The following is a 61,286-nucleotide window of genomic DNA, read 5'->3' on the forward strand; positions in this document are numbered from 1 at the left end:
TTACCATATTTGCACGATTCTTTTTTTATATAAATGTGAACATTTTTTTTATATTAAATGATGTGTTGGCTGTAATACTGTGTAGGATTTACAGGATGCTGTCTTTGGCTTCTGCATTTATTAGATGCTCCAGACCAAATCCTAGCACAATGATTCTTCCTGCAGTGATATCATCGGAGGTACAATTAATGCTCGCTCTTTTAAGTGGAATGAGTTTTTAACCAATTAAATTAAAATTGTTTTTTTTTCTTGAAGACAGGGACTCAAGCATTTAAGTAATCACTTCTGAAACACTACAATTAGAAAACCTCAAAGGGATTGGTTGTAATAATGTTGGAGAATATCGGTCCCATCATTGTACTTGAACTCTTTGATTGCAGTTATTCATAAAATAACTTTAAAAGTCATGTGTTTAGCCTGCTTTGTGCAAATTACTAATAGTGTTAAATCTGTAAAATGAATTAGTGAGTTGAAATAATACATTTTTTTAAAAAAGGAGGACAGTGTTTGATGGAATGCTTGTATTCTATCTTTTACAAATATATTCTTTTTCAATTTATCTTATATAATGTCTCTAAATATGAGTATTATTTTGTATATATAAAAATGTCTGAACAATATTAGCTTATCTGAGGTTATCTGAGGTTCAGAGAGGTGATTTGAGCCAGATGCTTCATGGATCACCTCTCTGGCTTTTGGACAATATGCTGCATTAACTGTCAAATGATGTAAAAAACTTCTCTGTTGTAAAATAATTCTCAGCACTATCTTCAGTTCATTAACAATGAACATTTGTACCAAATGCTTTTGAAATATGATTTGCATCTGCAAGGGCTACATTTATTTTCAACTCTTTAAGAGCTGGCATTAGATCAGCATAAAGGAGGATGCTTATTTCCCTTCTATAATGAGCGTTCTTTTTCTCTCTCTCTTTTTCTCTCTCTGCCTCAGGAAAATGGAATAATTTTTTGTCTGATATTTGTCAGACGAATGGCAATTCATTGAGACAACAGAGGAAAAGGAATCCAGGATGGATGGCTTAGTTAAACAGAAAGGTGTATTTAAAAAGCATAATAAGGCAATTGACACCAAGAAGAAGAATGGGTTGATTAACACAAGGAACTTAATGGCTGAAAACAGGGAGGGGTTGGTATCTGTGTATCCAACTGCTCAGTATCAGGGTCGGCCAGTTGGGACTCTCTATCCCCCAAATGACCCAATACAACAGCTTCTTGACCCCAGTGCTCTGCCACAGACAGTAGAATCCCGCTATCATCCAAACATCATCCTCTATTCAGAAAGCATGCTTCGATCCTGGGGAGAAAGCCTGAGTACAGAATGCTGTGAAACAACCTTTATTGAGGACAAGTCGCCCATCAAAGGCTGCCTGGATTATCCTGAAGGCAAATTTGTCAGTCTATCCACAGATGAGATTAAGATCCAGACCCTCTCCTATGATGTGGAAGACGAAGAAGATGATGACGATGATGATGACTTCCAAGAACTAGAGGTTAGGGAAGTTTTCTTGGTATATTGTCAACTGCAAATAATATGTTAGGATAAATGGTGATAGCTGTTTTATAGCATGCTAACCATGTTATCCTTATTTAAATAATGAAATAATGCCCACCCACAGAAGCAACTTGTTAAATTAGATAAATCACTGTTACTTCCTTCCTTTTCATTTCCTTTGCTGCAATAGATGTAACAGCATCATTCAAGTAGCCCCAAAGCAGAAAGAAAGAGAGGATCCATGTACAAAGATGATTCCCACTTTCCCTGATTGGCTTCATTTCCACCAGAAGCCAATTCAGAATTGGGAGGCGTGGGCAGGAAACCCTAATTAACAAGGTGTTTTTGTCCAGATGGAACCTTTGAGGATGCAAGAATCCATTGTGTAGACAGTGTTAATTCAGAAAGAAAGAAAGAGTTCTTCTGATTGTAGAAGTTCAGGAAATATTGCCCTATTTGCTGGGCTGATGGTTAGAGCAGAAATAAAAGTGAGAAAGTTGTTTTTAACACATACAGAGACCAATGTGAAAAGTACAAAGCTCCTGTAACTTTGATTGTATATATAAAAATGCAGCAGGTATGGTTTGCATGATGAGCTACAAGCTGTAGCTTTCATCCTCTAAAAACTGTATCTGGATAGGTTTCTTGTAGGTTTATGTTTATTTGATTGTGTTTGTGTTTTCATGGAAATGTATAAAATCAGTATAGAAGGGCGAAATCTAATTCTCTGAAATAATTCTGAGATATACAGATACTTAGAACCAGTAGTGGGTTTCAAAATTTTTTAGAACCTATTCTGGGTTCCACCACAAAACCGCGTTCGACTAAACCGCGCTCGACGAAACTGCGTAGCTGACGTCATCAAGAGGGCGACAACAGCGCGGAGACAGAAACACGCTGTAAACGCTAAACCTAAAATTAACCCCTAAACCTAAACCTAACCCCCCTAAACCTAACCCTAAACCTAACCCTAACCCTAACCCTTAACCTAATCCTAAACCTAATCCTAACCCTTAACCTAACTCTTAACCTAACCCTAACCCTAACCCTAACCCTTAACCTAATCCTAAACCTAATCCTAACCCTTAACCTAACTCTTAACCTAACCCTAAACCTAACCCTAACCCTTAACCTAACCCTTACCTTAAGTTGAATCGGCTTGCTTTCAAAGCGCTATTTAAAGCACCCTTCTTTCTCCGCGCTGGCTGTTGTCGCCCTGTTGATGATGTCAGCGACGCGGTTTAATCGGGCGTGGCTTAGTCGAGCGCGGTTTTGACGGGTCACGCCTATTCTGTAGGTGCAGCCTATTTTGTGGGCATGGTTTGGCAGTCATGTGACCGTATGGGAGTGGCCAGGTGCTGGGTCAGGCTGGGAAAGCATCCCCGGGAGCTGAGCGGGCCAAGTGTGGTTTCGGAGGCTGAAAGGGAAGCTGCAGCCCCTGCCAAGCACCCCCTCCCTTTCTTGCTGGACTTTTGGAGCTTCCCACCCACCTGCCTCAGCCACCCAAGGTCAGCAGAATATGCCTGAGGGCGCTTCACCTCACTGTGATCTGAGGGATGTTGTTGCCTTGGTAGGACATCTTCCCCTTGAGGCCGCACCTGCAGTGCAGGAAGGAGAGCAGCGGAGGCTGGGCTCATCTGAAGAAGTCCGCCCCCCTTCCTTCTCTTTGAGAAGCGGTTTGCAAAGTCCGGTTTTGCAAGGTGCTTGTCAAAGAGAAGGAAGCATGGACTTCTTCCAACAGCTGAGTCTGGCAAAGGAAGTGGATGGGCGGGACAAACATGGTGTGGACAGGCAAGAGAGAGAGGGGGGGAGAGAGGGGCGACTGGGCATGGGGGGCAGCAGGCCAGGGGAGGGGCCGTTCCGGTTCAGGGCCTCCGGAAGCCCCGTATGAGAAGGCACACTAAATTCTATGACCCGTATAGGCATACTGGTGTGTACCAACTGAAACCCACCTCTGCTTAGAACATAAGAAATGCTTCCTGGAATCAACATTTTAGGAGGTTTCTGCAGCTAATAGAAGAAATTGACCAATCTATCGGAAGATTATTATGTACTTCATAGTTCATAGGAAGAAATTAAAATAAGAAGTCAGCTGATATGCCCACAAGTATGAATTAGCTTTAAGATCTCCAAAACTGTTGGTTTATTTAGTTGGTTTGCTTCTTAAAACAGCAAAACCTATATGCCAAAATAAAGTCCCAAAAGGTAAAAAGAATAAATTGTATAATTCAGAGCACAATATGGAATAGAATAGAACAGTGTTTCTCAACCTTGGCGATTTTAAGTCCTGTGGACTTCAAGTCGCCAAGGTTGAGAAACGCTGGAATAGAAAGATTCAGACATTACTGAAACAGCATAAGGAGTACCATGTTGCTTTTGGGTCATATTGTAGCCTTATACAGGTAGTAGTCCTCAATTTACAACAGTTCATTTAGTGACCATTCGAAGTTACAACGGCCCTGAAAAAAGTGACTTATGATCATTTTTCACACTTACAACTGTTGCAGTATCCCCATGGTGACATAATTAAAATTCAGATGCTTGGCAACGGATTCATATTTATGATGGCTGCAGTGCCCCAGGGTGATGTTATCCCATTTTGTGACCTTACAACAAGCAAAGTCAAAGGGGAAGCCAGATTCACTTAACAACTGTGTTACTAATTTAGCAACTGCATTAATTCACTTAACAACTTTGTGAAGAAAGGATGTAAAATGGGGCAAAACTCACTTAGCAAATGTTAAGCAATGGAAATTTGGGGCTCAGTTGTGAACATAAGTTAAGGATAAGTTAAGTTAAGGATCCATCTATAGAATGTGAGTTACTAGGATTGTGTACAGTATACTGTAAAGTAAAATATTATTAGATGTTTCTCTAACAGCTGTTTTTAAAATCTAAATCCTTTACTTGGGTTTTGAAATATATGTGGAAACACCTAAATTAGTGGAAAACAATTCAAGTGTTAAGCATGCTTGTTGACCTTATGTCAAAAAGTCTAGCAGGAATAATTAATTAATTAATTAATTAATTAGACTTCTATGCCGCTTAATAGGGCAGCAGCCCTCTCTAAGCGGTTTACAAATTTTTTTAGCAAATTGAGTCAGCAACTTGCCTCCACAGTCTGGGTCCTCATTTCACCCACCTAGGAAGGATGGAAGGCTGAGTCAACCTTGAGCCGGTGAGATTTGAACCGCTGAACTGCAGATCACAGTCAGCTGAAGTGGCCTGCAGTACTGCACCCTAACCACTGCGCCACCTCGGCTCTTTTTTTCTTTTTTTAATCTCAACCCTGGCAGTCTGATGGGTTAGGATAAAATAAAAAAATAAGTGGCTTTCTTGCTTTATATTCTGGCCATGGCCATTCTTGAGTTTGGCTCTCCCATTGCCAACATATTCTGAAGGATTGTGGCTTTCCAAAGCAGTTGTTCAGCTTTGTCCCAATAGATTTATACCATCTTGACAAGATTGCAGATAGTAAATGTGATCTGAAAAAATCATTTATCATTTTGTCCTGATTTTTTTTTGGTCCTCTTCTGCTCTTAAAGAACAATCCAAGTCAGTTAATGCCATGGAAATAAATTGATTTCAATTGAGGGCATGTAGTAAATAAATTGATGTATTGTTCCCAAAGTATTTATTGTGATATATGCCTGCATGTTTTTTGTGATGCTTATGAAAGATATGCTGTAATATATTTGTTGGATTGATAAGAATATTATTTTTCTTGTAATAGGCTAAAAGGAAAATCTAAATGCTTGCTTACCATCTGAGTATTTAATTTTGTGGGATTCTTATTTGTAATCCGACAGCTGTATTGATGCATTGGTCCCTTACCATTAAGCGTACTGGGGAGGCCTGATGTTATTCAACAATATCTGAACCGTCATTTCAGACGTGATATTCTTACCTAAATACCAATTTATTTCCAGAATATTATTCAGATGCAAGCTTCTTGATCAATCATTTTGTTATACAGCTGCACCAAGGATCTTTTTTCTGTTGCAGCAATATATTTAGTGCCCAACCAATAAAAAATTCAGTACCAAAAAAGGAGCAATTTACAGCATGTTACAAAACAAAAATAAGTACTGTAGGTCTGTGTGCTTTCTGGATTTCAATTTTAATATTTTTGCAGTAAAATAAAACTCCAAACGACTTTTCTTTTACTAATACAAAGGTAATATGCATTCTGTAGATGCAATCCTGCTGATATTATAATTAAAAGGGAAAAAAAATGAAGTTCACATGAAACTGAAAAATATTCTGTTCCAGTTCTTCATTGATTAGGAAATTTGCATTCAGACATACAAGGACGTAGCTATCACTTAAGCTCTTGTCTTTAAAGAGGTTAAAATGTCGCAGGGAGGCACCTGGAGTGGAAGCCAGCTTTGCCTCTCTATGTGGGACATAACAATCAAATAAAATACAATCAAATAATATTTAAAAAACGTAAATGAAAATAAACATTCAGAAATAAGATACATTGATGCTTCCTGATAGCTGTTTAATAAAAGGATCAGTGGTGGGTTCCTACCGGTTCGAACCAGTTTTGCCGAACGGGTAGTAGCTTGGAAGTCTGGGTCGCTGGAACTGGCAGCTACCCAGGCCTGCCACACCCCTGAACCGGTGGCGCCATCTTGTTTTTCTGCTTCTGCGCATAGCAATTTTAGCTGTACTGTGCATGTGCGTTCAGCACGCATCAAGCATGCCCGCATGCTGCGTCCCTGAGCAAACCATCAGTACTCTCTGCTGGAACCCACCCCTGAAAAGGATAAGTGTTCACAAAAGGGTGACAACTTCTTGATGGAAACCATATGACTTACATATTTGCATTGTATGTTTTCACAAGTATTGTGCTGCAGTCTTGATTGCAGCAATAAAGGTATGGTTCTTTGTGGCTTGTATTGGCTTTATAAGGACTTACAGGCTCAATTTATAATACCCCACTAAATAAAATAGCCAGGAAATACTGATCTCTTCTATGTACAACAGTTATTAGATCAGTATGAAGTAATTTCTCTGCATGTGGCCAAATTCTGTTACGCTGTGTGCAAAATTAGGCAGACTCCAATTGCCACTGATAAGCCATCACCGATTGTAATATAGTGCTTTGTCTTTTATTTATTTTTTTATTGTTGTCGTTGTTGTTTATAATGCTTTTATTTGTAATGCTAAACTATGACAGTAATAAAAATTGATTGATTGTATTGGATGTCTGTGGGAAAGGTGGTTAGCCAATTGTTGAATATATTCTGAAGCAGTGTTTCTCAACCTTGGCCACTTGAAGATGTCCGGACTTCAACTCCCAGAATTCCCCAGCCAGCATTCGCTGGCTGAGGAATTCTGGGAGTTGAAGTCCGGACATCTTCAAGTGGCCAAGGTTGAGAAACACTGTTCTGAAGGGACACTGGTATTGCTGAAGTGCTAGAATGAAGTGCTACATTCAAACTGGATGCAGTTACTGCTCGTTAATTCGAACTGAAGTAATCAAGGTGTCTATTAATGAAATTGCTTTCCTTTTTCATTGTTCCTGTCTGTAGTTTCGCTTTAAAAAAAACGTTCCTTGTGGCTCATTTTCAAATCACTTCAAATTAAGAAAATATTCAAGTTTTCCCCTTTATTTGGCTGTCTCTCAACTGCTACTGTATTTTTCGGAGTATAAGACGCACCTTTTTCCCTAAAAAAAGAGGCTGAAAATCTGAGTGTGTCTTATACACTGAATACAGCATTTTTTTGTGTCCTGAAATCCCGCCCCTTCACCAATATGGCTGTGCAGAGCTTGTAGGAAGCTTTCAGAGAGCTCCTGGGGGCTGGGGAGGGCAGAAATGAGCAAAAAATGGGGCACTATAAGCTTCCTAATGCCTTTTTTTGGACAAAAAACTGGGCCATTTTCCTGAAAAACAGGCTGATTTTTGCTCATTTTTGCCCCCCCCCCAGGAACACTCTACAAGCCTAAGGGCTATTCATGCCCTTTTTGGGGGGGGAAAAAACGGGCCATTTTTGGGAGGTTTGCAGAGTGCAAAAACTTTTATTTTTAAAAAATTGCCTCTTCAAAACCTTGGTGCATCTTATACTCCGGTGCTTCTTATACTCCTAAAAATACGGTATTTGGCAATACTACCATTAATTTCACTCTGGAGTCTAAAGACATCTTTTAAATATTTTTTTTCTGTCTGTTGGCAGCTAATATATAGCTCCAAGTCACTTCTTTTAAAGAAAGATGCTGGGTTTGACATTGTCATTGTCAGCAGTGTGTCCCAGGGGCTGTATCATTTTGAAATATTGATCAGAACTCTTAACTTGTACTCCAAATGTCCTTCTTATTGGGATTTATTTGATACATCCATTTTGTATTATTTTTTTTCTCCTATTGGCGTGGTGTCCTTGTGGCGAAGACACTTAACCTTCCACTTGTAAGGTTGAGAGTTCAGTCCTAGGCAGTGGCAAATATTTCTCTCTCAGGGCACAAAGAGAAAATATCTGCTGCAAACTCCACATCGCATCAGGAAAGGCATCCAGCCAGTAAATGCTCAGCTCCATTCAGTCGCCCTATCTCAAAATAAGAGATTACAGAGCTGTAAAAGGAGTTGTTTTTTCTTAATGACATTCAGATATCGTCTATGATTCCCTCTCATCAAGTCCATTAAATATTCGCATGATTTATTAATCCAAACCAAAATCTTAGAAATTGTTCTTCATTAGCCTTCCCCAATTTGGTATCCCCAATACCCATAATACTAATCAAATCAATTAACTTTAAATCTTGGAATTATAGGAGATATAGGACAAATGCATTTGAAAGCAAAGCAGTTCTATGCATTCCAAAGCATTTTATTAAGATTTATACGGCATAAACACAATAAGGAATAAGCAAAAGTACTAGATATTGTTGATCCTAGATTGGGGATAGGAACTGGGTTCCAGTCCAAGTTCAGTATAAAATCTACCGACTACCTCCTTTAAAATTATATGGCTTGGATCTTCAGAAATAAAAGGACCTTTCTTGGCTGGAATGGCCTGAATTCATATACAATGGTTACCACCTAATAGAAGGCATTATAGAAAAGAGTGTGTGTGATGATGATGGACACTTTTTTTGGGTTCACCAACAAATGCGCGCTCGACAAAAGCACACTGTCAAAACCGTGGGGACAAAAGTGCGAGTTTGAAATCGCGCTGAAGAATGAGGACAGAAGCGCGGTGACAACAGCGCACCGACAGAAGCGCGCTCTTAACCTAACCCTAAACGTAACCCTAAACGTAACACTAACCTAACCTTAAACCTAACCCTAACCCTAAACCTAACCCTGAACCTAACCCTGACCCTAACCCTAACTCTTACCCTAACCCTTACCTTAACCGTAATGGTGCTTCTGTCGGCGCTCTTTTGTCGATGCGCCTTTGTGGGCACGCTATCGACGTCGCGGTTTTATCAACGTGGTTTTGTCGGCGCGCTGTTGTCGGGCGCGCTTTTGTCGGGTCACGTTTTTTTGAAGGTTCCCCTTTTATGTAGCAACTTGCCCTCTAGGCCCTCTGCCCTCTGGTTTCCATTCTTACTGCATTCCAGCAATTGGTAAAGATATGGCCCTTATGAAGGACCTTTGAGTTGATTACAAAGCCGCCAACATTGAAATTAACTTATATTTTAATTATATTAGTATTATTGTATATTTATTACTATAAGGTGTCTAGAGTCTCACAGTTTTGTGGAGTTGTAAGAATATTAAACTCAACGTATTCCTCCTGGATGCTCCTTGGGGTGAAATGAAAGTAAATACACTGAGTGGAATTGTGATGTTGGCCAATAGAAGTAGGAATAGAGATAAGAGGGAATATAGTCTAGATCAAGGATCACCAACCTTTTGGACCTCAGGGACCACTAAATTCATAATTTTAAATCCCACGGACCACTAATATGATCTGCCTAATGACTGGCTGGGTGGGCGTGGCTAGGTGGTCATGTGAGTGGGTGGGCGTGGCCAACTTAATGTCACTCATGTCGAGGGGCGGTCTCTACTTACCCCTCCCCTCCCAGCCATTCTTTGCCTGCCCGCCCGGACTCCTTAGGGCCCCAACAGGAAGCAGTTGTTGGAGCTAAGCAGCCACCATGAGAAAGAGCTGGCAAAAGAGCTTACTTCAAATTGGATCTGACTGAGAAGGAGGCTCAGCAGAAGCACCTCACTGAGGACTACGAGCATAGGCTTTCCAAGCAGATTGAAGACCTGCAGGAGTGCAAGGCCAGGTACTGGCACTTGGAGGCTCAGTGGGCTAAGATGGTCATCCAGTTCCAGGCCATGATACAGTCCCACTGGAACAAGGCCCTCTTTGCCACCAACGGCGCTTCCCTCCAGCCTTCGCCCAAAGCCCTGCATCAGGAGGCTGAAGCAGACCCCGAGTCCGAATTTCTGCCCCCCTCTGACCCGCACAAAAAGACCCTGAAGGGGGAGACTCTGCAGCAATACAAGGCCGTAGTTTGAGGACCCCGATTTAGTGCACTATAAAAAATGCAAATAATTTTTCTGTGGACCACCAAAATTTTCTTGCAGATCACCAATGGTCCATGGACCACCATTTGGTGACAGCTGGTCAGGATGGTGGTTGGGTTTGTATCATCAATATTTTATGTTCTGACTCCCCTCCGTCTGGTGATTAACACCAACACAGACTTACTGTTAGCCACGCTTTATTTACAGTAATTACAATCCTGTTGGCTGAAAGCCCAACACGACTCACTGGCAAGGCGTTGGCAGCAACCCATACTCCAACAGACAAGAGATATAATACACACAAGAGCTTCCCCAGCTTGTTATGAATGGTTGTGTCCTGCAAAAGGGCTCCTCCCAAAGTCTCTTCTTATATACTCTCTTGGGAGGAGCCAAGCCACAACCACCTGGGCTTGATTATCTCTTATAAGTCTGTCTCCGTAATTGCTGCCTCCGTTTCTCCGCCCTTCGTTGCCTGGCGTCAGGGACAAACTCCCTTTGATCTTCCCCACTGCTCCATGCCTCAGGCGCCTCCTGGTGGCCAACCAGCCTCTCTGGTCCCTGCTCAGAGTCGGAACCCTGCCCAGGGTCCTCCACATCTTCCTTAGCCGACTCATAAGGTCCCTCGCTATCTAAGTCCATCAGCAGCTCTAATGGCTCCTGCTGGGCCATAACAATTTTATATTACTGCTTTTCCCTTAATAAAGGGAAAACTGCTGTATTTCCAGTTTAGAGCTAGTTTCTCTGAATTTTCCCCTAGCCTTATTTGTTTTGCTAGTGTCTCTTTAGCTACTGATCATCAGTCAGGTTGAAATGAATTCAAATATCTGAGTGTCTCCCTGTCATCTGCTTCCAATCTCATCTACCTCAATAGCTGATCAAACACAGTAGCCACAGTACAAGGATTTCATTAAAGCGTTGTCTTGAATGTAAGAGTATTATTCCATGTTATACAGATGTATTATTATCTGAACCTCACATAAGTTTACAATTTCAAGTGTTTGGGCTGTTGGCCAGCATATGTTTTACGTTTTACTCATTTAGCCTATTTGATTTTTAATAGATTCTTTTTCTGTAGTTGCTAGCTGACAAAGCTGGGAAAGAATTTTATTTGGTTGATGAGTGGCATCTGGTATTTTAAACTTCCCCCTAACAATTTATTGCTTTTGCACATACAGAGAATGCTTGCAAGATGAAAGGCTTCACACATACAAGAGTGTGTGCCAAGGCATTTATTCAAGTAGAGGTGTTCCTTGATGTGAACCCATGTAGCCACGGTCTCATGCTGATTCCGATAAGCAAAAATGTCACAGCCATCACAAACCAACCCATAGTACCGATAGTGGGGATATGTTTCAGGGTTCTTAAATAGTGTAGGGATGACGTTTTAACATTGTGACACTCGTGGCGATTTCCCTCTTTTTAAAAGCTGTTGCTGCAAGATGTTGTATTCTCCCTGTGGTCACTGTGTTGCAGAATAGGATGATCCTCCTTCATCATAATTTTAAGAAATGAAAAGTTACCTTTTCTGTAGTAATTTCTAATAATGTCATCCTATCAGAATTTTTTTTTTTTTAAATGATGCTTCTAAAATGTTCTTTCATTGCAGGAGAGTACAATTATCTCTTATCCATAATTTCAGCCAGAAAATTCTATGTTGCCTTGAAGAAAATGGATCATAGGTATGCCTGATGCAGAGAGGAAGGGCTAGTCTTGCCAGTAACCTATTTACTTCATGGTCCCTTTCTCTTACTGTTTCAGAGTGATTATTCAAGTGACACTGAAAGTGAAGATCATTTCCTTATGATGCCGCCCAGGGATCATCTTGGACTCAGTGTGTTCTCCATGCTGTGTTGTTTTTGGCCATTGGGAATAGCTGCTTTCTATTTGTCACATGAGGTATTTGTACAATTTTATTATTCCAATTAGCTTTGTATGGCAGATAGGCAATGTCCCATTAGTATAGAGATTATGATATGATTAAAAATGGATAGACAAAATTATTTTATAATACTGTAAGTTATTTAAAAGTGCTGGTCTGTGAGAAAAAAACTCACAGTTGAACAATCCTTTTATTACTAATCAAAATGCCACATGTTCACAAATATGCAAGAAATGTGTATGTTTTTATGTACGGTATGAATTTAAAATACCTGCATGGCCACCCATCTTATATGCCACAAATCTGGGCAGCTCACAAAACTTTCACAAATATTGATTTACATTGTGAACCCTTTAGGGCAGTGTTTCTCAACCTCGGCACCTTGAAGATGGGTGGACTTTAACTCCCAGAATCCTCCCACCAGCTAGGCTGGCTAGGGACTAACCTGCGATATACAAGATCGAAAAATAGCCTTCCCAATATGATCTGTTCTGATGTATTGGGAACAAAACTCTAGCAGTTTCCAGGTAATTCTGAGAATTGGTCTTAACTCATTTGGGGGATATGAAACAGGGAGGAATAGCTGTAGTCATGATTTAATAACACATGCATCACATACATGCTTATTTTGATAATGTATTTTCCATCCTTGTTGTTATATGAGTGAATTTGTAATTGACTTATCTTTTCTCTTACACTGAAGTTTTTTGCATCCTAAAATTATTATTATTTTTTAAAAATATTTTTATTTGACATTTTCCAAACATTAAAATCACAATTACACTTTTACAGCTTTCTATTATCGGTATTTCTTTTTTCTGATTTCGGGTTTTCCATTTTCCATTCTATTGTACATATTATTCTTTGTTTCATCCTTTCTCATTTTTATAATATATACATCTATATACAATATTTCCATCTCTATTGCTTTCTAAGTATATGCCATCTCTTTTCATTGTGTTTGCTATGTGTTCCTTATGCACTGATTTTCCATCTCTTTTCGAGCCAGTTATACCGCCTGTTCCATATCTTGGAGTACTCTGTTTCCTCTCTTTTTTTTTTTTTTTTAAATATAATTTTTATTAAACATTATTACCTTTAAAAAACAGAAAAAAACAATACAGCGACATAAATACAACGACATAAGCAAGACAAATCATACATAACAATATAAAGTAAAACATACAGATACAAATGCCGTTTTAGACATACAACCCCCCTCCCCCCCCTACGGTGACAGTCATTCACAGCCCAGTTTTTCTTTCTTTCCTCATTATTAGGTCTCTAAGCCACATCTTCTCAGTGCAAGATTCAGGGATCTATTACGGTACCTATGTTAACTTTCCCCATTTTAAGTCCCTGCTGTTCTCCTAGTCGCCCACATATACCATAGGTTCCAGCTAAGATAATGTTCTGTTTCTCCTTTGTCCCTCAGCCAACCCGTCATTCTGTCCATTTCTGCACATTCGTAGATCTTTTTAATTAATGCATCTTCCGGCGGTATAGTGGTGGATTTCCAAAATTGTGCATAGGTTATTCTTGCGGCCACAATTATATGCCATATTGAACTGCTTATGTTATCTGGTTTGATGCTTAGTAACAGGTTCTCAGGTCTCCATTCAATGTTTGCCCCGGTAACCTCTTTTAACCATTTTTTAATCCTTTTCCAATATTTCGTGGCCTCAGTACAGGACCACCAAATATGGTAGAATGTGCCATCCTTTCTTCCACATTTCCAACACAATGGAGATAACCCAGGAAACATCTTAGCTAACCTCGTAGGGGGGAAGTGCCACCTATAAACCATCTTGAATATGTTTTCTTTGAATGCAGTGGATGTTGTAAGTTTAATGGTCTTACTCCATAGATCCCACCATTTGCCCATTTCAATTTCATAACCTAGGTTTCTCTCCCATACTGTTAGAAGGCTTTTGTCCATCTCTTCATTAGTATCTTGGCAGGTCAGAAATTGGTAGATCTTCGATAACATTTTTTTGTCTCCACCAAACAAGATCTTATCTAGCCCCTGAGGGTTTGGGTAGATCCCGAAACGTGCCTTATCACTTTTAAACCTGTTTCTAACCTGTAAATATTCCCACCATTCCAAATTCCTGCCCTGTTGCTCTAATTCCATCTTTGTTTTTATGTTGCCCTCTTCTGTCATGATATCTTTATATGTTATGTTTCTTGTCCAATTAAATAAACTCGGATGCGTTAAGGCCTCTAATGGTGCCAACCAACACGGAACCCTAAGATAATATTTTTTCCTCATTTTTTCCCAGACCCCCATCAAAATCTTCCGAATATAATGTCCCATGAAGTACCTATGGGGGGTGTCTCTTTCTTGCCAGAGGGAGGCATGCCATCCCTGGGGGAGGTCATGTCCCTCTATAGCCAATAGGCGCCTTCTATTCAACATCACCCAATCTTTCACCCATGTCATGATTGCTGCGTTATAGTATGCTTCCCAGTTGGGTACTCCGAAGCCTCCCAGTTCTCTGCGTTTTTGTAAAGTTTGGGCTTTAATTCGTGCTTTCTTGCCTTGCCATATAAACTGTGTCACTATTGTCTCCAAGGATTAAAAAAAATTTTTGTCCAATTTAGTTGGTGCCGTTTGAAACAAAAACAAAAATTTTGGTAATACATATGTCTTGACTGTCGCGATCCTGCCCATCTGAGACAATTGTTTGCTACTCCAATTAGTCATATCTTTGGATACCTGTTGTAGTAATTTCATATAGTTATCTACCTTGATAGAGGAACATCTCTCCGTCAGCCAAATTCCCAAATATTGTATTTTGTGGGCCATGTTGATCCCTAACAGGCTTTGTACTTCCCTTTTCTGGTTCAGAGTCATATTTTTAATTAACAGTTTTGTCTTCTCTTTGTTTATACGTAGCCCCGCTATCCTACCGTACTCCTCTATTTTACATAAAAGTTGTATCCCAGATGCCATAGGGTCCTCCAGGATAAAAACAAGGTCATCGGCGAAAGCCTGGACCTTGAATTCCTGAGCTTTAACTCGTAACCCTTTAATTTGTGTATCGCTTCTCACTATTCTAAGAAGGGGTTCTAATGTGAGGATAAACAGTAGGGGGGATAGCGGGCATCCTTGTCTTGTGCCTTTACCAATCACAATGTCACCCGCCTCTTCTCCGTTTACCAATATTGTCGTGGTTTGTCGTACATAAATTGCCCGAATTGCATTTAAAAAACTTTCTCCAAACTTCATGTTTTCTAGTTGTGACAACATAAAATTCCAATTTACCCGATCAAAAGCCTTTTGTGCGTCAAGAAACATAAAGGCCACTTGTTTATCTGGCCGAGCTTCATAATATTCTAAGGCATCCAAAATAATTCTGACATTGTCTTTCAAATGCCTTGATGGCAGGAAGCCATTCTGATCAGAGTGTATAAATTTGTTAAGGAAAAATTTGAGTCTATCTGCCAATATAGCTGCAAAGATTTTATAATCCACATTCAAAAGTGAAATGGGCCTATAGTTTTTAATTTGGGTACGGTCAGCTCCAACTTTAGGCAAAAGGGTTATATAAGCCTCGGCCCATGATTTCGGTGCAATAGAATCCGTCAAGACAGCATTAAATATTGCTATCATCTCCTGTCCTAAAATTTCCAAAAAAGATTTATAGATTTCAACTGGCAAACCATCCATGCCAGGAGTTTTGTTGTTTCCCATTTTTTTAACTGCCTTTTCTAGTTCCTCTAATGTTATCTTTTGGTTCAGTACCCCTTTTGCTTCATTTGAGATCTTGGGTAGATTTGCATTATCTATCTGTTTCCTCTCTATCTCTTAGTTCCATTGTTAGTTTGTCCATTTCTGAGCATTCTAGGACCTTTTTTTTATGATTTCTGCATTTGAGGGAATGGTTTTTAGTTTCCAACTTTGGGCAAATGAAATTCTAGCAACAGTGATTATATGAAGCATCATATATTGGATATCCTTACTTTTTTTTTTTAATTATTCCTAAAAGAAACAGCTCAGGGTTCGTGTCAGTTATTTGTTCTATTCTTTCTTCTAACCATTTTTGAATTTTTGTCCAGAATTCTTTGGCTTTCGGACACGTCCACCACATATGATAGTAAAAGGCGAACGATTTATACGATCTGAAGAGAAACCAGAGTATATACCACATATGATAGAAGGTCCTCTGTTGGTGGTTACATTTCCAACAGTTTGGAGATCTGTTTGAGAACATTTTGGCCAATGTCGCCAGGGGTAAATGCCACCTATAAAACATTTTGTAGATGTTTTCCTTATAAGATGTTGACATTGTCAATTTATAATCCCCCCCCCCCATAATTTTTCCCAGTGCTCCAATTCAATATTGTACCCAAAGTTTTTAGCCCAAATTATCATTGTTTCTTTCACGGTTTCCTCCTCCTTTGAATTTTAAGGGACAATTGTATGTTTTTGTAATCATTTTTTCTTCTGTTTGTGTTACTATTTTGTCCAATTCTTGTTGTTCGTTTTGAAATCCGTACTGTTCTAAATCCTTTTTGTGTCTTGTTTGAATTTGTAGGTATGGCCACCAGCCTAATTCAATTCCCTGTAATTTTAACTCCTGATTTGTTTTAAGTTTTCCTTGCCCATCCAATCACTCCTTATATGTCAATATCCTATTTAAATCTATTACATTGGGGTAGATAATTGCTTCCATGGTTGATATCCATCTAGGAATTTTTGTATAGAAGTTTCTTTTGATTTTCATACTTCTAGTAAGGCTCCTCTTACCTCTGGAAATATTTATGGGCTTTACTCTTTCACTCCCAGGTAAAAGCATGCCAGCCCAGCTGTAAAGCATGGCCCTCTATCGTCAATATTCATTTATTTTGAAGTACTATTCATTCTTTGAGCCATGTTGAGCCATGCTGCCTGGTAGTAAAGCTCCCAATCTGGGAGGCGAAATCCTCCTTTGATTCTAGAGTCCTGTAGTAATTTTAATTTTATTCTAGCTTTTCCCCCCAGCCAAATAAATTTCAAAATTATTTTATTTATTGTGTTTTTGGAGTATAAGACGCACCAAGGTTTTGAAGAGGCAAATTTTTAAAAAGTAGGTAGGTACATAGAGGGATAGAGAGGGAGAGAAACAAAGAGAAATAGGTAGGTAGGTAGGTAGATAAAGGGATAGAGAGAGAGAGAAATAGAGATAGATAGATAGATAGATAGATAGATAGATAGATAGATAGATAGATGATAGATAGATAGATAGCTAGATAGCTAGATAGATAGATAGATAGATAGATAGATAGATAGATAGATAGATAGATAGATACAGTAGGTAGGTAGGGAGAGAGTGTGTGTAGGTAGGTAAGTAGGTAGAGGGATAGAGAGAGAGAAATAAGAGAGAGAGAAATACAGTAGATAGGTAGGGAGAGAGAGAGAGGGTAGGTAAGTAGATACTTACCTCCCTGCGACCAATTAGATCGTATAGATTAGGCCTCCTCCGAGTTCCATCTGCCAGTCAATGCCGACTGGCAACTACACGGAGGAGAGCCTTTTCAGTAGTAGCTCTGACCCTTTGGAACGATCTCCCCGTGGAGATTCGTACCCTCACCACCGTCCAGACCTTCCGCACAGCCCTTAAGACCTGGCTAGCCCGTCAGGCCTGGGGATAAAGATAATTTGTCCCCACCCGAATGATGAATGAATGTTGCTTACTATTTTACTTCTATGTATTGTTTGTGTCTATTGTCTGTACCCTCCCTTCCTTATTTTATGTAAGCCGCCCTGAGTCCCCTTAGGGAAAAGGGCGGCCTATAAATACTAATAAACAAACAAACAAACAATAGAGGGATAGAGGGGAGAGAGAAATACAGAAGGTAGATAGGGAGAGAGTGAGTGTGTGTAGGTAGGTAACATGTTTTCCCAAAAATACAACCTGTCCTGAAACTAAGGCCTTGCCATATTTTTCATGTGGGCAAAAATATAAGCCCCCACTGAAAATAAGCCCCCTGGACAACCCCCCCCTTCCAGCCAGGCAGAGCACTACTCCAACCTAGCGGTACCCCAAAGGTGCCAAGTTGCGGGAGGCGGGGGGAAAGGCGCTCACATTGCTTGCTGCCTTCGGAATACTGCGAGGTTGGGGAGTAGTGTTCTGCCTGGCCAGAGGGGGGAGTTGCCGGGCAGCTGCTCCCTTGCGAGCGAGCTCTCGAAGAGCTAGGCACAGCCTCAGGGTTGAAGCAGCCATGAGGTGACCACACTGGCGAGCAGCCACCTGGCAAGTCCCCACTCCAGCCGGGCAGAGCGCCATTCACTTGCCTAGGGGATATCCCTAAGGCGCCAAGCCACATCTCTATCCGCTCCCCAGCTCCTGCAACTTGGCACATTCAGGATACCCCCTAGGTCAGTGCATGGAGCTCTGCCTAGCTGGAGAGGGTGGTTGCGCGAGTGCCTGTTCCGCCCCCAGCTCGCATGCTTCCCAGCCTCACCATGCCCTGGCCCAGCTCTCCCTGCAGGGCCAGGGCACTGGCGTTGCTTCCGCCGCCACTGCTGTGCTCTGAGCATAACTTCTCCAGCTTCCAAACTCCAGAACTTGGCTTCCAATTCTTCCAGCAACGGCTGTTCTAGGAGTGTGCTCTATGGTTGTGGGCCGGCTACCATAGGGCCCCTTTTATTTCCTCTTTTTCCCTAATCCGTGTTAGTAAAACCTCCAATGAGAAGATAAATAGAAGAAGAGATAGTGGCCATCCTTGTCTGACCCCTTTATTTATAGTGACTTTGTCTGTTAGATCTCCATTTACCATTATTTTAGCTGTCTGGTTTGAATATATTGCTTTAATCCAGTGTTTCTCAACCTTGGCAACTTGAAGATGTCCGGACTTCAACTCCCAGAATTCCCCAGCCAGCGAACGCTGGCTGGGGAATTCTGGGAGTTGAAGTCCGGACATCTTCAAGTTGCCAAGGTTGAGAAACACTGCTTTAATCATTCTAATAACTTTTTCTCCAAATTTCATACTAGCTAATTGTGTAATAAGAAACTGCCAATTTAAATTATTGTCTACCAATACTAATGCTAATTGTTTCTCTGGATGTGCTTCATAGTATTCTAATACATTCATTATAATTCTTGTATTATTTCTTAATTTTCCCTTGGGTAGGAATCCGTTTTGATCAGAATGAATAATTTTATTCAATATTTTTTAAAGTCTTTCCGCAATGATCGTCATAAATATTTTATAGTCAGCATTTAGCAACGAGATTGGCCTATAGTTTTAGATCAATTGATTGTCTGCTTCTTCTTTTGGAATTAATGTTATAAATGCTTCAACCCATGAACTTGGCATTTTTGCTTGTTCTAATACTTGATTGTACAATTCTAACATGATTTTCTCAAAAGTTTCTTGAAATTTTTTATATATCTCTGCGGGAATCCCATCAGGTCCTGGTGATTGATTGTTTTTTGTTTCTTAATTGCCTCCTTTATCTCTGTTAGAGTTATTTTCTCATTTAGCATTTCTCTTGCTTCCTCTAAAATACTTGGTAAGTTTATCTCTTGTGAATAATTTCGGAGTTCTTTTTCTGAGATGTTTTCCTGACTGTATAGAGTTTGAAAAAAGTTTTTGATTATACATTTTTTTTCTTCTGTCTTTTGGAACAAATTCCCATGTTCGTCCTGTAATTGCTGTATTAGCTTTTTGGTTTTCTCTTTCTTCAATTTGTGGGCCAACCATCTACCTGGTTTATTTGCTGTTTCAAAATAGTTTTGTTTCGCCATTTTTATATTACGTATCATTTCTTCTTGAAGTGTTAGATTAATTTTATGTTTCACCAAATCTCTCTCTTCTTTGATTTTAGTATTTTGTGGTTCTTTCTGCAACACGGTCTCCAACTCTTTAAGCTTCTCCTGTAATAATGTTTGCTGTTTTCTTTTTTCCTTATTTCTCCTTGCTGTATATGCTATTGTTATACTCCGCACATAGGCTTTTGTGGTATTGCGTAGGTTTTGCACTGTTTGATCTTTCTTGTTTTCCTTAAAGAAAATATCTAATTCCTTCTCCATCATTTAGGTAGGTAGGTAGGTAGGTAGGTAGTTTATTTATATGCCGCCCTTTTCCCTGGGGGGACTCAGGGCGGCTTACAGATCAGAAGGAAGGGGGGACAAACAGATTAAACACATAAGACAGTACATCGTTAAAAGCACAACATTCATACAATTCGGGTGGGGTTGAGGTCTTTAGCCCCAGGCCTGTCGGGACAGCCAGGTTTTAAGGGCTATGCAGAAGGTCTGGAGGGTGGTGAGGGTACGAATCTCCACGGGGAGTTCGTTCCATAGGGTTGGAGCTGCCACCGAGAAGGCTCTCCTCCACGTGGTTGCCAGTCGACATTGACTGGCTGATGGGACTCGGAGGAGGCCTAATCTATGGGATCTAATTGGTCGAATGGAGGTAATTGGCAGTAGGCGGTCTCTCAAGTACCCAGATCCACTACCATGAAGGGCTTTGTAGGTGACAAGTAGCACCTTGAAGCGTACCCGGAGATCGACAGGTAGCCAGTGCAGCTCATGGAGGATAGGTGTTATAGGTGTTATATTTGTATATACAGTATGATTTTCTTTTACAATTCTCTGATTTAGCGTTCATCTGAACTTTTTCCTCTGACCTTTCCATTTTACCATTAATGGATTGTGGTCTGCCCATGTGTTTGGCGAAATCTCCATATCTTCTGTTATTGATCAATTCTGGGTTCATCCATGCCATATCGATTCGCGACCACGAATTGTGCAGATGGGAAAAGAAAGTGTACTGTCTTATTTTTGGATTTATCTGTCTCTATGCATCCCTTAAATTTAATTCTTGCACCATTTCAAAGAAGGTATTCAGTAGTTTTTATTCTTCTTTGTATTCCTATAATCTATTTTGTTGTCTGCTACCTCATTAAAATCGCCTATTATACAGACATTTTCCCAATCTGATTCAATTATTTTCTTGTGTAATTTATTATAGAATTCTTTTTGGTTTATATTTGGAGCATAAATTGTCACCAGCAGAATTTTTTTTATTTGTTGTTATTTCCGTCATTAAAAATCTGCCTTCTCTATCACTAAATATTTTCCTCGAATTTAACCAATCTTTTATGTGTACCGCAATCCCTCTTTTCTTATTTTGTGCTAGCGCCAGATGCAGCTTTCCTAATTTGGGGCATTCTAAAATATTACCATATTTTTTTGATATGGATCTCCTGTAGGCAGACACAGGGGTGGGTTTCAACCAGTTCGCAGTGGTCCCCGCGAACCGGTTGGTCAGCGAACCCGGAAGTAAGTAACTTCCGGGAACGGCAAAGGGCCTTCCCGCCCTTCTTACCGGTCTTTGAAGGCTTCTGCCCTTCCACGCAGGTGCATGGCACATACAGCGCCTGCGCGATTCTCCGTGAGCAGCTGGATGGCACATACAGTGCCTGCGCGATTCTCCGCGAGCAGCTGGAGCATCGCGCAGGTGCTAAGACGCATGCATGAACTGTGCGTGTGCATGAAGACGCTGCCGGCCCCGTTCCAACCGAACTGGTTGGAACGGAATAAGCAACCCACCACTGGGCAGACAATATCCATATTATGTCTTTTGAGTCTTGTTAATGTTTGTTTTCGCTTGACCGGTGAGTTGATACCATTGATGTTCAAGGATATCATCTTTATTTTGTCTTCCATCTTATTTGTATGTTGGTTTTGGTCCTTTCCTTGTTCTTGTCTCGGTTTGTGTTCTTGTCCTGGCTCCTTCTCTCTCCTGTCATTCTGTTTCCCTTCGGTCCCTTATATCCTGCTCTGTAAGTTTTTCCTCTGATGTCTGTTCTTCCTGACTCTTATTTTCTGCTTCCTCTCTACTATCTTGTTCGTCTTCTCCTATTATATAGTGATCATAAAATTCCTGTGCCTTTTCCAGCGAGCCAATATGGATTTTTTTCCCCTGCCCGGTTATTAGCATCCCCTCAGGGATAAGGCATCTAAACATCACTCTGTATTTAAGCAGTTGGGTCAATAGGAAATGGTAGTTTCTTCTCTGTTCCCTTATCCATTTTGGTATCTGCTTTAATGTTATGATTTCTTTTTCCTTATAAACCAAAGACTCTTCTCTTGTTTTGCTGGAGACTTCATCTCTTGTCTTTTTTCTTGTAAATCTTACATGTGTCTCTCTTGGAAGCTTACCGTATTTTCACCCATATAACCCACGGGTTATATGCGTTTTTACATACACAGCACCCCCGGGGTATAAAAGTGGGCGGGGTATACAGAAAATATTTTACACAGATTAACTAAAGGGAGAGCTTGGGACCACCACTTTCCTCGTGGCAGTGGGCTGGCTCGGCGGCTCGGGCTCCTTTTCTCTCTTTTCCTGCTTGGGTTTCGGGACGCCTTCGTGAAAACCCCGCCCCTGGCTATGGGCGAAGCGACCAGGAAGAAGCAGGAGGTGAGAGGAAGCGCAGGCGGTGCTCGGCAGCCCGGATTCTGCTTCGCCGCCAGTTCAGCAGCTCCTCGCCTTCTCTGGCTTGGAAGTCCGGCAGGAATTGAAGGCGGCGGCGGCGCGGCTGTGGCTCCGTTTTCAGGCCAGCCGCCGCCTCCCCTTCCCTGATCTCAGCACGTTCCCTTCTCCGTTCCCCCAATCCCTCCCCAGCTCGCCCAGGCTTTCTCCTCCGTTGCCGCCTCCCGTCTCTTCCCCGATCTCAGCAGGTTCCCTTCTCCTCCATTCCTCCAAGCCCTCCCCAGCTCGCCCAGGCTTTCTCCTCCGTTGCCGCCTCCCGTCTCTTCCCCGATCTCAGCAGGTTCCCTTCTCCTCCGTTCCTCCAAGCCCTCCCCAGCTCGCCCAGGCTTTCTCCTCCGTTGCTGCCTCCCGTCTCTTCCCCAATCTCAGCAGGTTCCCTTCTCCTCCGTTCCTCCAAGCCCTCCCCAGCTCGCCCAGGCTTTCTCCTCCATTGCCGCCTCCCGTCTCTTCCCCGATCTCAGCAGGTTCCCTTCTCCTCCGTTCCTCCAAGCCCTCCCCAGCTCGCCCAGGCTTTCTCCTCCGATTGGTTTTAATGGGGAGGTCTGATGGAATAGCGCTAATGTAATGTTTGCCGATGGCTTACTCGTCGCGGGTTATATAAGAGGGCGGGGTATACGGAAAATATTTTACACGATCTTGGAAACCTGCGGGTTATTCGCGTGGGCGGGTTATATGGGTGAAAATACGGTATGTCTGCGTGCATAGTTTGTGTGGACCCTATTCACTTCGTCTAAGTCATTTTCTACTTCCTGCTTGCTTTTTTGCAGAAGTTCAGCCAGGAATTCAGCAATTAACTTTGGAGATATTCCTCCTTAGTTTCCACTATATTTTGAAATCTAAGATAAAACATTGATCTCTCCATCTCTAAATTTATAATGCCCTCTTCCATTTCTCTGTTTACCGCCATCATTTTACTTTCTGTTTTATCTAGTTTCTTTTCCGTTTGTTCCATTCTAGCTTCCACTATTTTTATTTTTTGCTCATATTGTATTATCTTTACCTGCATTGTACCAATTTTATCATCTAGTTTGTGTATCTCTCCTTTCATCTCCCCCATATCACTCTTAAGTTCTTCATGATTTTTTGTCATTACTTCCTGCATCTTCATCATTGTCTCCTGAATTGATGTTAGGGTTGATTGCATGTTCTGTAGATTTATAGTGGAGCCTGATTTCTCACCTCCTAACATGCTTTCCACTGAATGTGGTCCTGATGGGGATGCTATTGTCGCAGTTGTTCCCCCCTCCTGTTTTGGTAAATGTGATGGTTGTACTCGTCATTTTAATATTTTTTAAAAAGGTTTTTCCACAGTACCATATACCCCTGTTTTCCCCCTTATCTATCTACCTTTTTTTGTCTCTACCTCACTTCCTCACAATTCTTCTACCTATTTCACTAACTATTATAGGTGACCACAATATAGAACACCCTATAGTATAATACAATCAATACCGTATTTATACAATTGATCAATACAATTAATGATCTAATAATAATCTAATGATGATCTAACAGTTCTGACTACTAACAAACACTAGATTACTAATCTTAATCTAAATGTTATTTAATTATAAGAAATATAAAAATTATAGATATTGCATTTACTATGAGTAATACTTATAACATGATACTTATATCGCAGGTTTAATACCTTAAGTCTTCTTATAAAAATATAAATATAAATATATGTAGTGTTTTTTTACTTGATTATTAAATTGATTATGTTATAAAAAATATCTAGGATATATAAATATACTATATATGTATGTATGTATGTATGTATGTATGTATGTATTTAGTGTCAGCACAAATACAACACACGCACACACACACATATACACATATATATATACTATATATATACAGGGCGGGGCATAACCTTTTCCTAGGGGGTCACAGCAACACTTGTAATAACAACACAAATAATTCATACACCATTCGAAAGCCCATCAAAAACTGAGTTTATTGACACGATTTAATAGTCAGTATGACCACCATTAGCCCTTCGAACAGCATTCAAACGAGGTGGATAAGAACACAACAAATCTTCAAACAGTTCCGTTCGATTTTCCAGATTTTTCAACACAGTTTCCAAATTCATTCTCAAAGTTTCAACCGAATATCGATTTTGACCTTGCTCCTGAATCATCAGAGCTTCCACTTCATCCTTAATTATGGCCCCAATGTTCTCTGCCGGATTGAGATCTGGCGAATTTCCCGGCCAGACGTCATTGCCCCAAAATTCGACATTGTTTTCCTTTAACAATTGCTGAGTCGCATTTGCACGCATGCAAGGAGCTTTGTCATGAAGAAAGACAGCCTCACCAACCACCAAGACATTGTCTGGATCACTGAGAAATGGAATGACATTCTCCAATAAAATTTTCTCACGGAAATAACTGCCATCCCAGGATTCCCCTTTATCTTTCAAAACCCAATGCAGTTTCTTGGCTGTGAAAATGACGAAAATCCCGATGCAAGTCGGATTGCGAACGATTTGTCGATATCGTTCATGTTTGGCGATGTCGTCGACGTCTTTAGCCCAAATTCGATCGTTCTGGAAATTCGGTTTTCGAATGGCATAAACGAAGAATTCGTCAGATGGCGCCAAATGAAGAAAATCTTCCTCGGTCCATTCAGACAACCAATCGCACAACCAAAGCCGATCTTGAACGTGTGTTTGAGTTTTCAATGGTTTGCAAATGACGTGGAATGGCTTCAAACCTTCTCGTTCTCGATATCGGCCGATTGTCCTTTGATCAACTCGTTTTCCACGAATTTGAAGGATTTCTTGGGCCACTTTTCGGTTTCCTTTTCGTTGTTTGCGACTGCCAGTTGCAATGATGGCTTTGCTTTCTTGGGACAGTTGCAGAGGACGCCCTTCTCCAAATTTTGTGAAACATTCTTGGGCTGTTTTGTTCCAATTATCAGTAACCCAATCCGGATGACGTTTCAATTTGTTTGCAATCCATTTTCGATTGATAAACGTCGCTCCAGCATCGCGAGCCTCTCGAAAGGCAATGCATTTTATTCTGTCAATGATCCTCTGTTCTTCCGAATCGAATTTTCCAGCCATTCTTAAAGCAAATTTAACATTTAATAGCTCATTCAATTCAGTTTTTTATGGGCTTTAAAATGAGGTGTCGCGGAAGTTGTAAACTGCTGTCGATCTTGCTGTGACCCCCTAGGAAAAGGTTATGCCCCGCCCTGTACTATATAAGTCTATATAAGTTGCTTTCACATATGCCTCTGTCCCCTGGGTATTATCTATAAGTATCTATGAGAATATATATGTCAGAAAGTATAAAATATAAAGGTCTTTAAGGTATTCTATATAAAGTTCCAATTCTAGTTTTAAATGAACAGCTATACAGTAAATAATATCTATACAGAATTTTATATAATTGTATCAGGTTACTTAGATTGCACAGATTTCTGGAAATTTAAAAGTTCTTTTTCCTTGTTCTTACTGTTGCATCAGCTTCTCCTCCCTTAATGTCCAGGATGTTGTCTTCTATCTATTTAGCACAGTCACTATCATAGTTCTCTCATTTCCCCTACCAGATCAAATCTCCACTGTCTTCTTCCCAGGCAGAAGCTTCTTGTAGTTTGTTCTTTCCTTTTCTGCAATCCACAATGTTTAGTCTCAGTCTAATCACAATCCAGATTTGAGAGGTTTCTCCTACAGTAACAGGGGATCACATCCCTGTTATCCTCAGAGCTTCCCCTCTCTAGCTGGTCCCTCCAAGACCAAGCTCTGCCTTTGCAAGCCTCCTGGCATGGAAAATTGGGCAGAAAGAACAGAGCCCTGTTCTTCTGCTCCACACCAGTGTGACTCCACCCTGGTGTGGAGTCCACATCCTAAAATTATTATTCTTCAGTCACTTCTTTATTTTTGACCCAATTGATATTATTTGATTGAATTCTTCATATTATCAAAAAAAAACATAGGTTTAACATTATGTCATCAATGATAGTATCTATTTACCTTGTTTTTTGTCAGTGTCTTGTTCAACTGGCTTTTTCTAAACATCAAGGTCTTCTCCAATGATTCTCAACCTCACATTAGGTTCTAACATATTTAAGTGTTTGCTTCGTTATTAGGTTCCAATGAGCAGTCTAATTTACTTCATATAATATTCAATGATTTATTCTTCTGCGGTGTAGGATATTTTCCCAGTATCATGATTCAAAGTCATAATTTTTCTTTGTTCAACCTTTCTCATGGCCCAGCTTTCGCAACCTGTTCTGATCCCCCTCCATACGATGAGTCACGCCGACACAAGATTACTGCTACAAAATTTATTCACAGTAAATTAACACACCGACAAGACTTTGGCAGCAACCCAGACTTTCACAGATAAGAAATACACACAAGAGCTTCTCCAGCTTTAGTATAATAGTTGAGTCCTGCAAAAAGCCTCCTCCCAAAGTCTCTTCTTATATACTCTCTTGGAGGAGCCTAATCACAACCACCTGGCCCCAATTATCTTCTATATCTCCGTAGTTGCTGTCGGCACTTATCTGCTGTCAGCGCTTATCTGTTGTCGTCTTAGCCTCGCGTCCGGGACCAACTCCCTGGTGGCCAACCAGCATCTCTGGTCCCTGCTCGGAGTCTGAACCCTGTCCAGGGTCCTCCACATCTTCCAGAGCTGACTCACAGGGTCCCTCGCTATCGGAGTCTGTTTGCAGCTCCAACGGCTCCTGCTGGGCCACAACACAACCATATCTTGCAACTAGCCTTAGTAGTGCATACCTTTGCTGTCAATGCGATGCCCTTAATATTTTGTCTAAATTTAGTGCAGACTTTCTCCCAAGTAGTAGACACTTCTTTATTTAATGGCTGCAGCAACAATCCGTGTACAATTTTAAGCCTAGCAGGATAAAATCGATTTCTGTTTTTGTGTGTTTTTGCATTCAATTGTCTGCTGAAATAATCTTTTTAAGCAGCAATCAATTTTGCATTCCTTTATTTTCAGCAAGGTAGTCTCTAAAACATCTATCGAAGTATCATCAGCATATCTGAAGCTGATATTTTTCCCAGCAATTTTCTGTCATTTAGTCCATAATTTATCACGATATAGTCTGCATATAAATTCAAACATAAACACAAGGTGATAGTATGCAGTCAGTGCACTGTTTTTTTCCCATTTTTGGACCAAAGTTTAGTTGTTCCATATTTTTTTCTAATTGTTAATTAGAAATTTAAAGGCTATCCACAATATGCTGTGGTCTACAAAGTAAACACACTTGTATATTCAATAAAGGGGAATAGGTCAGTGGGGGTCTCTTCTGAATCCTGCTTGGCAATTCTTGTTCTATGTATTGTTGAAGTTGGATTGCAAAATTTTGTACATTATCTTACTAGCATGTGAGAGAAGTGCAATTGGCTATTACCTGCAAGGTCCTTCATGGCATAGGTCCAGGGTATGTGAAGAGCCATCTCGCCCCAGTGGGACTAGTTTGCCTCGCTCATTCCAGCGGAAGGGGTCTGCTGCAGCCCCCATCTGTTAAGGAATTCTAGTTGATGGGGTCAATGGCCAGAGCCTTTTTTCTTGTGGCCACTGCCCTGTGGAACATTCTGCTCCTGGAAGTGAAAACTGCTCCCATACTTTTAGCCTTCTGGCACCTGGTTTTGCCATTTGGCTTGAAACCCCAAAGGGGCGTTGTCCACTGGAAGTGATTGACAAGGTAAGAAGACTGATGCTGTCCATCAGCTTTGTTCTGGCCCCCACTTAGCCCGTTCCAAAACTACAGCCACACGAAGCTTGCAAAAGAATGTCTTTATCAGTCCCGGCTCAAGCTGGCTGCGAGCCCAAAATAAACATAGATAAAGTCTCTGGCAAAAAGTTACACAGCAAATGCCAAAACAAAACTCTTACAGCAAACCAGGTTTTCAGAAAGCAAATCACTTATCCAAGTGCCTCTTTGAATCATAAACACCAACTCGAACAGGAACGGAACTGAACTCACGAACAAACAAACGATGAACGAACGTTGACTTCTGCAACTAAGGCGTGGCACCCTCAGTCTTTTATCTGCAGGAGAAGACCCTAACGAGCAACAGCTGCTCATTATCCTGCATCCCGAGAGCATCCTGAAACCACTCACTGATAGCAGCTCCAAAGGCTCCTACCGAGCCACAACAAGCTTGGTTCTAGTTTTTATATCACTTTTTAAACTTTAATTATGTTTCTTTTTACTAAGCTACCCAGAGAAGGTGGCGTAGAAATTTAATAAATAAATAAACAAATCATTGTTTATTTTGAGCATCCTTTAGCACTGCCTTTTCTGGTATTGAAATACAGATTGTTCTTTTTTTGGTTTAATTGGCCATTTTTGTTATTTCCCAAAGATATTTGCACACTACAAATAGCATTTTAACTACATAATTTAAATACATTCTGCGGGTTTTTTCTCCTCGTTTGCAGATTTGTTTGGAATATTTTCTATTTACTTAACTGCCTGACTCTACTTCATGGATGAAATCCTCCAAAAGAACATTCCTATGAAGTACAATCTTTATTCTATCCTAAGTGCCTTATATATTGGGCATGTCACTCTAGCCCTTTACACTCTCTTCCCAGGTCCAGTATTGATTTCCCTAGTTAATTTGAGTAACCATTTGTTTCACAGTCGCATAAATCCTAAAATGTTCTGGTGCTTAGCTATTGAATACAATTTGACCCAAAGAATTCTTAGAGTTCCCTGCAGGGACGTGTTGTCCCAGGGCTCCTCCAATAGAAGATATCACTGTCAGACATCAGCAGCTTAAAATAAAAAGTCCTTTTTACCTTTCCATGCTTACTATTTTTATAAGTAATAGTAACCTGCATCTGTTTTAAATTGATTGGATCTTTATTTTCATTTCTACTATATGTGAGTTAATCCCTTTTACTTGTCCTTGCTTTTAGAAAATGAATTTATTTTGGCCTGGGAAAAAAAATTGGAATAGGATGAATGAAACTATCTGTTAAATTGAATTGACATATACATTTCCATATCATAAGAATGCATGAATCTCAAGCAATATTCATATTAGTCATTAATTTTATTTTGTGTTTATAGCTGGAGGTATTCTAATCTTAGATTTATTTTCAGTTTCAGCATTGCTTTGCTCACAGCTTTTTTTTACAAAATCCACCCCTCCTTCCTTCAAATTTCACTGCCTAATTAGGTGAAGCAAATAATTTATTTGTTCTACCAATCTCCCCCCCCCCCATGCTCTTATGGAGCTTTTTTTTTCAATTGGTGAGCATTATACAGAGTTTTCTGAAGGATCATCTCTCTTGCCAGTACTTAAAAAAGAATTCAGCATTTGAGTGTATGCTTCTAAGGACTAATTTGGTTGTACTGACTAAAAAGTGCAAGAAAGGAGAAAAATACAAGAAAAGTAGAAAAGAAAGAAAAAAAACACAAAGAAATGGCTTCCAATCTTTTTTACAGTAGTTATAAGTGCAATTATAAATTCACCTTTTAACATGACCCTTTTCTTTCTATAATTTATCCTGTCAAATCATCAAAATTATAATCATAAGTTCACTTTTTTCTTTTTATGCAAAAAAGTTTAAGGCTTTTCTAGTGACTATAATATATTTTATGTTTTAAGACCATTTCCTTTTGAAACCATACTTTAAAAAAAAATCCGTGCCAATTTCAGAAAAATGATTTTGGTTGAACAAATGGTAAGGGATAAAAAGGTTAGTCCTGTTCTATAGTCCTGCAACCAAGTTGCTACTAGGGGAAAAAAGAAAGAACCTAATCACAAAATTCTCTAACTTAGCCATAAAGTGCTATCCAGATATATGTACAATTTCATTCTGTTGGGATAAACTGTAAAATATTTTGTGGACATATGTCCGATATGCTGTGGTCTCTGTGGGCTTTTCTATCGCTATTTGATAACAATAGTAGCCTTTTGATTCTGAAAATGTGGAATGAAGTTGATTTTAACAGTAATTGTGTTGGAGGGGGTAATAGATAAGAAAAGAATTAATGAAGAGTTATCTTGGAGAGCAAATGGTGGAAAAAACACATTTCTGGTCATACTCACAAAAGATCAGCTATTATGGTCTCCAAGGTAGGGATGCAAATCGCAGATATTATGCCCCTTGAAAATGTTGGACTTAAAAGCAAACACTTATTTTATTCCATGAAGTACATGAAAGACAATTTCATCCATGAATTGCAGAAAAAAATGAGAAAAAACTTTGGGTGTTTGAGACAAAATAATGGCCACTAAACCCCCAAATCTTTTATGCTGCCCCCCCCCCCAAATTTCTTCATACTATTTCCTATTAAGTGACTGCCATGTCCACACTCACTAATGCAAACTTTATCTATTCTTGCAGACAAACAAAGCCATTGCTAAAGGGAATTTCCACCAAGCAAGCTCCAGTTCACGGAGAGCTCTCTTCTTGGCTGTGCTATCCATCACCATTGGAACAGGCATCTATGTAGGAGTTGCTGTAGCACTCATAGCTTATTTATCCAAAAACAACCACATATGAATTTGACAAATTAGACTGCTACAGAAAGCTATAGAGGAATGAAAACCGTACCTTTCAAATACAAATAGTTTCAAGAGTGACAAGGGCTGCCATAAATTTATACAATCTGAATTCCGAAGGAAAAAAATTCTGGTTCTTCTTTACTTTTCTGATTTATTTTTAGTATTGGCAAAACTGTTATTGCAAGAAAGCCATGGGCATTTCCAAGTATCAAAAGGTAGCTTCAGACCTTGTTTGTAATTTGTTTCTAGTCTAAATTAGACTCAACTCCAAATTTGGGGATCACCTGTCAAAAAGTAAGAGTCATCTGAAGTTACAAAACTAAAGGTGGAGGGTCTGAAAGTGGTTTTGCTATCCCAGAAAGCTAATTTTGGATTTTGGATGACTAAGAACTAGTAACTGACTTAGTGCTTATCCATGATTAAAATACAAACAAAGCTGCAGAATCAATGTAATGTAGGAATAGCAAGAGACTGACAGTTCTTTTATTCAGTCATAATCAGAAAAGGGCCACCCCTGAGCCAAATGAAATGCAGTAGCTGAGGTGGCAGATTTTGGTGTTATAAGGAACAGCAGAATGGGAAAGTGGGGGTTCCAGTTATACTATAAAGGTGTTACATACTTTGCATAAACTGCAGTGGAATACACAGCAGCTGTACAACACATAACAGGGGTCTTGTGCAACCTTGTTCTTTAACTCTGTGTAGCTTACACAGGAATATTTCTACATGGATGGTTCATTAATGATTTCATTGGACAGCTTTGAAGTCAAAGCATCTTGCGCTGGTTGGCCCTGGTCCTATCCCTGCCGCCAAAAAAACTCGCTTACAAAGCATGCTATTCTTTCTGGCAGCATCTCTTTTCCAGAGAGGATTTTCTTTCAGCAAGTAAAATATAAGAAGCCCATCCGTAAAAGTCATGGCAAGGCATGAAGTATCTATCACTGAGAAACCAGCCTACTGGCACAAAAATGTTTTCTTCGCTTACAGACTCACATCAGAGAAAAGCTGGAATATGTTGGAAAATGTCTCTTGGTACAAAACATGAATAAGCAATGGTCATATTGTAAAGAATGTATTTAATATTAAAAAATTGTCTAAAAATCATGCTATAACATATCTCTTCTAATGGTCTTTCTCTCTCTCGAAGCAATCTTTTCATGTGGCATTTTACAGAATCTTATAAAACCATTCACTGCAATGAGATAAGGTATTACCTGTCTTGATTTTTATCAACATTATTAATCCAAGGTATTTTTTAACATTTGAGGATATTTAAGATTTGTTTACTTTGGGATTAATGTATTTTCTGTAAAAGCTAAGCCTATGAGTGAAAAGTGCTATTAGATTGTAGTTTAGATTGGGAAAAGCAAAGTGAGTGGTTAAAGTTTCAAGGAAAGCTTGTTAAAACACCAAATCAAGTCAAAAGACACCAATATAAATTTCAAAATCTGGGCTTTACTAACAGCTTGGTTTAATCAATCATCGCTTTTTCCCATTCTTTTATAAATTGTTTGGTACCAGTTCTTAAACTCAACTAATGGAAATACCTTGTATGGATCTGTCAGTTCATATAGTTACAGATCCTACCGAGGAAGGCCAAACAGATGAAGGAAAGGCAGATAGTAGACCTCTGAGTGGTGATGGTAACTTTTGATGCTAGTAACACTACTGGCTACTGATATCTATTATATTATGTTTCTTCAGTGATCTGTCCTTGAGGAAGAACTGCATTACTTCCATAGTCACCTTAAAAGTAATGTTGCTCCTATACTATAGGTGGCTTGAAATGTCTTAACAGCTGTTGGCTGAGTATAATTAGAAATTGACATTAGCCTATTGTGGAGACAATGCTGTTCACGGATATACTGAGTTGATGAAATAATATTATTCCCACAACACCATGAAGTAAGATGCCATGTTGTACATGGGGATGTCAAAGAAAGTGACTTTCCCTGGGCCATATATAAAGTCCATAGAATTGAATTTGAATTGAATTGAATTTATTAGGTTTCTATGCCGCCCAATCCCGAAGGACTCCGGGCGGCTTACAGAATAAAAAGAAATTAAACGAACTTAGAAACAATAGGACACACAAAGTTAAAAAAGAACACAACAAACACCAATCAGAAGGCCTGCCGGAAAAGCCAGGTTTTAATGGCTTTGCGAAAGGCCATGAGAGTGGGGATGGCCCGGATCTCTGGGGGCAGCTCATTCCATATGGCCGGAGTGGCAACAGAGAAGGCCCTACTCCTAGGCACCGCCAGCCGGCATTGTCTTGCTGAAGGCACCCGGAAAAAGTCCATCCTGTGTGATCTTATTGGTCTAAGGGAGGTATGTGGCAGGAGACGGTCTCGTAGGTACCCAGGTAGAAGAGGTGAATTTTGAAACAAAAGTCTCCTGAAGAGAAACTTCACTCCTCTCATTGGCCAAAGTATACGTTTATTCTTGAAGTATTTTGCTGAATGCTCAATAGTTTAAAGATTTCCATCCAACATACTTGATGATAAAAAATATATCTTCTTTCTTTCACATTTATACATGTGAGGAGGACAAGGTAACAGCAAATAAATTGGAATCTTGATGGATTTCCACGCAAACATCAAAGAGTTTATTAAAAACATTGCCTTCTCCCTGTTACCATATATCAGTTTTATGACAGCTTTACCAAGAAATAGGGCATGTTTTTCAAGAAAGCATTTTAAATAGAAACGTATACATATATGTAGTCTGGAAAACATTGTCATAGACACTGAACCCATGCTTATTTCTTTAAAAATAAATATATACTAGTTTTAAATCCATGCACACATGTATTAATTTGCAGTGAAAAATAGCCAGGATTTGAAAAATAAATGTTTCTGATTTGCATTATTATAATTTTTAAAAGACACTAAAACAAGAATACCCCCCAAAATCTAGTATGTGCTTCATTGAGTATAAAGGCCTTTGAATGTGTCAACCATGTCAAGCTTAGGAAAATGGGAATCCCAGAACATCTCACCATTCTCAAGCAAAACCTACTGTATACACAGGACTGGAAGCTATTGTCTAGACCCCGGGTGTCAAACTTAAGGTGTCATATTGCTGTCACATGATGTTTTGCAACGTTTTTTCCCCTCGCTGAACTGAGGTGGGGTGGCCTGTGTGTGATGCATCCGGCCCACGTGCCACCAGTTTGACACTCCTGGTATAGAAAAAGAAATAGCAAAGAATTGGAAAAAGGCTGTATAATCTCTTCTTATTTATTTAGTCTATATGCTGAATATATATTGAGGGTGGCTAGATTTGAAGAAGATGCACTTGGATTTAAAAAGAAACAATTCATGTTTTCTTTCTCTAAAGAAACATCAATAACCTGTGCTGTGTTGATTGCACTAATCTGATAGTGGAAAATGTAAATACAAGCTTTAGTAAGGAAAATCAAGAACCATAGTAAAAAAGAAGGGACCATTAAATATAATGAACAACAAACTAATGACAAGTTACAGCAGGAGTTCCCAACCCTGGGGCCATGGCCCACTACTGGCCCACAGCACTGGGCCATTGAAGCGTGACCCGTCAAAACCGCGGAGGACAAAATCGCGCTCGACGAAAACGCGCATTTGACGTCATCACAGCGCGACGAAAAAAATTAAAAATTGAAATAAAATTAAAATTAAAGCAAGCCGATTCACATAAAGGTAAGGGTTAGGGTTAGGGTTAGGTTAAGGGTTAGGGTTAGGTTTAGAGCGTTAGGGTTACGTTTAGCGTTAGGTTAAGGGTTAGCGTTAGGTTTAGTGTTAGGTTAAGGGTTACGTTTAGGGTTAGATTTAGGGTTAGGTTAAGGGTTAGGTTTAGGGTTAGGTTTGGGGGGTTAGGGTAAGGTTTTCGCTTTATTTTTACATTTTTTGATCACAGCGCGATGTTTTCGTCGCGCTGTGATGACGTCAAATGCGCGCTTTTGTCGAGCGCGATTTTGTCCTCCGCGGTTTTGTGGTGGAACCCATTGAAGCAGTGGGTCAGTGTGCGAAGCTTCATTTGTACTTGCATAGGATTTAAGTTGCATGTGTGAAACCCTTCCACCCGTGTCACTAAAGCCACTATTGCCAGTCCCCAGAGCCAAAAAGATTGGGAATCTCTCAGTTACAGCAACCAATGTTAAGATTGATAAGTTGTGGATTGATTCTGTCTTTTAGAATTAACTTTCAACATTAAAGTAACAGTAGACTAATACTTAGTAGGATAGCATTGAAGGCCTTGGAAAATGTATTCTGATGCCATGATATATCTATATCTACAAAAATCGTAATTGTGTAGGCAGTTGTTTTTCCTATGACTTTCTATGGACTTCAAGGAAGCAGGATAAAAAGGGTATTGAAGCTTTTGAGATTTGGTGTTGGAAAAGGCTATTCAGAACACTACAACAAAACAAAAAAATGGATCATACAACAAATCAATCCGGAGTTCTCATTTGGGGTACAAATGACCAACCTCAAATGTTATATTTTGGACACATAATGTGAAAAATAAACTCTCTTAAGTCTCAAAAGCTGGGGAAAATGGAGGGAAGAGAAGAGGACAATTAACAGCAAGGTGGATAGATTCAGGTACAGAAGTGAAGGGAGCTTTATTGGAAGATCTAAAGGCCAGATTGGGGATAGATCATTCTGGAAAACCTATGTGGTTTTTAAAAGTCAATACCAATTTGGTGGCACATAATCAAAATGTGAAAAGTAATTTCCAAGGTCAACATAAAAGTTCCATTTAAAAAGAAACCAAACAAAAATACATTTTAAAGACTTTACAATGGGCACCAGCACTATGAACCAATAAAATAACAAGCACATTGGAAAATATATATAATGTATTTTCAGAAAACAAGTGTTCCATAATGTTCACTTTTAAAGCTAACTTTTTTCAGGCTAAGAAACTCCAGCCTTGAATTAATCAGCTGCCGGTATCACTGATTTATGGTATTAAGGCCCAGTCCTGTGACAATTCAGAAGGCTTCTTTGCAAGTCTATTAGGCAGAGTACAAGAACTATTAATCAGATGTGAAGTTGTCCTAAATCAGAAGTAGTCTTGAATGATGACATAAAGAATTCAAGGTACTCGTACAAAGGTACTTTCTGTACAGAACAATACATGGGACCTGCAGTGATTCACTATAAATTCAGGCAAAAGGAACCATACATGAGTTTGGATAGATCAGACAAATCCCTCCTCTTTCAGTAATTAAATTGGAAATCAAATTGTATTCTCTACAATATTCTCTTGCCTGGTGGGGATTTACAGCTGCATTTTTAACCTGTACATGGCACGTCTGATGCCCACATTATCATGCATTTCTTCCATCCCTGGTACAATTTGTGCTGTTCCCACAGTCAAGATCTACTTCGCCCCAGTTCCCCCATGGTAACTTTTTACAGTTTTAATGCAAAAAACCAACAGATGGATTCCTCTGGTGGCCCATTTCATCCAGCATTGCCTGTCAATTTCATCAAAGATTCTGAATATCCTCAAACCAATAAGTGGGGCAAAGGGACTTATGTAATAGGCAACATGATATTTCCCCAGTGTCATAAAACCAGTAGAAAATATAATCAAGAAAACATCCTTATCAGCAGAAACGGCAGAAAACTTGTACTGGAGAAATGGAGGCTAGAGTATGAAAATCTCTTTCCTGTTTAAAAGATCAATTTAACACATTCAAAAAACTGTTAATTATGTTTAAAAAGAAGGCTAATTCTTGTCTAGAATACCAGTAAATCCATGTATGCAAGGAGCGTGCATAATGTTTGATCAAAATTATCCAGGCAACTGGGCATATATATCCCAACCGCTCACTGTTTCATTGCCCAAATAATTAATGAAGCCCAGCAGATCGTTCACCCAGCAAGACTTGTATTGGAAGAAGATGGAAAATGCTACATATTTTGAAACCAGAACAAGTAAGTACAAGTATAAACTTCTCCCGCATTTGAAAATGATCTGATGGTCCTCTATATACAGTTAGTGAATATCTTTATGCTGCAGTTTGGGAAACAGGAGAATGGGCTCCTAGGCAGGTTTGCAGAGAATGGGACATACAGGTTTTGAGTGCCTAAGTGGGATCCCTGCAAGTAACATACAAAATATTTTAGCCATCCAATCATTTTTGGAACAATATAACAGTAATAGGAATAGGCTCTATCGGTTCAGCAGTAGCTGGATATTGTTTGAGTGCTCTAAGAGTTTTTCAAACTGAGAACTTGAAGGTGTTCTGGGGGGGTTCACTCAATGCAGCTTTTTGGGGAGGGGGCGGCCTTCAAATCAATCTTTTTTTGGCAAGATTTTTTTTTAGAAACCATTGCCTCCTTCCTAGGGCTTAAAGAAAATGACTGGCACAAGGTTACCCAGCTGTTTTTGTACCTAAGGCAAGACTAGGACTCCTGGTTTCTACCTTAACCACTACATCCAACCAGCTCTCTCACATAGAGCTAGTCTTTAAAAAAGGGTTTAAAATGTTCTACCGGAAAAAATAATAATATATTTTTCTGGCAATTATTTTTAACTGGCAGGTACCCCAGTCCATAAAATTAATAAAGTTTGAAAATCTTTGCTCTAAGCGGCTGGGGTGGCAGTGGAGAAATGCTTTAAGAGGACCAAACACAAAAGAGTATTTCTCTTTCAGATCTGAAGAAGGCATTCTTTCAACTTTCATGTACAGTTTCTGTAGCAGCATCATAGGAATTTTATCCCTTTGGGGGGAAAAAGTCACCTTTGGAAATATTTTAAGTCGAGCCATTTAGTAGGATGGAGTAACAGTCACAATTTCTCGTCCCCTTGAACATGTTTAAAGAAACGTTTTTTTAAAGTTACTTGGTCTTTCCTGCAAAATCACCTTGGCCAAAGAAAATGGGAAGATGAAATAAATACTTTATTGTGTTGGTTTTTTTTGAAAAGGTGCATGCTGCAGCTCTTGAGTATGCAGACTCTGTGTTGCAAACACATTACTCCCACGCTCAAGCAGAAAAACAAACAAACCTGTCTGGACAGCCACAACGCAAGTCTGTCGACTCTTCAATTCAGCAGATTCATTAATTTTGTACTGATTGGTGGCTACTGTACTGAATAAAGAAGTCCAAAAAATGATTGTTGCAAAATTGGCACTAATTTATCCTCATTTGTGAATACATCAGGGGTGGGATTCAAATAATTTAACAACCGGTTCTCTGCCCTAATGACCAGCAGGGTAGGTGGGGCTTGGTGGTCATGTTACTGGGTGGGCATGGCCAACTCAACATCACTCACGTTGATGGACGCTTCACCTTAGCTATTACAATGTAATAAGGGTTAACCGGAGAGGCAGTTTCTGTAAGCAGGGCAATAAAGATTAGGCTAGAAACTGTTGAATATTAATAAAACTCCTAAAGGGCCAGCAACAGCCTATGCTGCGCCCTGATTGGCTGGGACGCAGCATAGCCTGTTGCTAGCCAGCCAACCCATTCTGATTGGCCGAGGTACTGCGTCAGCAGTTGCTGGACAGTACCCGGCCTCCTATTGGTTCCCCTCTATACAAATTGCATATAAATACCTTGGCGCGGATTCTGCCCCTTTGAATCGCTGTCATCTGTTCCGTTTGTTCAATAAACCTTTGCTGTTTGGAAGTCCTGGCTGTCCGCCCTCAATCTTCAAAAGAAACAACACCAGAATGTTTCCTTTCTGCCTTCCTTACAGAATTAGCCCTGTAAAGTGGAAAAAAAGAAAATAAGATTTCTTCCAACAATTGGTTCTCCGAACTGCTTAGAAAGTTACCAACCGGTTCTCCTGAATAGGTGCGAACTGGCTGAATCCCACCACTGGAATACATATATTAACTAGACAGCTGAAATAAAAGGACTTGACTGTTTAGCCAAAATTTTTGGATACCTACCTCTTTATATTCCTTCTGTTCTTCCTTTCCCTTTAACATGGGCAACAGTGGCAACAATGTTAGTTACTTCTCTAACGTTAGAGAGCCGAGGTGGTGCAGTGGGTAGAGTGCAGTACTGCAGGCCACTTCAGCTGACTGTTATCTGCAGTTCAGCTGTTCAAATCTCACCGGCTCAGGGTTGACTGAGCCTTCCATCCTTCCGAGGTGGATAAAATGAGGACCCAGATTGTGGGGGCGATATGCTGACTCTGTAAACCGCTTAGAGAGGGCTGAAAGCCCTATGAAGCGGTATATAAGTCTAACTGCTATTGCTATTGCTATTCTCACAGTCACCCTGGTGTCTGAACTCTTCTAATGCACTTTACATGGGGCTGCCCTTGAAGAATATTCAGAAGCTTCAGTTAGTTCAGAACAGTTTTGTGCAAGCCTAGATTTGCATATGTGTCACCTCTTCTGTGGGAGCTGCCTTGGCTGCCAATTTGCTTCTGGACACAATTCCTGGTGCTGGTTACATGGCTTGGAGCCAGGTTATTTGAAGGACTGCCTCTTCCCAATTACATCCATCCATCCAATCCACCAAGATGGGGAGGCAGGGCATATTCCCAGTTGTATTGATTAGGGATTGACACTTAGTGAGACCATAAAAAGAGCCTTCTTTTTTTTTTTAGAAATTTTTTTATTGCTTTAGTTAAACAAAAAAAATAAGAAAAAAAATCATCTTTCGTTACATCTTGTTGAAGGCATATCGATTGGTTACAAATATATTCCGTGCGTTTCTTCCACAGTCCTTACATATACTTCATTCAAATCATGTTGTACATTTTAAGTCAAGAAAGAAAAGTTATGTATTTTACTATCCCTATACCATAGTTCTCATTTGGTTACCATTGTTTAAACATGTTTTTATCTAGAATCATTTATATTAGAAGAAACAACCACCTACTGGCGTTCATTTGCAATTTCAATAGATCTCCAGTACCATTGCACCATTATGACATATTCTAAAATTAATTCGGTTAAGTAAGATATCTAAGCATTTCTCTCCCCCCCCCCATAACACACCTGTATGTCATTAAATATTGTCCATTAACATTTCGTTGTTATTATTGTAGTTAACTAAAGGTTATTTACTGATTATCTCACCTCTCTTCTCCAGGCCCACACAATATTATAACTTTATAACCATCTTTAAACAATGATTTATTAATAAGATTTATAGGACTTTTCCCTCAATCCCAAATTAGTTAGGTACGTGCTAAGAAAATAAACCTTAGACAATCTAAGAAATATTAACATTTCTACTTGATAATCACCCAGAATGTATATTAGCATTTCTATGGTCTGGTTATTTATCTTAACTAGGGTTATTATTCCTCTATTAGTATCATAGTAAATTTATGTTAATGGATAAACATTCAGTGGTAATTTAAAACAGTCTATAAGGTACTAAAATCTCTACTTTATAAAGAGCCTACTTGATGATGGCTCCTTCTTTATGGAACATCCTTCCTTCTGAGGTATGGTTGGCTGCCAACCTGTTGCTTTTCTGAAAGGTCCTAAAAACATATTAGTCACCCATAAAGCCCTACATGGCAGTGGATCTGGATACTTGAGAGACCGCCTTCTGCCAATTACATCCCTGCGACCAATAAGATCACATAGATTAGGCCTCCTCCGTATACCATCGGCCAGCCAGTGTCGGCTGGCAACTACAAGGAGGAGGGCCTTCTCAGTAGTAGCCCCGACCCTTTGGAACGAGCTCCCCGTAGAGATTCGCACCCTCGCCACCGTCCAGGCCTTCCGCACAGCCTTGAAGAACTGGCTCGCCCGTCAGGCCTGGGGACAAGGATAATTCCCCTCCCGAATGATGAATGTATGTTGTTTATTATTTTATTATATGTCTTATCTTAATGTCTGTATCTCCCCTTCCCCTATTTTATGTGAGCCGCCCTGAGTCCCCTCAGGGAAAAGGGCGGCCTACAAATATTAATAAATCTCTCTAAATCTCTCTAAATTTGTCCCTGGGGCTAGGAACCGCAAATGGAGAGAGAGAGCCTCCAAGTGGTTGATTTGATTGCGTTATTGCTGCCATGTGGATAGGGGAATTTCTTAAATAGGTCTTATTATATGGTGGGTTTTTAAAATTTTGTAAACCACCCAGAGTCACCTATATAATTTTTAAAAAAAAAATAAACAATAAATAAGTGATCTGTGTATAAACTGATTGGGATGTAGTAAAACTCACTTCTGAGTAATTGTGCATGTGGATTATGCTATAACTAAAATTACGTTTTAGAAGTTACATTTTAAATACTGTAATACTATCCAACTATAATTCTTTAACCATTTAACTTGGAATGACTTTCTGTGAAACAATGGAGTCAGCTTCTGAAGTGGACTACTGTAAAGTCTCTTTCCAACACCTTTTGATGATTTTTTTTTCCACTGCTTTCTGTATAAAGACTCTTTTTTCAGAAACTAGTCCTATTTATCAGGATATTTTTATATAAGGATATGTTATATTTTTATAACATATCCTTCATTTCAGCATATGCTGTATGTGTTCTTGACAAGTCCTCTCAGTCTTAGAATAGAAGGAATAAAAATAGTCTTGCCTAAGAAGCCAAAAGCAGGTCAAATTTAACATTTTGTTTGGGACACTGTGTGGTCACAGGCTATTCCAGGAAACACTTGGGAAGAAACATCTAGGAAAAGTCTGTAATTGCTGAAAGCATTTTTAAGATTTGAAAAGGTGAGGAAAAAACCCTCAGCCATATCAGGAAGCTTCAATTGCAATGTCACCCCCATCTGCTCTCAAGTACAATCAGAGTGCGCCTTGAATATTTTTTGGCAACAACTTTTTTTATAAGTTTGACAACTTCACACAATTCATCAGTCTATATCACAGGTGTCAAACTTGCGGCGTCATATTGTCATCATGTGACGTACCGCACAATGTTTTTTCCCTTCACAGCAGTGGTGGGTTTCAAAAATTGTTCGAACCTACTCTGTGGGTGTGGCCTCCTTTGTGGGAGTGGCTTGCCACCCATGTGACCGGATGGGAGTGGCTTGCCGCCCATGTGACCGGATATGAAGATGCCGACGACACTTGTGAGAACTACCTTTAGTTACCTCACACACAGCACTGGCATGCATAAGAATATGATGTAAACTTCTTTTTTAAAAGGCATCTTTGATTTGCGTTAAAACAACTTCAACACACGCAGTGTTCTGATTGCACCACAAACGCAGTAGTCATCCTTACCTTTCACAGAGGCACTGAGTTTTATAAATAGGAGCATGATAGTGTAGAATAATCATATCCAAGGACCAGTGGTGGGTTTCAAATTTTTTTGGAACCTCTTCTGTATGTGTGGCCTGCTTTCCGGGTCCACTGGTGGAACCTCTTCTAACCGGTTTGGTAGATTTGACGAACCGGTTCTACCGAATAGATGCGAACTGGTAGGAACCCACCTCTGTTTCACAGAGCTGGGGTGGGCATGGCCTGCATGTGATGCATGTGGCCTGTGGGCTGGCAGTTTGACACCCCTGATTTGTGTATGAAGGGTAGCTTGATGAATAACATTAAGCTGATGAATAATCCAACATCTCTATAAAACATAAAATAGCATTGTTATGACAATTAGCATTGACATAGCCCACTCTTCTAACAATCACAAAAGCCCTATATTTTGCCTCCCCAAATCTGAATCCTGAATAAGTCAACAGGGAACACCTAAACCAAATACCCCACAAATATCACAACTTCTAAGGAGAATGTAATGTTAAAGACACAACACAAGAATATTTTATTTATTTATTTATTTACTCATACCACATATGTGAGCCTAAAAGGAAATGAAATTACATTAAATTAAATGAGCTACGTGATAGTTTGATAGATTTCAATGAGGTTCCCAGAACATTTTGTGCTTTGCCCGCTGAAGAGTATTTCAAAAGAAGGATAAGCTACAAGTGGATATTTTTCTGCCTGGCATTTGTGTAGGTTATCACAGTTTATTTATTTAGTGTATGGCACTGTTACGTTAGTCAGGAGACTACAATGTGAGTGCAAAGTAGTTGTTTGGCTGCTAATGAAGGTTGTCAGAGAGATTGACTTTCCAAGCTGGGAAATTCAGGCTCAATTAGGAAATATTTCAGATAAATAGGAGAATACTTTGATAGCAAGACTTTTTTTTTATTCCCAGGAAATTATATACCTGTATACCTGGACTTAGCAGGACCTGAGCATGAAAGAGACTTGGTTTTTATATGGCAGAGATTCAAAACTTCATTAAATTTTCTTGAATTTCATCTGGTACATGCTAATTATAGGACCACCTACAGAAGCAGCTTTCTCAACATTGAAATTGGGGCATTACTCATCTCTACTTTAGGATGCTGTAATTGTTATATAAAATGGTAAGTTACTGCTCAGAGTCATTTTGGAATGGAACAACATTGAAATGTTAGAAATCCATCTAATCCAAAGTATAACTTGTAGGAAAAAGGTAGAAGCCAAAGATCTTTCAATAATGGAGAAATTCCCGTCAGTCCAACTGACTGTATAAAAAGAGATAAAAATTGACTTCATACCCATTGGATAATTACTGCTATTGTTGATACCTTGTCTGGAATTTAACTGAGGTTCATATTTCTAGAAAACGTCCTTCTGTTTCATGTTTTGTAAAGATTTCACTGCTGCAGGCCACTTCAGCTGACTGTTATCTGCAGTTCAGCGGTTCAAATCTCACCGGCTCAAGGTTGACTCAGCTTCCATCCTTCCAAGGTGGGTGAAATGAGGACCCAGACTGTGGGGGCAATATGCTGACTCTGTAAACCGCTTAGAGAGGGTTGAAAGCCCTATGAAGCGGTATATAAGTCTAACTGCTATTGCTATTGCCTCATGGCTGGCTGGCATCCCACAGAGGTGATTAAGTCTTGTCTGGAAATTTAGATTTAGCCAATCCTGTGTGGGGATTTTCAATCTTTTTCAGACTATAGAACCTGGCAGGTTTTTTTTTCTTTTCACAAAATTCCTAGAACTCCTTATCGACAAGCAAAGCTCTATTTATAGGGAATTGGTAATTTAAACAAAATGTATGCTAGCTGTTTCTATTGGCTGCCTATCCATAACATTAGGAACCTGGTGGGAGATACCTGCCCTATCCACCTAACATCTTCCATTTGACTTTGCTTGATGTATTCCAGAGTTCACTTTCTGTTGCTTCTGTTCCTTCTTCTTACAGTTATAAATCTTGCTTAATGACTGCTCTGTTTAGTGACCATTAAAATTACAAAGGTGCTGAAATTTTATGACCAGTCTTTGCAGCTACAACTGACACAGCATCCCATGGTCACATGTGTGGGAAGTTATCATCCAGCCCTCTCCCAGAAAAATGAAATATCCTAGGAAATATGGAAAAGGCAGAATATTTCTCTGGATGTGAAAATAAAGAAACATGCTTTAAAAGACAGAATAGTTGCCTGTAGCTTCCTGCCCATTCACACTTTGTCAATAGGCCATTGAGAAGGCCAGGCTAGCCCACTTTACATAATAAAGACTTCTCCACTGCAGCTGCAGGGGGAAGGGATATTACTCAACTCTCCACATGGCATCTGAGAACTCATTTATACCTGGATTCAAAACAGCCTAGAGAGTAGCCCCCTGCATGGGAGTCTGACAACCAATCAGAATAAATTTCTTAACAGGAACAGGAAACAGAGAGGTGGGACTAAACAGGGTATAAAAAGCCTAGCAAGCCCCTCCCTCAGCCCTTCACTTCTTCTCCACCAACATTAAAGCATGTGATCTTTTCTGTTCAGGGCTCAAGCCATGTGGCCCTGTCCAACAATAAACCATCTTTCCAAGCAGCCTCCATGTCTCCAGTGTCTTTTTCCCCACTTGGAGCCGAAACCAGAAGGACATTTCTTTCATCAGTATGATCGTAGGGAGGCTGAAGGTTAGTGTGAACACAGACAGGCCAAGGAAAGAAGGGCACTACTTGGAGTGAGTGCAGGAAGGGCAAGGGAAGGAAGGCGAGGTCTCAGTGAGCACAGGGAGGTTGAGGGAAGAAGGGTGCAGGTTGCTGTGCAGGGAGACCGAGAGATGGAAGGGATTATTACACAGTGCATAGGAAGCAGAGGGGACTTAACAGCACAAAATGCAATTTTCCCTGCTGGCTTCTCCACTGACTTTGTGGGAAGTCAGCAGAGAAGGTTGCAAATTGTAGGATGGTGGTCTTAGTCCCCAAATTGTGAGCACATGACTGTGAGCACATGACTGATGAGCACATTACAGGATGGTGGTCTTAGTCCCCAAATTGTGAGCACATGACTGCAGGGGCACTGGAATGGCTGGAACTTTGAGGACTGGTTGTAAGTGCCATTCAATCACCGCCATTTCAACTTTGAACAGTTGCTGAATGAGTGGTTGGTCAGCAAGGACTACTTGTATTGTGTAGCATATGGAGACTTATGTTCAATTTTGTTTGACACTGTCCCTTTTACAGAGATTTCTCTGTTCCTGGCCTTCCCATCCATCTCTGCTCATGTCCTTAGGTGACCAAGTAAGCAAAGCATCTAAGCCATGCAAAGCTTATCTTACATCTCCTGCTCTGAAATAATAAATAAAACAAACCCCAAAGCATTGAATTGGAACAATGAGGCAAATGCACAACAATACCAGGTGTGTTTTCAGAATCAATGCTTGCAGAAGTCCTCCTGAATTAAAAAGAGCCCATTTTGCCACCAAATTCCATCTCTTTCTATTACCACTCCCTGCATGATTTTGTGGAAGAGCAGATGCCAAACAATCCCTCTCTCTATATTCTTCAGGCAAGAGCTTCCCAGAACATGTCCCACAACAAGAGTATCTCTTCCCTGATCTCTAGGCTGTGTTTTGAATCCAGGTTTGGTTGTGTTTTCAGATACCATGTGGTGAGTGAGTGAGTAAAGGCTGATCATGCCTTAATCCCATCACCTTGGAGCTGAAGGGGAGAACTCTTTGTTATGTAAAGGGACTGGCGTGGGCATCTTAATGGCCTATTGACAAAGGAGGATGGGCAGGAAGCTGCAGGGAGCTACTGTCTTTAAAACATGTTTCTTTCTTTTCACATCTAGGGAAGTGTAATATTCTGCCTTTTCAATATTTCCTAGTATATTACATTTTTCTGGGAAAGGGCTGGGTGATAACTTCCTACACACTTTTTAAAAAATCTTTTATACTCCCATTTAACAGTAGCACTACTCCATGTCACATTTTTATGGCAGCAGTTCTAAGGACAGCTAGCTACAGAGTTATCATATTTTCTTTGCATAAAGTGCTTGAATCAATGGGCAATTCACTGGCAGTAGTATCCAAGTAAAAGCAGATAAAAGTGATGTTAAACAAATCACTTTTATCTGCCTTTAAGATTAATAAGATTAAGAGGTTTAAAAAGCTTTGTGTCGTCTTCTATTAAGTAGGCAGTTTTCATTGCAAACCTTACTGTTGCTATTGAAAGTATTAATTGTAACAAAACCTTTGAAATAAAAGCAAAATATCATGTTAAAAATACAGTATCTCATATCGAAAGATGAAAAGGTCTGTCAATGTCATTTTCAGAAAACTATTGTCTTGACTTATCAAGCAATGAAGATTCATTGCTGTGAAAAAATATTCTGCCCTTCAAATCTTATGTCATCTTTCAAGACTACCTTTTAAACTTAAAGTAAGAATTAGCAAGATTTTAATAGTTTCTTCCTAAGTAAGTGAATAGGAAAATTAAACAACTGAGAGCATATTAAGGTGAAGAGAAAACTCACGCCGTCTATAAAAGATGATAGAAAAAGCTAAATCAGTTGTCCCCAAACTTGGCAACTTTAAGACTTGTGGACTTCAACTCCCAGAATTCTCCAGCTCTGCTGGCTGGAGACTTCTGGGAGTTGAAGTTTACAAGTCTTAAAGTTGCCAAGTTTGGGGACCTCTGAGCTAAATGGTGTTATAAGAGGTGACAAATCAAAGCCTTGAAGGGTCGAGAATGCTCCGTTTTTCAGTTCCATTCAATCATATCCAGTCCAGTAATTGTTCTTTTACCCACGGGAGAAAATAAGTATTTTCCTCTAGTAGCTTATGAGAAGTCAAAGAACCAATAGCTGCAGCCGGATAAATGAAGCAGCCTTTTGCCTGTTGCTATACAATACTTTTTTCTGAATCACTCCAGAAACCAGAACATGGAATAACAAATGTGCGTTCCAGGAAGGCTGATTAATTAGAGCCGAGGTGGCGCAGTGGGTAGAGTGCAGTACTGCAGCCACTTCAGCTGACTGCTGGTTCAGTAGTTCAGCGGTTCAAATCTCACCGGCTCAGGGTTGACTCAGCCTTCCATCCTTCCGAGGTGGGTAAAATGAGAACCCAGATTGTGGGGCTGATATGCTGACTCTGTAAACCACTTAGAGAGGGCTGAAAGCCCTATGAAGCGTTATATATGTCTAACTGCTATTGCTATTGCTATTAATTGACCCTGAAAATGCAGCAGAATGAATGAATGCCACAAAGCAGAGACCCCAGCAGCAATGACTCTGCTTACTCTACTAATTTTTCATTCTCTGCAGTTGGGTGGGTTTTCGATTGTTTGTTTTTGAAAAAACAAAGGGGCTGGGATTAACTTTCATTGCTTTATACTGCAGTGGAGTGACTACACTCAGAATATTGTCCAGTTCTGGCCACCACAATACGAAAAAGATGCTGAGACCCTAGAAAGAACAACAAAGACGATTAGGATGCTACAGCATTCCGTATTTTTCGTAGTACCGTCTTTCCCCAAAAATAAGACATGCCCTGCTAATAAGCCCAATCGGGCTTTTCAGAGCATGCGCCATAATAAGCCTTCCCCCGAAAATAAGCCCGTCCCCAACTATTTAGGCGCATGCGCAACCGGTCCCCGTCATTACCACTGTACCACCTACCGGTACAGCTTGCGGGGCAAACAGAGGGCTCGCCGCAAAAACAGCAGCAGGCGAAGCAAAGTGCTCCCACCTTCCGCCCTTCCCTCCCGCGCAAAAGGAGCTCGCTGCAAAAACAGCGGCAGGCCAGCAATGCGTTTCCCCCCCTCCTGCCTGTTCCTTCTCAAGGAAAAAAACACCACAATGGTAAAGGCAGCCTGCCTGATTTCCTTCCCACTGTCCCTTTAGCGATGGGTGGCAGGTGGGGGGGAGGGAGAAGCGAGGTGCGCCTCTTACCTTTCCAGCTCCGTCGCGTTCCTCGCCATTGTGTTCAGGAAAGTCCCTGGTTAAAAAAAAACAACCCTTCTCGCGATTTCAAGAAGTTTGATTGAACTCGCGAGAAGGGTTTTTTTAACCAGTCGCTTCCCTGAGCACAATGGCAAGGAACGCGATGGAGTTGGAAAGGTAAAAGGTGTGCCTTGCTTCTCACCTGCCCCAGAAAATAATAAGCCCTCCCCTATAATAAGCCCAAGGCCATATTTCGTGGGGCAAAAGAAAATAAGACCCTGTCTTATTTTCGGGGAAACATGGTATAAGAGGCACCCTTTTCTCCCTTAAAAGAGGGTGGAAATTTAGATGCATCTTACATTCTGAATATAGCTTTTTGGAAGCTTTTCCCCCCAGGCCTAATATGCTAATGAGTGAAGCATTTCAGGCAAAGCAAGGTAGATAGCGTCACTCATTAGCACCTCATTAGGGCTGAAAAAAAAGCTTGTTCCAGCTAGGAGAAGCCAACAAGGAAAGACTGCCTTAAGAGGTACTTCTTTTGTCCAGTTTCTATTTTAGGGAGATAATCCTCTCAAGGGCAAGGCAGAGTGTCCCTGTGGCTATGTGATTTCTATTCTTTTGGGGATAATCCCTTTAAGGGCAAGGCAGGGATTTTCCCTATCTGGGCTGGTTTGTTGATTCAGCTTTGTTACATTTTACCAGCTGTTAAGTACTTTTGGCTGAATGCCCAGACATCTAATTAGGATTTTCCCTGGCTGCTGGGGAAAGAAAAACAGTGGCAAAAAGTGTCCTTCTATTATATTATTGTGTTTGCTTGCTTTTCTGGTGCTTATGGGAATAAAAATGAATACCTGGTAGGCAGAATCCCCCCCTCCTAGTTTCCTCCCCAAAAACTGGTTCGGGCGAACCAGTAGTGAAAATTGGGACTGGGTCGCCAAACTGGTAGGGATAGCAGGCTGGCCACACCCCGGAACCGGTTCCCCAGTTGCCACTGCCGTTGCTTGTTTTTTAATCATTTTTTCATGTCTGTGCATGCGCAGAACAACTTACAGGCAACTGCGCATGTGACGTGCATGTGAAGTGCACATAAAGTGCATGTGAAGCAGTGGTGGGTTTCAAAATTTTTTAGAACCTCTTCTGTAGATGTGGCCTGCTTTGTGGGAGTGGCTTGTCGGCCATGTGACTGAATGGGAGTGGCTTCACAGTCATGTGACTGGGTGGGCATGGCCAACTTGTAAAATGTGGTGAAACTCACTTAACAACGCTCTTGCTTAGCAACCAAAATGTTGGCTCAGGAATTCTGGCATTGAAGTGTGCAAGTCTTGAAGCTGTCAAGTTACAAGACCCTTGCACCCCTAACCCTTTAGAAAAAAAACCCAGGGGTGTTCAAACTTGACAGCTTTAAGACTTGTGGACTTCAACTCCCAGAATTCCTCCTCTCGCTCTTCATCTTGATGATGTGCGGACGGGTGGGGGGAGGGAGCTGGAACCGGTTCTAAACAGCACTGTTGATTTGTGGAACCTCTTCTATAGAAGAGGTTAGAACTGGCAGCAACCCACCCCTGACTAGACCCCCTCTTCTCTGTCACAGAGAAGAGGGGGTCAACTTATTCTCCAAAATATTCAAGAGCAAAAAAAGGAGTAAAGAACATTAAAGAGAAATCTAACCTAGAACTAAGGAGAAATTTTCTGACATTGAACAATCAGTGTAGTGGAATGCCTCCAGAAATTGCGTGTGCTCTATCACTGGAGAGTTTCAAGAAAAGATTGGATAACCATTTGTCCAGAATGGTATGATACACCGATCCTCAAGCTATGGTGCATCAATGCAAAGTATCTGGCCCATGGAGTGATGGGATTCAGCCTCACCCCTCGCCCCTCATCATCGGCCTTATCTTCCAGCGGGCATTCACTCCAGCTGCACTTCTGGTTAGTTATTTCACCAGTTGAGTTTCCCTTCTGATCACACCGCTGCTGCCGAAGATAAGGTCGAAGGTGCTGGAGAGGACCAGCTGACTGAGGGGTGATTTCGCCAGTGCTGCCACATGATCCAGAGCCCGGTGGGTGAGATAGGGAAGGGCTGCTGCTGGCTTGAAAAGCAGCTCTGCTATCAGCTTGTAAAGTAGTGCTTTAAAAGTCTTTTTAAATGATTTAAAAACACTTTAAAAACAGCCTTTCAGGATGTTTTTCACTGCCATATGATCCAGGGCCAGTGGGTGAGTGGGGGGGGGGAGCAAGTACAGCAAGGACAAAGGCAAAATGGACTGATAAATTGGCCACACCCATCCAGTCATATGACCACCCAGCCATGATCACCCAGTCACATGATCACCTAGCCATGCCCACCCAGCCGGTCCTGTCCCCCAACAGTCTGAGGGACCGTTTTTAAAAAGTTTAAGGACCTGGTATGGTATCTTCCTGGATCGGGATGCTCTGTGCACAATCACTCATGCCCTCGTCCTTTCTCACCTGGACTACTGTAATGCTTCCTACACGGGGCTGCCCTTGAAGAGCACCCAGAGGCTTCAACTGGTCCAGAATGTGGCTGCGCAGGTTATCATGGGGGCACCCATGTTACACCCCTTTTAGGCGGCCTGCACTGGTTGCCGGTTGTCTTCCAGGTGCAATTCAAGGTACTAATTATGACCTTTAAAGCGCTCCATGGCTTAGGCCCAGGATACCTGCGAGACCACCTACTGCCACCGGTAGGGTTGACCTCCTCAGGGTGCTGTCGGCCAGACAGTGTCGGCTAGTGACCCCCAGGGGGAGAACCTTCTCTGTGGAATGAGCTGCCCCCGGAGCTTCGTATATAATCCCCGACCTCCGATCCTTCCGACGCACCCTAAAAAGTTGGCTTTTCCAGCAAGCCAGCCTGGCCTGAACAAAACAAAACAAATTATTGATCATTGTTAATTTTAATTGAATTTTCTTTAAAATGTCATTGTTAATTCTAATTGGGTTTGTTTGGGATATTCTATTTAATTCTTTTTAACTTTTGTAATATGTGTTTTTGTAATGTTGTACGTTGCCCTGAGTCCTTGGGAGAAGGGCGGCATATAAATCTAATAAACCTAAACCTAAACCTAAAGCATTGGGTTGAACTAGAAGTCCTTCAAAGCCTTTTTATTCTGTGTTCTGTTAATCAGAAAATACCAGCAAGAGATCATAAAGATATCTATAATATCAGCTGAAAAATAGGACTGCCATGGCCATGGAATGTTACTATCAGCTCTGCCTGTTGTTACATACAAATATGTCTTATTGCTAATGGATCACAGCTCAGCTTCAACTTGAGGAAAAATGAAAGTCAAATGGAATTGGGGCAATTTTGGATGTATTGTGATTCACCTGATGAATTCTAACCATTTGACCTGATTCAAAATTCTCCATGCATACTACCCTCAAATTTGTAATGTAATTTATATAATTTAGATGCTGAGCCCACTATGATGTAAATAATGGAGATGCTGTAAGAGTTCCTGAGGAAATTTAAGAAAACAAAAGAAGCAAAATAGAATACTAATGTAAGGCTTCTGCTATGAAGCTTGTTTGTTTAACATATTTCAGCCTGTCACCTACACATCCAGCAGTTTGCAGACATTCTGAATACATATTTTCTCCCAGACATCAAAAGCAGATTCTAAGGTGACCAGATTTTCAGATTGGTAAAGAGGGACACCTTTGACCGGGGAGGGGGGGGGGTTGATTAAAAATTTTATACGGAGCAACAAAAATTTTCATACAAGGCAAAAATAGTATTGTAATATTTTTTTTATTTCAACATAACTACAATTTACAAATATAAATTGTAACTGTTGCCAAACATCAAAATTTTGATCACGTGACCTTGAGGATGCTGCAACGGTCGCTAAGTGTGAAAAATGGTCATCAGTCACTTTTTTCAATGCCATTGTAACTTTGGTCACTAAGCCCATTATACCACCTTTCTTGCCACAGTTCTTAAGTGAATAACTGCAGCTGATAAGTTAGTAACATAAGTGAATCTGGTTTCCCCATTTGACTTTGTCAAAAGGCAATTAAAATGTCCCCAGGACACTGAAACCATCATAAATACGAATCTGATGTATAGACATGAGTCCTTTAAACTTTTTTTAACCATTTCTAACCATATAAACAAAATTGAACAATATAAATAAAATAAATATAAATAGCAATATAACAATATAAATAAAATAACAAATTAAAAAAATGAAGAACAAACAAGAACAACAATAATAACAACAATAACAACAACGACAACTACAACAAAAGCAACAACAACAACAAAAACCAACAACAATAGCCATGCAGGGCTTTGCAGGCCGGGAGGTTCTGTCCTCCAGCTCCATTACTGAAGGCGTCCTGTAGGCAGAGAATAACAGAATTAGAAGGGATCTAGAGGCAATTCCTCCTCCTCCTCCTCACTAGCAAGCTGGCAGCTGCCTGCTTTCCCCACCTGAAGCCTCAGGGCTGCCATGTGGCAGCTGTTGTTTCAGCCAAATCACTCTTGACAGGCTGCTTGGGACCATTGACCAACTCACCTCCCGAGGTGCCTGGGGCTGGTTCCTCCTCCTCCAAGCTGACCTCTGGCGGGGAATCTGAGGAAGCATCTGGGGGAGAAATCAAAGACTATTATTAGTACCACGTTGCTCTTTGTAGAGCTACTTGTACTTGCCCTCCGCTCTTCCCAGGTAGCATATTGGAGACCTTCCCATCTGTGGGGCTCATGCCTCTTCTTATTTAAGAAGGCGGTCCAGGGAGTCCAGGATGTCTTCTTCCAGGCTGCTGAGATCCTCCAGAGTGTCTTCTTCCTCTGGAGAATCCTGTGAAGCAATCAGAGAAACGAAACTCAGAATTCCTTAAAAAAGGGACTGTTGAATGGGGATCACATTTCCCATTTAGAACACTGGTCCCTGATGCTTTGCAGCAAAGGAACCAGTCATACCAGAGCTCGGGTGCATATACTGTAGTTAGACTAAGTATTTTGTCCGAAGGGCCGGGTGTCCCCTTGCTCCACCACCCAGAGCGCTCCAGCACAGTTCCCTCAGGTTAGGAGAACTGACTAGAGGACTCTATCCCTTCCCAACTGAGAACACTTTGTCTTTCTTACCCATGGACTGGAAGAGGAGCTGGCCTCTGCATCCTGGTCCCAGCTATCCTCAGATTCCTCCTCCAGGAGGTCAGCAAGGGAGTCCACCTCACAGAGGCTGCTGGTCCTGGAGCCCAACAGGACGGTCAGCGAATCCTGCAAATAACAATATGGAGGCTAAATCCTAAGCTTTCTGCATCCCAATAATATTGTTAGAAGATAGGGTGCATTCAGGCCCTGGGGGCCAACAGCAAGAGAGCCTTTGCAAGCTTTAAGCTTAGAAATTTCTCCCACTCCCATCAGGAGTCGTGGCATAGCCCTAACCCTAACCCTAACCCTAACCCTAGCCATCGGCCCCACTGCCAAAACTTTCTTACCTCTGGAGAAGAGGTGTCCTGCCCAGGAGAGAGCTCCTCCTCCACTGGTTAGTCCTGTGGTTCCTGGAATCAAAATGTCAATATTTTGTCCGTTAGCATATGAAGAAATCCACAGAGACAGGGCTTCTTCTTTTTACATGGGGAGGAATTGTCCAGTTCTTACCAACTCAGTGGAGGTCTCCAAAAGGGTGGACAGCCGCGGCCTGCGGTGCTCCTGCCTTTCCTCTCTGGGGGGAGAAAACAAAAGGGCCAAAGATCAAAAGAAGCCCTGGGACCTTTTGTAAGAGTGGTCATGTGGAAGCTCTCGGAGCCCTTCGGGCTGGCCTGCCAAAGGACGTGGCCTTCCAGTGGGATTCCCCTGAGATGCCTCCCCTCTGCAAGTGTTTCACCCTCCGAAGTGATACCTACCCTGAAAGGCAGTCACCGCTTCCCTCCTGCCCTGGGCTCCGAGCCGTCCCCATCGGATGGAATTCTTCCGATGGGTCCTGCAATAAGAATGCAAATATTCTGTCTCTTGGCATTTTAACCAATGCACAGAGTCAGGGCTTCTGCCACTACCATGGGGAGGAGCTGGTCTGGCCTTACCGACTCAGTGCAGGTCTCCCAAATTGTAGGTAGCCGCGGAGTCCACTTCAAACAGCTCTCATTTCTGGGGAGAGACCAAAGTCATTCTTTTGTTAGCAGAGGTAGAGGCAGAGGGTAGAGATGCCTGCCCTCTGCCAACCTTTCTTCTAGCCCTTCTCTTGGGGGCTTCAGAATCCCTCAGCTGAGAACTTACCTCAGGGAAATGAGAGCTGGCCTGACATCTTCCTTCCTGGGACTCCGGGTGGTGGCAGGACCACCCATCACAACCTGCAAGAAACAATTGTTTATTGAAGGAATAAATTAAAAGTCCTCTGCATGTTTATCTTCCCCGGGAAGAAGGGCTGCATTATAGAGGGCAAAGAGACAGCAGACCATGGGAAACGTGGCTGATAATGTGGGCTGGCCAGGTTCCCCCCAAGTGGGAATTCCTCCCTTCCCCCACCCGGTTTTGAAGCATGAACTGGCGTTCTTGAAGAAGCACCCTTACCCCAGGAGAGGAAGATGTGCCGCCATCAGACACATGATGTGTCTCCCATTCTCCCCGCTGGTCTTCCAGTTCCTGTGCCGTCCTGGCCAAAAGAAAAAGGTAACATGTCAAAAAACATCCATCTAACATCTCCTTTCTCAGCCCAACCAGTCACCCTGCCCATCTTTTTGCCCTGAAGCCCCTTCTGGACAGAAAGCCATTTGGGGAGAGGCTCTTACAGACTCTCCAGTCCATCAATGGTGCCCCACCATGCCCAGGGTTTAAGGAAAAGGGGGTGGTACCTGTCAGGAGGCACAGGAAGGTCTTCAACGTTGCTCTTCAGACAACAGAAAAGGTGCGAACACCTTTTCCGGATGTTCTGTGAAGAGAAGAGAAATAGCTGTCAATCAATCAGAAGAGTTGAGAAGTATGACTTTCTCCCCCGCTGCCAGTTTCTTGACAGCTGAGATGGCCACACTTACTCTGAAGAGCCTTCTGAGAGCCATGACCAACTAGCTGCACTTCCGTCAACTGCACGAAGGGAGAATGGGCAGCTGGGCACTGGCTAGTGGCTTTTCAGGGAAACTGGCAATCTAGTTCCCCCAGCAACCAAGTAAACAATGGCCATATTCTATACCCACCCAAGGAGGGCAGCTCACCTGGGTCTCGGAGTGGCCGGTGGCTGATTCCCTTTGTGGCCTTTTAGCCTGTGTGTTTCATGTGGGAAGTTGTTGGTTCATGAACAACAGAGAAGCACCATCATTGTGGCACAAAGCACGGAGGGAACCATGGCATCCTAGGGCAGAAGCGACTTTTAGTCCGACTCCCTGCCCAAGGAAGGGCTCTTCCTACCATCTCAGGCAAATGATTGCCCAATCTTTCCCTGAAAATTTCAAGAATGGAGCACAAAGAAGTCTTGGAAACAAACTGTTCCACTGCTTAATGGTTTTCACTGTGAGGATGCTGCAACGGTCGCTAAGTGTGAAAATGGTCGCTAAGTGTGAAAAATGGTCATCAGTCACTTTTTTCAATGCCATTGTAACTTTGGTCACTAAGCCCATTATACCACCTTTCTTGCCACAGTTCCTAAGTGAATAACTGCAGCTGATAAGTTAGTAACATAAGTGAATCTGGTTTCCCCATTTGACTTTGTCAAAAGGTCATTGTATGACCCCAGGACACTGAATCCATCATAAATACGAATCTGTTGCCAAACATCAAAATTTTGATCGCGTGACCATGAGGATGCTGCAATGGTCACTAAGTGTGAAAATGGTCGCTAAGTGTGAAAAATGGTAATCAGTCACTTTTTTCAATGCCATTGTAACTTTGGTCACTATACCACCCATCTTGCCACAGTTCCCAAGTGAATAACTGCAGCTGATAAGTTAGTAACATAAATGAATCTGGTTTCCCCATTTGACTTTGTCAAAAGGCAATTAAAATGACCCCAGGACACTGAAACCATCATAAATACGAATCTGTTGCCAGAGATCAAAATTTTGATCGCGTGACCATGAGGATGCTGCAACGGTCGCTAAGTGTGAAAATGGTCGCTAAGTGTGAAAAATGGTAATCAGTGACTTTTTTCACATTTCTTACCCAAATTCTTTCCCATGTGTCCAGCATTATTGGTTCATCAATATTCTGAGCCCATTTTATCATACAATCCTTAATCAGTTCCGTTTCAGAATCCATCTGTATTAATACATTGTATATCCTCTTTATATGCATTGAGCTTTGATCTCTTATTTGTTTAAACAAATTATCCTCAACTTTTACAAAGCCATTTTTTTTATCTGTTTTCCATCTGGCCTGTAGTTGACCATACTGAAACCACGTTTGAACTACCTTCTCTTCTTTAAGTACCTCTAAAGATTTTAATTGTAATACCCCTCTTTCTAAAATAAGAAGTTGTCTATAGGTGGTTCTATCGTGTTTTTGTTCTGTATTCATATTTTCAATTGCATGTCTAGGAATTGCCCACATGGGCAATTTATCATTTAGTTTGTGTTGGTATTTTTTCCAGACCCGCAATAAAGCATTTCTTAAAATATGATTTTTAAAATTCTTATCCAATTTTTTGTTAAATAACAAGTAAGCATGCCAAGTCGTGTCCCTCTTTTCAATGCCATTGTAACTTTTTTCACTATACCACCTTTTTTTAAAAAAGTAATCTTTATTAGTTATACATTATACATTTTTTTAAAGAGTAAAACATAGAAATACAAATACAATTTTAAACATACCGTATATACTCGAGTATAGGCCGACCCGAATATAAGCCGAGGCACCTAATTTTACCACAAAAAACTGGAAAAGTTATTGACTCGAGTATAAGCCTAGGGTGGGAAATGCAGCAGCTACCGGTAAATTTCAAAAATAAAAATAGATACCAATAATGTTTTTGAATATTTATTTCAAAGAAAAACAGTAAACTAGCGGTGTATTCAATGAAATACTTCACTCACCTCATGATGCTGATGTCCCGCTGTGATGATGATGTCCCGTGCAGCCGCGGGAGCGATGTCCCGCCTCCTATGACACACGGCACAGTGATTCCTATCATTGGATCACTGTACCAGAGGAGGTGGGACATCGCTATGTGGCTGCTTGCCATAACAAGGAGGAGGTGGGACATCGTTGCAGAGCGGCAGGAGGGGAGGAAGGGGAATCGTAAGACAGCCCTGCATTACATTAGAACGTGAGGAGGGGGGATGGTGCGGTGCGCGCTGCGCGGCAAACTGACACAGAGGGAGGGGAAACTCACAGGGGCACTGGGCCATTCACGAGTGTCACCCAGCGGCATGGCCCCACCCCTTTTTCTCCTCCATTTCGGGCAAATTTTTCACTGACTCGAGTATAAGCCGAGGCGGCTTTTTTCAGCCCAAAAAGTGGGCTGAAAAACTAGGCTTATACTCGAGTATATACAGTACAAACCCCCCCCCCCCCCGCAGTGACAGTCATTCACAGCCCAACTTTTTTTTTCCTTCCTCATTGTTAGGTTTCTAAGCCACATCTTCTCATTACAAAATTCAGGGATCTATTACAATACCCATGTTCACTTTTAGTTCCCATTGTTAACAACTGCTATTTAACTTTCCCCGTTTTAAGTCCCTGCTGTTCTCCTTGTCGCCCACATATACCATAAGTTCCAGCTAAGATAATGTTCTGTTTCTCCTTTGTCCCTCAGCCAACCCGTCATTCTGTCCATTTCTGCACATTCATAGATCTTTTTAATTATAGCATCTTCCGACGGTATGGTAGTGGGTTTCCAAAATTGTGCATAAGTTATTCTTGCGGCCACAATTATATGTAGGCTCAAATGCCATATTGATTTGCTCATGTTTTCTGGTTTAATGCTTAGTAGAAGGTTCTCGGGTTTCCATTCCATGCTTGCCCCGGTAACCTCTTTTAGCCATTTTTGAATCCTTCTCCAGTACTTCGTGGCCTCAGTACAGGACCACCAAATATGGAAGAATGTGCCATCCTTTCTTCCACATTTCCAACACAGTGGAGATAACTCAGGAAACATTTTGGCTAGCCTCGTTGGGGGGAAGTGCCACCTATAAACCATCTTATATATGTTTTCTTTGAATGCTGTAGATATTGTAAGTTTAATGGTCTTACTCCATAGATCCCACCATTTGCCCATTTCAATCTCATAGCCAAAGTTTCTCTCCCATACTATTAGAAGGCTTTTATCCATCTCTTCGTTAGCATCTTGGCAGGTCAAAAATTGATAAATCTTCGATAACATTTTCTTGTCTCCGCCAAACAAAATCTTATCTAGCCCCTGAGGGCTTGGGTAGATCCCAAAACCTACCTTATCGCTTTTAAACCTGTTTCTAACCTGTAAATATTCCCACCATTCCAGATTCCTGCCCTGCTGCTCTAATTCCATCTTTGTTTTTATGTTGCCATCTTCTGTCATAATGTCTTTATATGTTATGTTTCTTGTCCAATTAAATACACTGGGATGTGTTAAGGCCTCTAATGGTGCCAACCAGCACAGAACCCTAAGATAGTATTTTTTCCTCATCTTTTCTCAGACCCCCATCAAAATCTTCCGAATATAATGTCCCATGAAGTACCTATGGGGGGGGGGTGTCTCTTTCTTGCCAGAAAGAGGGAGGTCATGTCCCTCTATAGCCAATAGGCGCCTTCTATTCAACATCACTGAATCCTTCACCCATGTCATAATTGCTGCATTATAATATGCTTCCCAGTTGGGTACTCCGAAGCCTCCCAGTTCTTTACGTTTTTGCAATATTTGGGCTTCAATTTGTGCTTTCTTGCCTTGCCATATAAATCGAGCCCCTATTGTCTCCAAAGATTTTTAAAAAAATTTGTCCAATTTAGTTGGTGCCGTTTGAAACAGAAACAAAAATTTCGGTAATACATATGTCTTTAACTGTCGCAATCCTGCCCATCAAAGACAGTTGTTTACCACTCCAATTAGTCATATCCTTAGATACCTGCTGTAGCAATTTCATATAATTATCTACCTTGATAAAGGAACATCTCTCCGTGAGCCAAATTCCCAAGTATTGTATTTTATGGGCCATGTTAATCCCTAACAGGCTTTGTACTTCCCTTTTCTGGTTCAGAGTCATATTCTTAATTAACAGTTTTGTCTTCTCTTTGTTTATACGTAGCCCCGCTATCCTACCGTACTCCTCTATTTTACGTAAAAGTTGTATCCCAGAAGCCATAGGATCCTCCAGGATAAAAACAAGGTCGTCGGCGAAAGCCTGGACCTTAAATTCCTGAGCTTTAGCTTGTAACTCTTTAATTTGTGTATCACTCCTCACTATTCTAAGAAGGGGTTCTAATGTGAGGGTAAACAGTAGGGGGGATAACAGGCATCCTTGTCTTGTGCCTTTACCAATCTCAATATCACCCGCCTCTTCTCCATTTACCAATAATGTCGCGGTTTGTCGTACATAAATTGCCCGAATTGCATTTAAGAAGTTTTCTCCAAACTTTATATTTTCTAATTGTGACAACATAAACTTCCAATTTACCCGATCAAAAGCCTTTTGTGCATCAAAAAACATAAGGGCCACTTGTTTATCCGTCCGGGCTTCATAATATTCTAAGGCATCCAAAATAATTCTAACATTATGTTTCAAATGCCTTGACGGCAGGAAGCCATTCTGATCAGGTTGTATAAATTTACTAAGGAAGAATTTAAGTCTATCTGCCAGTATAGCTGCAAAGATTTTATAATCCACATTCAAAAGTGAAATGGGCCTATAGTTTTTAATTTGGGTACGGTCAGCTCCAGCTTTAGGCAAAACAGTTATATAGGCCTCAGCCCACGATTTCAGTGCGATAGAATACGTCAAGACAGCATTAAATATTACTATCATCTCTTGTCCTAAGATTTCCAAAAAAGTTTTATAGATTTCAACTGGCAAACCATCCATGCCAGGAGTTTTGTTGTTTTCCATTTTTTTGACTGCCTTTTCTAATTCATTTATTGTTATCTTTTGGTTCAGTACCCCTTTCGCTTCATTTGAGATCTTGGGTAGATTTGCATTATCTAAAAATTCCTTAATTTGGTCCTCAGAAATTTCTTCCCTACTATATAGTTGCTGAAAAAAACCTTGGATAATTTCCTGTTTCTCCCCCTTGGTTTCTACTAATTCCCCTTTAATTCTGCAGTTGAGCTATACGTCTGCTCTCGTGACCCGACAAAAGCGCGAACGTCATAAGCGCGCCAACAAAACCGTGGCGCTAAAACCGCAATGTCAAAAGCGCGTCGACAACAGCGCGTCGACAACAGCGCGCCGACAACAGCGCACCGACAGAAGCGCGATTTAAGTTAAGGTAAGGTTTAGGGTTAGGTTTAGGGTTAGGTTTAGGGTTAGGGTTAGGGTTAGGGTTAGGTTTAGGGTTAGGGTTAGGGTTAGCTTTAGGGTTAGGTTTAGGTTTAGGGTTAGGTTACAGCGCGCTTCTGTCGGCGCGCTGTTGTTGGCGCGCTTCAGGGCTCATTCGTCGCTCATTCGTCGTGCGGTTTAGTCAGACGCGCTTTTTTCGTTCGCGCATTTGTGGTGGAACCGTCTGCTCTCTCTTTCTTTCCAAAGTCTATAAGAGAGCCAACAACCCGGTTTGTTAGCATGCTCAAAAAAGTTTTGCTTAATCCCCCTAAGTTTCCGAGTTTCCGAACAACATCCTCCTGGTCTAGAAAAGAGATCCCGTGCTTAATTCTAGCCATTTCTTCTTTTTTCCTATCATCTAGTGGGTTCTGTTGCAAGGCTTTTTCTACCACCTCCAGTTTAGTTACCCATTTTGCCCTCTCTTCTAATTTTTTCCTGTGTGTACCTATTGTATGTTTAATAGCTAGGCCTCTCATATAAGCCTTGGCCGTATCCCAAAGTATTTGTGGAGTTACTCCCTTCCTATTTTCTTAAAAAAAACAACCCAAACCTCATTTCCCTTTTAAACATTTGCTGAAATTCTTGTTCTTTCACTATCTCTGTATTCATCATCCACCTTCTCTTCCTCCCCTGCCTTACTCCTTTCCACACCAATAAGAGTGGATTATGATCAGCCCAGGTATTAACCTCAATTGCTGCTTCCTTAATCAAGTCCCCAATTTCTGGTGTCAACCAGGCCATGTCGATCCTAGAACAGGATTGATGTCTATGTGAAAAGAAAGTAAATTGTTGTTTCTGTGGGTGGAGTTCACGCCATACATCCTTTAATTCATATTCCTCCCTCATGTCTTCAAAAGTTTTGGGGAGAACTCTCCTCCTTTCTCTTAATTTCCCCCC

The 61,286-nt window shown here is 40.9% G+C and overlaps 1 protein-coding gene across 1 annotated transcript; it reads left to right on the forward strand.

Annotated features, from left to right (window-relative positions):
• Positions 1-956: 956 nt before the first annotated feature.
• SYNDIG1 (synapse differentiation inducing 1) lies at positions 957-31,966 on the forward strand. Its single transcript, XM_032220119.1, has 3 exons — positions 957-1,510; positions 11,757-11,894; positions 30,720-31,966. The coding sequence occupies exons 1-3, from the start codon at positions 1,031-1,033 to the stop codon at positions 30,876-30,878; spliced, it is 777 nt and encodes a 258-aa protein (XP_032076010.1). The 5' UTR covers positions 957-1,030; the 3' UTR covers positions 30,879-31,966.
• Positions 31,967-61,286: the final 29,320 nt, after the last annotated feature.

This window comes from Thamnophis elegans, chromosome 6 (genome assembly GCF_009769535.1).
Source record: "Thamnophis elegans isolate rThaEle1 chromosome 6, rThaEle1.pri, whole genome shotgun sequence".
Classification (NCBI taxonomy): Eukaryota; Metazoa; Chordata; class Lepidosauria; order Squamata; family Colubridae; genus Thamnophis; species Thamnophis elegans.

Excerpts from the sequence above, each read along its gene's own strand:
- SYNDIG1 (XM_032220119.1), top strand. The coding sequence starts at position 1,031 with ATGGATGGCTTAGTTAAACAGAAAGGTGTATTTAAAAAGCATAATAAG. Across the intron at positions 1,511-11,756 it reads ATGACTTCCAAGAACTAGAG|AGTGATTATTCAAGTGACAC; the intron begins GTTAGGGAAGTT and ends TTACTGTTTCAG. Across the intron at positions 11,895-30,719 it reads CTTTCTATTTGTCACATGAG|ACAAACAAAGCCATTGCTAA; the intron begins GTATTTGTACAA and ends CTATTCTTGCAG.